Source organism: Patiria miniata, unplaced genomic scaffold (genome assembly GCF_015706575.1).
Source record: "Patiria miniata isolate m_02_andy unplaced genomic scaffold, ASM1570657v1 HiC_scaffold_3, whole genome shotgun sequence".
Classification (NCBI taxonomy): Eukaryota; Metazoa; Echinodermata; class Asteroidea; order Valvatida; family Asterinidae; genus Patiria; species Patiria miniata.
In genome coordinates this window covers 27,685,025-27,739,878 of record NW_024037069.1, presented here as the reverse complement: position 1 = coordinate 27,739,878, position 54,854 = coordinate 27,685,025, and the positions used below count along the sequence as shown (strand labels likewise).

Genomic DNA, 54,854 nt, shown 5'->3' with positions numbered 1-54,854 from the left:
ATAGGCCATTATTTCTACAAACAAAAAATTATGTTTAGATCTGCTTAGGTCTGAATCTCGCCTCGTGAATTCAAAAGTCACAACGTTTGCGCGCAACCAGACTATTGTAAAATGGCAATAGACCACGAATGGTAATTTCGGCGTTGATAAGCTTCGATTTTTTGCTGAAATCGAAAGTGTTTCTGGTAAATACCAATAAAGAGAGGGGCATATACTGTTGAGCATTTAAAACCTGCAGTTCAAATGCTTGAAAGTTGCCTTCATGGAGACGCTGGCGATTCTTCCTACTTTTTGTAAGACAAGAGGCAGATTTTGATGACCATATTTTTTTATAGTGCTTATTATCGTCCGGCTTATGCAGCGCCCCATAAGAAGGCGGTTTCAGCCCCCTCCACCCCCACCCGGCCCACCCCACTTCTTGATTTTACAGAGGCCGGATGACAGGTGGAAAAAAAATCCCACTTTCAGCACGGATGAGCTAGCGACTATCCAACAAATAAAAATGACACGCTACGCCACTGAATCTGGGAATGTTGTTCATTTAACCAATTGTTCTTCCGCGTCCGAGGCCGCTTTGTCGCAGATGGAAGGATCGGCGTTGAGAGTCATTCCGGCACGCCGAGCTAGCGGCTGCACGCGATGACGTGGACCCTTGGCCGAGAACTCTTTGATGATGTGACCGGCGAAGCACGGAGAGGTCAAGCGGCCTCGGCAGGTCTGGTGGATCAAAAATCACGGTCTGTGTGATCGTCCGAAGCAGGTAGCCGGCACAGGGGAGGGCCAAGAGATCACAGTAAAGAGAGATCCACTTATTCCCGCTCAACTGCCCCGCCATTGCTACGCAATCCTCCTCCTCCTCCTCCTCCTCCTCCTCCTCCTCCTCCTCCTCCTCCTCCTCCTCCTCCTCCTCCTCCTCCTCCTCCTCCTCCTCCTCCTCCTCCTCCTCCTCCTCCTCCTCCTCCTCCTCCTCCTCCTCCTCCTCCTCCTCCTCCTCCTCCTCCTCCTCCTCCTCCTCCTCCTCCTCCTCCTCCTCCTCCCCCTCCCCGTACGTTACGCGTCGTCATCATCAAGATCTCATGGCCGCTGTATGCCCAACTCCCAGGGAGTGCCGATGGTAGCAGACCAGTAAATAAACTTCCATAGACCCCAATGGTAAATGCTCCCACTTCAAAAATTCGGGAAAAATACTCACAACTCTCCAAGGTGTTCGAGACACACATCAATTTAAAGCTTATTTCATCATCTTTCATTTTCTGTTCAATTTACGGGGGGTCAACTGATGACTTTTAGGAGAAATTTCCATCTGAAGACGATCACCCCTGAAAATAGTCCTGAAGCCCATCGCCATTTTGAAAAACGATGCCTACACTCCATTGCAAAATAGAGCGCTTTTAGGGTGCAAATTACATCCAAATTACACAGAACTGCAAGCTCCCAGTCCTGTTTCGCTTCCCTTCCACCCATATTCGCTTCTCTTCCACCCATATTTTTTACAAACCCTCAAGTTCATGGCCCACAGCATGCTCAAATACCGAAGATTTTGAGGGCATGCAAATCGCGATTTGGCCGGCGCAGGCAATTTCGGACCGATTTACTGGTCTGCACCCCGATATATCGTACGCCCATCAAATATCTCCCTCTGACTGTACAGAGCAGTCGAGCCACACATGGGAGCCAGGGGAGTAAGTTTCGAGAACCTATGTATATAGAGTTAGGGTTAGCTATCGTGATTTAAAGGATATGGTTGGTTGAGGGCAAGGATTAGGGTAAGGTTACTAAAACAAATGCGACATTGTGAGTTAAAGTGTCGAGGTACGGAGGCATATTCTGGAAGCCAAGCTTTTATATATATAGATGCTTTAAATAATAACTACATGCAATTAAAGAAATACTTAGTGAAATGATGAGACTTACACAAATCACACCCGCAACAGATATACAGAATGACCAAATTGACAGATGAGATAAACAAACTGATTACATGGACAAACTGATTACAAGGACAATACATTATCTTACAAACGTAATCTGGTAAGAAACAATGCACATATTGCTGACCAACACCAGCATCGGTATATAGCTCTGCTACTGGGACAGGACTGTCCGCGAGGTCTACTGGTATCCTTCGTAAAAGTTTGAGGCACGTATACTGACCCACTCGGGGCCAGGGCTAGGGGGCCGCCCGGCTGGCTTGTTTCCTCCCGCGCTGTTACGTGATGGATAGGGAAGGATGTGTGATTAGGGACGCTAAGATCCCAGAAGAGTCCAACATGGAAGGAGGTAATGGGTTCAAGTTGATTTCCTGGGTTCGACTCCTGAATGCTTGGATATGACCGTCCTTTTTTTAAATTCATTTTAAACATCTTGTTTTAATATAATAAGACAGTTCTAAAATAAAGCAGCAAAAATAAAGCAGTTGATGATCCTTTTACCGGCAATTTCACCTAAAAAAAACATGCCCAAATAGTCAGACCGGTAAAGGTCTGAGAGAAAGAGAGAGAGAAAAACAAATATTTACATCGGTACACTCCTTCAGACTCTGTCCGTTGGAAAAAGGAAATTGTTTCAATTTAGAATAATTTCTGTTAAATTCAACCAAAACTTGTGGTCAAGATCAAATTAAATTTAATTTTGTATGACCACAAGTTTTGGTTGAATTTAACAGAAGTTATAAACCAAGCAATTGGGTAATAACATACCACAATTTCGGGTAGTTGCAGTTTACACCCTTGCTTGGGTGAAATTAATCCAGGCAATTTTTCAGTGATACATGTACTTTAGACAGACTCTTCTATACGGCAAATTCTCCATGATTCTTCAACGGAGAATATTTCTATTTCTATCATTATTGATCTTTTAATGTTCAACCATATTAAATTAAATTCTTCGTTATTCAATTGAATTCTCACTTAATTAATCTTTTCGTTATTTGATGTTTTCGCAAACCAGAGTTATGCTTTCTTGAAGATCCTCCCGGTCTCTTGATAGATTATCACAAATATGAAGGTGGTTAATAATTCACTTCGCTATGGCTATAGACATATCATTACAGTCTTCAAATAAAAAAAACACTCTTGCATTTCAATTAGTAAAAAGTAAAAAACCTCATAACATAAAAACCTTAAAAATATGATAAATATTTTGTTGATTTAACAATCAGTCAAGATTGTTATAAACACAAATTCTACAACTGTCACCAACATAGGGCCTATTACTCAAACATTTCAAATTATAACTTGAATACCAAAATACAAATAATATTACAATATACAAACTGAGTAATAGACTTAAGTAAAAAATATATAGGCCCCACCACCAGCTGCCAAAAATTGTAGTGAAAACGTAAAGTTAGATATTTATTGTAACTCATCATAAAGTGTCAAAAATGAATTTTAATTTAAAACAAATACGCATATTTGCGTGTATATATAGGCTGATATACATGTAACTCTTCCACAAAATATATGAGTCCGAATAATAATAATATACAAACATAGAAACACAATGATTTTCTGATACATTGTAATGAGAAAAACCCACGATATAATAAGTGGTTTTTTTTTAAGTCCTGGCTGGAGCAGACTCAACGCTATGTGTCTCTCCCTTCAGTTGTCATCCAGCTCAGGGCGAATCATCAAGTACATGTAGTTGTCAGCTTTTGGCAGAAGTCGCATGTACGTCTACATATCAAGGAGAGAATAATTCCACCATGATTCCACCATTCCACCATTTTGTGACGAAATATTACAATCAAGTACATTCTATAAACACATGATGAATCTTAAGGTGATTGAATTGACTGGTCTCAATTCAAACACTCACATGTTCATTTTGGCTGTCGCCCATACTTGTCAGACGAGCCACTAGTTTCTTGAAATGAGGTCGGTGGGCCGGGTCTTCCTGCCAGCACAGCAGCATCAGGTTGTAGCTGCAAAACAACACATTTTGGTTGTCATTTACATACAACAGTATATTACCGTATCATTGCGTTTAATATTTTAATTGTAGGATAATAATACGTGCACATGTGGGAGCAACGTGAATAATGAATCAGGACAAACCACATATCGAGAGAAAAAACTAAACAAAAGGATATGGCTCAACATCAGTTCCGAAATAGTAAAATGTAAATCATAGATAAAGAGATAAGTCAGCCTATCGACGGAAGAACATTATCAGACTTAAGCCTCTTAATGTTCATATCTTACAATTCATCATCACAGCTGCTAGGTTTGGGCATCCGGTATCCACTCTTCAACCTCGACAAAAGGTCCTTAGATTTGGTGTCTTCATAAGGAGTGGCACCTTGAAAAAAATATACAAACTCAACTCTTAGCGAAAGGATATATTGCATTGATTAGAATGGGATCAATTCGCACGTGCTTAAGATTTAAATGGGAAAATGACGACTCAAGCGAAAACAAAACGACGTATTCCAGTCAGAATGTACTTTTCGAACACATTATCCGGACAAATTATACAAACACGTGAACAAAGGAAACTAATAATTATTGAAAGATCGAAATACTTTACCCAGGGTTGCAATTTCCCACAGAAGGATTCCGAAGGACCATCTATAACAAGAAACGAAAAACAAAGACGAATGAGTCTCGTTCAATGCTGCATGTGTGATGTGTTTCAGTTGTGTAAATGGACATTCTTAATGTTATCTTTTTGATGCTTACACGTCACTCTTTGGTGTGTAAATCTTGGAAGCCAACGACTCCAGAGACAGCCAGCGAGTAGGAACCCGAGTCTGCAAAAGGAGATATCAAAAAGGACGTTAAAATACTTGTATTTCTAATAAAACACGTACTTCTACAAAAGCTCGGTATGAGGGAGGGTAGAGTAATGAGTATGGCAGGTTTATGAGTAGGCCCAAGAAAAAATTGTCTTGATAATGAAACAGGAGATAATGAGAGCTGTTAATATTTACCCGTGACATCTGAACATAGATATCTTCTCCTCGAGACAAGCCAAAATCAGAAACCTTAGCAACCAGTTGACTGTCAAGGAGGATGTTCCTTGCCGCCAAATCACGATGGATCACCTGCAAAGAATGTTCCTTTATTTATTACTTTTAAAGTATGCTAAATTTGATTTCTGCAAACTCATGAGCATGGCCGTCGCCTGGATTTTTTCTAGATGGGGGCAAAACATATTTTTACCCCCAAAATCCTGTATTTCTCTACATTTTCTCGAATTATCACTTTTAGAGGGGGCAGGAACATTTCGCCCCCACCCATTAGATTTTCACCACTATGACTTTGCACCTCATTTTCTTTGCGTTATTTTCTCTTTTTATTTCTTCTTCTTCTTTTTTTGCTTTTCGGGGGGGGGGGGGCAAGCACCCCCTTGCCCCCCCCCCTCGCGACATCCATGCTCATGAGCTTTCCCTGTGTTCCACCTTTGCAACACTGGACCATACTCCATCATGGATCCGGTCAGCTCTGTTTTTAAGCCCATTAAGTCTGTATATCATCCGTTCTTATGTTTGTAAGCTTCAATAGATCGTTTGCACTGCAATCATCTTTGAGGTGTGTGCTTTTATTCAACTATGGTACGCATGAGTAGACGTCTTGTACATATATTGTTACAGCTCAAATCATCGGCAATCGATCTATAGCCGGACACTTTTAAACAATCCTTGGTTTCGTTACCAGTACAATGTTTCCACTAAGTATAAAAAACTAAGACAATATACTTACTCCCACTGCATCAAGGTGTTGCATTCCTTTGACAACATCCAAAGCAAACTGAATCAGCTTCTCAGGAGACAGAGTTGACTGATCATCGTCTCCCAGGGATCGGGCATTTCTCAGGTAGGTGCGCAGATCACCGTTGGGCATGAACTCCAAAGCCACGTACAAAATGTCTAGGAAAAAGAAAATTGACATTAAATGGCAATTTCTGTGGTTGTTTTGGGAGACGGTTTTTGAGAAAAATGCTCAAACTTCATTTCGTTCATTCAAGGACCGTGGCTCATTTCACTTGGAGTTAAATCATTAATTATTTAATTTTTGCGAGATATATGATATCTGTTAATCCAAAGATGGAAAAAATGCCATAAAAAGGGTAACATCTGTCTATATGACTCCATCGGTTTGCTTCCGAACTGCATTCTGCTGAAACGAATATTACAAATGGTCAAACTATTCTTCTCAACTAGGCCTACATGGTCACAAATCGACACAACAATCAGTAAATGAACACCAGCTATTTCACTGCATGTACTCACCTTCGTGTTGACAAGCACCAAGAATACTGACCACGTTCGGGTGCCGTCCAACTTTGGTCAGAGTTCGAAATTCCTCCATGAAGTTCTGCCAATCATTTTCAGAGGCGTTTGCTGTGAAGAATTTTCCGGTGAAACGAAATGTAACATGTGGGGTTATTTTTATTGATAAACTCAAAATTGAATGAAAAACGGCAATGACTTAATCTATAGAGTATATCTCATTGACTTTATTGCTGTTATACATTCAAATGTTTCGAAGTGCACAGCTACAGATATCAAAGGTACCTTTCAGTGTCTTTATAGCAGCTTTGGAGATGTCTTCCCCAACCAACACTGCTCCGTCGCGGACTTCCCCAAAGTTTCCTTCGCCCAAGACCTTCTTGCCAACCATCATTTCCTCCCATGGAATACGCCATTGCTGTGTCCAAGATGGTAAGCCTACGTCCTCATAGGTTGGTGGTGACATATTAATACCCACTACTTCATACGATGTTGGGTGATCGTGACCAACCCTCTCATAATCTGATGCCCCGGTGCCATTGTCTGGGGATATCTGATTCTCATACGCGGTCTACGAAAAGCAAAAACACACATATATCGACACCCAATTATCAAAAATCAGGAAACAGGCAACGTATGAAAAAGGGTGGACCCTACTCGAAAACTAAAAAGATGTTACAGTTTGAGATTGTTGTGTTAATGGGAAGTCGCTGTTCAGTGACAAGGGGAACATAGTTTATGTCATGTCTCAGTCAAAGTTCTGACACAGTATGCAGCCTATGTAATTGATGCCACTCACCAGTTCCTGCCCTCCTGTTGATGGTGGCTTTGCTGGTTGTCTTCTACTTCTTCGACGACGCAGAAAATAAATGCACAGGACCGCAGCAACGACAATCATGACGATTACGACAATGACAATGACAGCGATCAGAACTGTGTTTGACTCATCAGCTGAGGTGGGTTGTGGAGTAGTTGTCGCTGATAGAAAAATGGACACATTATTAATATCAACGTTCCATTTGTTGACGACAGGAGTAGACAGGAGCCTAGTCATGAGTCAGCTCTTGAGATTTCAGAAATAGTTGAAAGTGTGTCTTCACTAATATATTTTGACTATACGATTTGTCACCCCACCTTCTTTGGATTACTGAAATAAGCCAACACTGCCAAAAAACTGTGTTTAGCAATTAAACACTGTTCTTAACACTTTCTCGCTATCAGTTTGTAAACATGTTTATATACTAAACATGTTTAGAGTGAGGATGGATAGTGTTTAGCCATTGAACATTGATGTTTAGGAATTGAACACATACTGTTTAGCTTCTAAACATGTACAAAGTAATAGCAAGATTGTGTTTAATTGCTAAACACAGTTTTTAGAGTGAATACACAGAAAAACAAATGTGAACAAAATCTTATACATTTTCACTTAAAAGTATCCCTCAGTTGACCGTGAGTCGTGAAAAGAATGTGACTTCTTTGCATTCGCACTGCACAATGGCGATGTAAAAAATTGCAAGGACGATCCCTAGCAGTGTACAACATAGAACAGTAACGTTGTATCAAAGCACTCACTTGAAATATTCTATTTGACCCATTTTCTTTCGGACAAAAAATATCAATTATCAAAAATTAATCAGTCGGTTCGGTAATCAAACTGCACCTGCTCAATCCAACCCTATGCGTGAGAACCATCAACCTATTATTTTAAGTTTTATACCCTTAAGTCAAAAACGTTGTGTCTTGATGTGTACATCATGTACAGTTTAAATATAAAGCTAGGTCATTATTTACAAAGAAAGCGATGACACATCATATGTACTCGCTTGAAAAAACATGTACTCTCTAATGCTCACATGAACTTCCTGTAACTACTACTGAAGCAGTGGGTGCAGGTAAGGTGGTGATGGGTGGTGCTGGAAGTGTTGAAGATTCTGCGACTGTGGGGCCTTCAGTAGTTGGAGGAGGCGTTTTTGGAGGAGGTGTTAGAGGATAAATCAACTGTGATGCAGGACTCAAAGATCCCTGGCCTCCTGGTCCATCTCTTACAGCAGCCACGCTGAACTGGTAATGAGTGCTTGGTTCCAGCGGTTGGACTACAAAGCTATATGCAGCCTGTGACTGGTCTGTGACTGATATCTCACCAGCCATTGTCCATGATGCACTAGTTGAAAGCATGTAGTAAATGATGTATTTGATGATCGGTCCATCCCCAGAGTCCAGGTTGTGTGAGTCCCATGCCTGCCAGCTGACAGTCACCGATCCTGGCCCAGCAACGACTTCGGGAGCCTGACTTAGATATGGGAGAACTGCAACACAACCACAAAGAAAAGTCAGTAACTTAAATGCCATCTTTTCTTGAACATGTACATGTACAAGTACTTCCTCAAATACACCATAGTAGTCCGATCACTGTATGCAAAATAAGTTAAGGGATTTTGAAATGAATGGGATGTGAACCTGCGACTTCCCGCACATCAATCTTAAAATAGAGCTACCCATCCCTTTGTTAACACATAGAAGGAATAAACCCGTTTAAAAACAATTACAATCATATTGCTTATGAGAGGCTATCTGTGATAAATTTAATTATACATCTTCAGATATCATATGTTCTGACCCACCAAAATGGTAAATGTTTCAGAGCCTTGTGGTGTTTTCATGCATCATTTCGCTTTCTTGGTCCCACCATAACCCTTCCCTCTATCAACTAAATACTATAGTCTGAATACATGCATCACCTCGTGTTAAGGCTTGAATCTAACAGCTTACTAAAATTTTAAAATGGTCACAAATAAAAGTATAAATTTAGTGAAATTCTTTGTTAGACAAGGCGAAGATCAAAGCATGTACAAGTGATTTCTCTGTGGCACTGGATTGAACAAATTAATGCACTAAGCATGTTTCTACTACATGTACCAAATTTAGGACGGCAAAAATTACAAACCGAAAGTGATTCTAAGCTAATTGCTTTACCAAAAAGGGACACACTCAGAGTTGTTGATACACTTTGACTGTTATGAAAAAGACTACAGACGACCAGCTGGTTGTTAGTCAGTCCAGATGCAGTGAACGTGTTGTTCAGGACCGTCCCTTCAGTCACCGTTTCTGTTCGTGTGAATCCTGCTGAGCCACTGCTTCCAAGGACAATGGAGTTTGCCAACAGAGCGTCCCCTGACGTAGCTGCACAACTGAATGTCACATCTTGGCCTTGATTTGGCATCGTCAACATTTGAAATTCAATGATACCTTTTGATAGAAAAATAAACACTTTATAATTATTCTGTATCAGCTAAATCCTAATTGTTTTAAATCTCCCTCCAAAACATATGTATTTGCAAATTGTCAGTTTGCAAAGCGCCTGCCCGAAAGCGCATATTGCCTGGTCAGAATAGTCACTAAACAAACACTTGTTATGCTCCGGTGAAGGAATGCTGTTAAACCAATTCAATAAGACAAAATAAACTATACAGTTTAGCACATTTCGCTGTGAGTTGATAGTAAATAAAATTGAAGTGAATACAAAATGAGTGCTCTAAATAATGCAGAATGCAAAATTTTGAGTACTTTTATCAGATTTCAGACAACCTTGATAACTTTTTGAGCTGAATCCTTCCCGGGGAATTAAACATACCATATGCTTGAATAAACGAATAATGTGGAAGAGTGCCATTCCTTTTATAAATCCAAGATCCAACCACATGACATGTTTGCTAGGAAGCTTCCTGAATCCGCCAAGTCCAACGTTGTGCAATAGTCCAGTGAAATACAATTGTACTCACACAAAATCGGGATATTTAAAGCCCCGTGTTAATGACACAAGTGCGAGTGCACAATAAGATCTGGCCGTGTTGCAAGAAGTCTTGCAGAAAGTCTTGCATGAAATTGATCAAAATGATCCCTGCTAGAGCTAAAAAATGCGGCGCCGAAAAATGCAACGCCGATGGCACATATGGGACACCATATTTTTAGTCAATCCCCATGCTTCCCATAAAGTGACACATGAAAGTGCCACAGGGCCTGAGGCCAGAGCCAAGGTGATTCATAGTGCACAGGTGCTTGCCAAGAAGCCCCCTAGCCCCTCACTATTACCACAGTTCTATGGGTGAGTTACGGGATGCGTTTTTGGTTAATTTTTGTTGGGGGGGGGGGGGGGACCGACCGACCGAAACCAAAATGACTTGTAGAAGTAGTCTGTTGCTAGAGCTTAAAAAAGAGAGGGCCCACTGGTTTCCTTTATGGACTCCGTGCACAGCAGATGGCATCCTGTGACCACTTTCAAAGGCTCCATTGGGAGGAGCACACCGCAGGAGCTGGTTTGGGCATATACGCCGTGAACGCACGACTGATTTTGTGGGGGTTAAATGTTTCCAAATTGGTTACGTCTTTGTGTCAGGCGCAATCGACAATGCGTTCGAATGTTCCTTCTGGTGGCTTCCCCCTTCGATTCTCTCCTGTTGTAACTGTTGAGGGCCATGCATCAAAACAGTGCAATAAGTAGGAGCATAGTTTTTTTAAAATGAGATATTTAGGGTTGGAACGATTTCTTTAACATGAATGGTATTTAAAATTCTCTTAACTCGACGTGCCTTATTGTGTATTAAAATGCCCAGTATTATCCAGAAGGGTGTCTGTGACTTATGCAACGGATTATGACACAATTTATACATACTCACTTTGGGGTGGCAAAAGGTGCGGCTCACAAATTGAAAATATACGATTTTACAGACTTGGCATGATCATTGTTGAGCCAGTCATTGTCCAACTTATAAAGGTTAATACGCTGCACATATTAAAGTAACTCACATCTTTGTTTCTGTGACAGAATTTTGAGTTAACCTGATGTACCAAAGAAATTAAGACAACAAATTTTACATAATATTTTGGTGGAGCTACACATGCATGTTGGTGACTAGTATGAAATCATGCATCAACGGCCATTGTTAAAGATATGATTATCGTCGTCTACATAATTTAAAATATTCATAACATTGCTCGGCAGTGTTTAGTTAACTGGATCATGAATATACCGCATAACTATATCAGCTGTTGGACAACCAATGAACATAACCATGGGCGTCGCCAGGAGTTTTTGTCTAGAAGGGGGCAAAGCACATTATTTCCCAAAATCCTTATACGCTCTCAAGCTTATTCTCAATTTATCATTTTTTTCGAGGGTGGGCGGGGGACATGTGCCCAGCCACCATGTTGTCAAATTCCCATTTAATTAACAGCAATATGGCTTTGCCCCTCATCTTTTTGTTTTTGTTGTTGCTTTCCAGGGGTTTGGAGGGCAAACGCCCCACTTGCGCCCACCCCTCGCGACGCCCATAAATGATTCCTTTTTTACAAGTTCTAGGATCAATTGTACCTGTCTGACAGTTGTTTGCATTCATATCTGACTTGAATCCACCAGCACAGACTCCATTCGATCCACTGCAGTAACCACTGTCTCTCTCGCAGGCAGCGTTATTGGAACACTGGCAATCACTAGAACAATCCAGTCCAAATTTGCCAGTTATACATGCACCTGATACTGCACAGGCAAAAGAACGGAAAAGAGTGGCATGGACATCACTCCCTATTTCTTCATAGCCTGTTTTCTTTGTGTATTATAGTCGACGGGCTCGATGTTGTTCAAAAAAGAACGTATGTTCACGACCATTATGCCCGTTTGGTCGATTACGTCCGACAACAGATTTTGACGAGCAATGGCCGATTATGTCCGACCATTATGTCCGCCGGCCGATTATGTCCGACCCATTGTGTCCTACGGCCGATTATGTTCGACCCATTGTGTCCGACGTCCGATTATGTCCGACCCATTGTGTCCGACGGCGATTATTTCCGACCCATTGTGTCCGACGGCCGATTATGTCCGACCCATTACGTCCGACGGCCGATTATGTCCGACCCATTGTGTCCGACGGCCGATTATGTCCGACCCATTCTGTCCGACGTCCGATTATGTCCGACCAATTATGTCTGACGGCGATTATGTCCGACCCATTGTGTCCGACGGCCGATTATGTCCGACCCATTGTGTCCGACGGCCGATTATGTCCGACCGAATATGTCCGACCCATTGTCCGACGGCCGATTATGCCCGACCCATTATGTCCGACGGCCGATTATGTCCAACCCATTGTGTCCGACAATGGGATACGTCCGACCTATTGTATTTAGATGGTCGATTACGCCGGATTCATTCGGTTGTGTACTGACATTATTAAATTATCTTTGGATTGTTACTTGAGTGCGCGCGTAAAATAGCCATGACAATTCTGAAAATGTCCCCTTGGTGCTAATTCGGGCGATTCACAATGAAGTGCGCCACCAATAGTTTGCCGCGTAGAATTCATTTTTCTCAACATTGTGGGAAATGGTCGACAAATTCGCAGCGCGGGACATTTGAAATTGTTAGGTTTATTATGTTTGCCCTTTTCTTTTAAATTTCTTTTAATCAATATGGTGTTCTTTGTACACTTGGATTTGGATGGTTCAAATTGCATAATTTTGATCCAAGTGGAGGATGGGATAACTGAATTGCTTCCCATGTTGCTTTGGAAGAACGTTGAAGTCTGGCAGATTGGTGCACAATATGATTAAATTGTTCATAAAAGCATGGAATTAGGCATTTGAAAAACTAAAGGTAGAATACTAATTTCTAAATTTACAAAATGGCTGCCATTGTTTGCTATTATACCCATATTTTTTTTCAAAGTACAAATCTGCAATGGCCATACAGCCAAATATCTTTCTCAAGACATACGCAGACTGTGTGCCAAATTCTCTGCTTTTATCATCAAATGAACAATTCCATCACTGTTAATATGTTCACAGTTTAATATTAAAGTGTTTTCACGTTTCTGAGTTTCATTTTAATACTTAAACTCTTGTTATTTTACATGATTATTATGTAGTTCTTGTTATGTAGTTAAAACTCATAATTGAGTTTAAATTATTTAATAAGCCTTTTAATACTTATTGTAGTTGGCTATCGCCCTTGTTATCACTATCAATATCAGTATCATCAACATCGACATTATCATCGCTGTATCATGTACCGGTTTGATATTTACTCAAAACATAAATCAAGCGATTAACAAAATGTATACGGTTTAACAGAAAAGCCGATGCAAAATAACCGTTAACGTTGGCAGAAAAAAATCAAAGAAAAACCAATGAAATTGACAATTAAAGCCACAGCAACGGCCTAACTTATTTCTTTAGATACTTCTTCCTGTTAAATCAAATTAAGTGCAAATCATAACTGTGGTTTTATGCATAAACCATCTCCTTTCACTAAATAATATATTTTCATTATTGAAAAGTACTGATTAAACCAGATTTGCCCTACAGTGCCCAGACAGTTTTGTATAGACGGTTACAAGAAATAGTGGAGGATTTGTATATTTACTCTTTATCTTATTGGCAGGATTAAAAAGCCGATTTAATTAAAATTGTGTCGATTGCGTTGAATTATTACTTTTATCAATATTCAAAATACAGTTTACTACTGTTATCATTATTCAGTATACCGGAAGTCGTCAGTGGCTTTAATATTTTTAGTGGGGCTGTCCACGTTATTTTTTGGTCATAAGTTTGCCCCGAAGTAGCTACCAGAAGGGCAAAAATAGCCCAACGATCATCGTGTACCTACACATTTTCGCCACTATAGTTTCCCTTCACCTCTGTATATTCCGTAACGAAAACACACTCCTGATTTAAGCCCACATCCATAAAAAAAATGTAAACGCACAACCTTACAATACGTGACCTTTTTTGTATTATATCTTTCTTATCTCCCAAGATTATCTCTAATTTTAGGCCTCTCACTTTGAAAATTGTGCCCTTCCGTTTAAACGAAAAATCGGCAGATCTTTATCATTGTTATGCACTATTGAAGCAATAAGTTTATTACATTCATCAATACTTGTTTTCCTGCGAGAAACTAAATTCCCAAAACCACATTTTCAAACTACAAAAGAAAAATGCCCTAAATGCTTTAAAAAAACCTATTTAAGGGAACGAAATTAAACAAATAATGAATGAAAAGAAAAGCAATGACAGTTCACGTAGTATCCACTAGACTACATGAGTGACTCCTTCCACTGAGTTGTTTTATACATTATATTAATGCATGTACACGTATTGCCCCATACGCGGCAATCATCCATGTAGGACCGACTTTGTGATATAGAAAAAGCTTGCCTCTGGTTAATGCAGTCCTCGGCACGCCCTGGGGATAGGGCGCCCCCATTCGAGCGGTACTTCACTGGATTTTTTTTCTTCACTTTTACACATCGCCCTTATAACATTAACAGGGTCCTGATTCCGATAAGTGTTGCAATTGCACTCAGTGTGCCAATTGCACTCTATGAAGAGATGCCATCATAGAGTGCAAAACAAAATGACACTGAAAAGTCACTGGTGAGAGATTAGAGCCCAAAATAGAGGATGAAATAAATCAGATTTCATAGGACGCCAAAATATTATGACAACAAACTTTCAGAGTTTACCGGACAAAATTGGGTCAGAGAAAATCGGATTCCTGGTATCCAATTCTGTTCAAGTCCAATCTCACTTTTATGAGTGAGTGCTTCTATTAAAATACGGCCGCATTGTCACACTTCGGGGTAAAGATGAGATTTGTCTTCCACATAATCAGCAATGCAGACCTACATGCAAATTAAACAAAATCCTCGATCGGCCATCGGACATAATGGGTCGGACATAATCGTAGATAGGACACAATGGGTCGGACTTAATCGGCCGTCGGACACAATGGGTCGGACATAATCGCCGTCGGACATTATGGGTCGGACATAATCGGCCGTCGCTCGTCAAAATCTGTTGTCGGACGTAATCGACCAAATAATAATAACTTTATTTACAGATGGTAGCCATGTCACCTGACAGATGATTTTCAATGGGCCATCTAAAACGGACATAACGGTCGTGAACAAACGTACACTACATAGGTCCACTATATGGGGAAAAAACTATGGAAGTATTTGTCACATCAATTCTTAGATAGGAAACATATATAACAGTACAAAGCACAGCTTCTCATAGCGATACGAGGAAGGCAAAGGTGTCTGGTACTTACTTTGGCAGCTTGTACCAGACCAACCAGCTTGACATCCACTTGGTGTACATACTCCAGTGAATCTATCACAAGCTGCATTGCCTGCCTGACAACGGCAGGTCTGGGTACATCCAGCACCAAATGTTCCAGAGGGGCAATCTGTAATCAAGAGTACACCGGAGTACAACATAAACATTTTAAAAGGGGCCGTATCATAAGTCCGACGCCTCATACCTCCGACAATGGGCAAACGCTGTTTTTGGACTTATGAGGTGTCGGAGCTATGAGGCGCCGGACTTATGCGGCGTCGGACCTATGAGGCGAAATTTACGCCTCATAAGTCCGACTCGTCATAAGTCCGCCGTCTAGATCAAAAAGTCCGAAATTTCGGACTTATGAGGCTTTGGCCTTATGAGGCGTCGGACCTAGGAGCGGACCCCTTTTAAAAGACAAGAACATGGGCGTCGCCAGGATTTTTTCTAGAGGGGGGCAACAAAAAAATTTGCCAAAAAATGCTTGTATTTCTCAACACATTCTCGATTTATCAGTTTTAGAGGGGGGCAGGGACATTTTGCCCCCCCCCCCAACTTATTAAATTTACACCACTTTGTCTTCGCGCCTCTTTTCCTTTTCTTTTTTTTTCTTTTCTTTTTTCTTCCCTTTTTTTTTTTTTTTTTTTTTTGCTTTTCCAGGGGGGGGCAAGTGCCCCCCCTTGCCCCCCCCTCGCGACGCCCATGGACAAGAAACACGTTGCATTATGTTTGTTATATTTATGAGGATCATTAAACTGATTCAGTAACCATTTTCTCAGGATTTCATATGCTCAAAAATTGTTTGATGTCAAAATCTAATTACATTCCTGAACCGGTTATGGGCCTACTGATGGTGAACGATATGTTTTTAAAAAGAAACGCAATGTGTGCTTGAATAAATGATATGGTTTTTGTACCCGCGAAAAAAATCTGCCGTCATTGCGTCAAGCTCAAGTAATTTATGACGCCAAATAAGTACAACTCCGAGTTAAAAGGACTTAATTGCTGATACGAAATGCAGCACTCATGCCTTTTAATTTAATTTAAATCAAAGAATCGGAAATTGTTGCTGTAGCGTCATTAATTTTGTAAGGAATATTTTGTTTAAATATACACTAATTTGTGACAAATTTGGTTTTCCCCGCATCCTAGTTTTCAATCTAATGTCATGTACAAGAACAACATGAAAACTTTATGAAAGCCTATGACTGAGATTGGTTTTCATTTAACACTTACTGACATTGCAGTAGATGCCTGTATATCCTGATATGCAGCTGTTCCCATAAGGATCTGGTAGACCAAACTGGCCATTACAAATGTTGGATGAAGCCGCTGATTCACAATTAAACTCACAATTCCAGCCAAATATGTGCCTACCACATGCTGCAAGCATACAACAATTCGACAGTTCAAATAAAATATTGCCACTCTACCCCCCTGTTTTTGGCCCGAGAACCAAGATTTTGTTCCGTAAATTGAAATCATTTATTTACCTAGTGATTATTTTGTGCGGAAGCGTAGAAGGGCCACAACCATTACACTATTTCTAAATTAGTATCTCGCCGCGGCGGCGACACGCCGTGGCAAGACGGGGAGATACTGTCTCGCCTTGGCGAGTTACTAGGCCTATCTCGCCCAGTGACTGGCGATCTTTGAGGACCAAAGTTAAGCAACCCTAAATTCATATGGGATAGTTGATTGAATGTCATATTCTACTGAGTAAACGTTTGATACAAACTTTTAGTGCAAAGAGTAATTTAGAGCCCCAAATTAAAAAAATAAATAAAAAAATGACGATAGTGTCTCTTAAGCAGCACACATACCATAAGAAATTAGTAGAAAAGTAAAATCCAGTCGAATCTCGAGTCGAATCCCAAGTCAAATCACAAACAGCTAGTCAAATCAGAAGTTAATCACAAGTTTGATCACAAATGAGGAAAGGATAATTAAAGGCAATTGTTGCCATCGTCAAGTTCATTCAAAAGCTTTTGACTAACAATGATCCAAATTATGGACCTAACAGGTCATCTCAATCCGATTTTCACACGTGACAGATTTTGATAGACAGAGGGACAGACACTGTATTATTGACATATCATTTAGATGAATTAACGTCATTACCATGTGAGGCAGATTGGTCCTCTGATTTCTGGTGGGTAGATGCCATCTCCTGTCTCATCATCACACACTCCTCCATTGTAACACAGATCACACACTCAGACCAACAGCCCGCCCGACAGACAGACAGACCAGGCAATGAGCTTACCTGTGAGGCAGTTTGGTCCACTGAATCCTGGTGGGCAGATGCAATCTCCTGTCTCATCATCACACACTCCTCCATTGTAACACAGATCACACACCCCTACACAGGCAGGAGGATCCCACTTGCCTGAAGTACAACCTTGAAAACAAGTTGTATCAAAAATGGGCAACTACACTAATTATGTTTTGTTATTCTGTAGCCATGCTCAATACTATTGCAATCATATTTCTAAAAACATTTTGTTGTTTCAAGTTGTTCAGAGTGTGACAAATATTTATTCATTGTAAAATATTTCTTGTTCCTGACATGTGATACATGTGATATCTTATTATATCATGTCATATCATGCCACGCTAAGATTCAAAGACTGGCAGATGGCACCATGAAGTTGCTGTAACATTGCACATAGGCCTATCACTTGCGAAAATGTTCCTCGTACACAATCAGTGATTGTGTAAAAAGAAAATTTTTGCAAGTGAAATTTCCAATCAGATGAAACTCTTCAGTGATCTTGCTTATCAGTGAGGTCGAATGAAGAGTTGACATCAATTTCAATGTTACAAATACCCTTTACAAGTTGTCACCCATGCAAAAAGAACTTCAACTGTGCGTTTGAGAGATACTGATGTCAGTGGTACCCATTTATTCCCTAGCATGGTACCATCACTATTGTTCACATACAATTATATAACTGACCTCAATTCTTCAGCGAGGATAAAGAGAAACATTTCAAATGCTATGTCCCGCATCCCGTACCATATCCATCAATACTCAACTTTACAACAAAATGTCCATTAAGATAAAAAGGTTATGTTTAAAAATGTTTTCTTTTTAGGGATTTTTTCTATGGATAATCTTGTTCAATCCAGATTGGGCCATATATCTTAACAAACACTGTATACTCAAGAGTTGTCCGAAAAGTATCACCCACGACTTCCTGCTTATAAGTGCAGATGTCTTTCCAGGAGGTCGTGGGATCAAGTCCCACCCGAGTAAGCTTGTGAATTGTTCCTGCAAGCCTGTTGACATTACTAAGTATATAGTGTTTACAAATAATTGTTGATGAAGTGCAAACCTACTGAAATTAACATCACCCTGATGCAAAATTCCTATAAATAATCATGTTCATGGGTAATTCATGTTTTTTTTGCTTACCTCTGACTATGACTCTGATCATACTAAAGTGATTATCACCAACTGACAGCGAACTCTGTAAAGTGGCAAACAAATCTCCATCACTGACCATGGAGGAAGGAACCGTGACATTGTACAATCGACTGTATTGATCTAAATCTGTCGAAGTTCCATCTCTGATTCTACGCCACAGAGGAGTATGACCAGAATTGACAGAGTTAATCACGAGAGTGACACCTTCTTCTGCATTGATAGTCTTTGTCACCAGTCCATTATGTGGCTCAAACCTTCCTGCAATATTGACAGCAATTTGAAAAGGGAATTAAAACAAAATATATGACAGTAATTGTTTTTAAAGGGTCTGTATGTTCTACCCGGTACTTTGTTCCCGTTTTTAAAGCTTCTTTACACATGTTGATTTCTTAGAAAAGTAAATACATGTTTTAGATTTTAAAGGAACAAAACTGTGCAAAAGGGCGGATCCAGAACACAATTTTTTGGGGGCCAAAATTTGTTTTGGTCCCCCCAAAAAGTGGGTCAAAAAAATTACGGCGTGGGGTTCGGGGCCCGCTTAAGGGCCCCGAAATTTTTTTGGATTCTAGATGCTCTGTGGTGCGATCTGAGGCAATTTCTGCCCACTTTAACCAATGTTTTTTTTTGAGGAAAAGATGGTGGTGTACTCATTGCCTGCCTTTATTGCGATGTCACATAAAAAAAAAAAAAAAATGGTTTCGTCTTTCTTTGGGGTGGGGGGGGGGGGGGCGGCATGGCCCCCTTTGGCCCCCCCCCCCTGGATCCGCCCTTGGTTGAAAGTCATTAAAGCCCTGGGCCCTTGTTGTATTGTATTTTTTTTGCAGAAAAATTGGGATTTCTGAGCAATTTCACAAAAGTGATAAAATACGCAATGTACGAACTGTCTATAAAATTGACAGACATCTACAATGCATATATTAGAGGGCCCATGTAATGTAATTTTTTAAGCAGTCCTTGTAAATGCATCTTTGTGTCCCATTTAACCATATTTTCAATTTTTATTTTGTCATTTTAAGGGCATTTTGTAAACACCGTCGATATATCGATATTACTTAATTATTCGATATTGTTTTGATATCGATATCGCCAATTTCATTTTTTTAATCATGTCGAAATATCGTACCTTCTGATTTTGAGGATTAATATCAAAACTTTCGAAAAGTTCAATATTGAGGAATGATATCGACAGTATCAGAAAAGTGAATTTCTTTCTTCAACACTGTGACTAGAGAGTGCACTGTATTTATTGAGTCAAAAAATCTACCCCAAAAGTCATACTCGATTCCTAATGCAAGTTAAGGGTCGGACAGTCACCTCTGGCAGACGCCACCCGTCATGTTTGGGGTTTACGACTTAATATGTCCCCTGCAAACAAGGAGTCGCTCTATCATTCCCCGTACGATATTAAAGTACCGAGGGGGGCCACAAAAATTAAAAACAGGTGCCACATTTCCTAATTTTGTTTATATTTTTTATATATTTTTTAAAATTGAACTCGTTCATGGTATAATCGAAATATCGAATATACTCGACATTGAATTTCTGATATATCGATTATTGAAAATTCTAATATCGACGGTGCGTGGCTTTTGGTGCCTTTTTGGTCATTTCAGGCAAAAACCTCCATGTTACAGCTGTTTCAGCACAAAACTTTGCCAACATTTTTGATATTTTGCTGTCCTAAATTTTTTTTGGGTGATTTATTGTCTCAAAGCAAAGTTTTCTGCAAAATGTTTACAATGAGCAATTTTGGGTTCCAATTTTAACAGAAAACCCCTAAACTAAACAGTATCTTCCTAAAATGACATCACAGCAACAGCGTCCTCAGTTTTTAGGAAAAGCAAGGTTTTTTTTATTTAATGTTTAAAGAAGTGTACTTACCAAAAAGGGATGACACGTAGGTTAAGAGGAGTAGAAAGATGCGCAAAATATGTTCCAAAGTACAATACAGGGCGAGTCAAAAAAGCGAAACCCAAAAGTCGGAACTATTATTTTAGTGAAGTTCTGCATGTACATTTTGTAGCACTTTCAAAATATAGGATATAAAAGCCCAATTCATAAGCTTTCTTTTAGTACAAGAATCATTCAAATCACTTACGTACATTTCAAGTTACGGACTTTTAAACACAACCACCGTTTTAAAGTTCTGTCCTAGGATCACAAGAAAATGTGTGCTTTCTTTCAGCAAAACGAAAACGATGTGATTTGTTTTCGTTTTGCTGAAAAAACACTTAGCTTTGTGTGATCTGTGGACAAACTTTAAAACGGTGGTTGTGTTTAAAATTACGTAACTTGAAAAGTACATTTCTGAGTGATCTGAATGATTTTTGTACTAAAAAAAAGCTTATGAACTGGGCTTTCATATCCTAGATTTTAGAAGTGCTACATCGCTAAAACAATGGTCCCGACATTTGGTTTTCGCCTTTTTTGGCTCACCCTGTATATGTCATGAACCCTTTAAAAATATTGACTAATTCGATATTTCACAGACATCAATTGTTTCTTGATTCATCTTAACACTGTGATGTCCATGAATTTACTTACTATTCACACTGTGGATGATGCTGTATACCCTCGTTGTTAGCCCTCTATTGGAACCTTCACAATAAAACAACCCAGTTGCATCATTACTGGTGGTCAGATCCTGTGTGACTATTTGTCCATTCACTGATTGACTACTGCCAGTAGGGAGGGTGGTAGATGTTTGTATTGTAGATCCTGGCAGAGCTATCTGGAATGGTCTCCCGAAGCCCAGTGTGACGTCATTATCAGGACTGCTACGGAAACAGCTGATGCTGGCTGAGGACCCCGCCCCGTAAGGTGTGGGCGTGACCATTGTCAGGTGCACTGTGTCACCTGTTGAAAGTACAAAGCCAAAACACAAAGACATTTAGTGTCCAGGGGGATGCAGGATTTTTCTGCAGCTAGGGGTTCATCAGCAAATAATTCTCAAATGTAAAAGCAATAAGGGGGGGGGGGGGGCTCGTACCATAATTTCAATGGGAGCGCTGTTCAAATCCGACGATTATTAACAGTATATCGGTATATTACAGAATACTGTACAAATACCCCCTAACCAAACTGGCTCTAACCATTATTATTTGTACAAGCAGACATTATTACCAGTAAAATTTGTTTGGGTGTCAGAGCAGGGGGAGGGGGAGGGTGTTTGCATTATTTTTAATGAATTTCTTTAAAGAAAAACCTTTTGACAGAGCTGGTTTTTTTCCCTTGACCCCCCCCCCAATCCATGCATGTTGGCTTGTAGTTTTCTTTTACTTTAGTTGTAACACATACAGTACACTCTGAACAGTCACCTTCTGTGTGCATTCATTTGAATATCTGCCTTTGAAACTTTAACCCTCCTGCTGTTTAAAAGTTCACAAATGGTCAAAATTGCCTTCCATTTTCACTGGTATACTTTTAACAAACCAATGGGTCACTTGACCAATATTGACCCAAGTAAGAGCATGGCTCAGAATGCATGTTTTCATAGGTCTATTGTTGTTAATGTTACTGTGTGGATAAAACAATTATTTACTTATTTGCTTATTTACTTGTTTTGCTTCGCTTTTCTTTATGTTCATGTACTTGTTTTTTGGTAATATTGTTTGTATGACATGTCCTGGTCAAATAAAAATAATATTAATATGGAAATTTATCTGATTTTGCTGGATGAATATACCCAATGTATAAAGTAAAAAGTGTTTGTTCATTGGTGCACTATTTGAATTAAATTTGCAAAGTTTAAAACAGAGATTATGCACACAAAAAAATTAAAGTTCTGCTTCCGGAAGCTGGCTCTAACCATTTTTTTTTTTGCACAAGCAGACATTATTACCAGTAGGCCCCCTATAATTTGTTTGCGTGTCAGAGCAGGGGGGTGGGATGTTTGCATTATTTTTAATGAATTTCTATTAAAAACAAGTCAGGTGTGTTTACAAACACAAATGCCCCGCAACCGTGACTGTTTCCATGACATAACACCACTCTAACATCAACTTACATGTACCTTGGTCACATGGAACGTTCATTGACAGCATTAGTGTCTTCTGTAGGTTTTATATGAATTAATCCCTAATCCCTATGATCTCAGAATACATGTAAATACAAGATTTCTATTGTTTTAGCCACTGTGACCTTGACCCTTGACCTTTCGACCCCCAATGCGATAGGCTTCTTAGGATTGCCAAGGACAATCCACAAACCAAATTTGAAGTTCATATGTAAAGTATATCTCAAGTTATCGTGCTGACAAAATTTCTTTTATTTTTGCCACTGTGACCTTGACCCTTGACCTTTCGGCCCCAAATGCAAAAGGCTTCTTAGGATTGCCAAGGACAATCCACAAACCAAATTTGAAGTTCTTATTAAGTATTTCTCAAGTTATCGCGCTGACAAAATTTCTATTGTTTCAGCTACTGTGACCTTGACCCTTGACCTTTCGACCCCAAATGCAATAGGCTTCTTAGGATTACCAAGAACAATACACAAACCAAATTTGAAGTTCATATGTAAAGTATTTCTCAAGTTATCGCGCTGACAAAATTTCTTTTATTTTAGTCACTGTGACCTTGACCCTTGACCTTTCGGCCCCAAATGCAAAAGGCTTCTTAGGATTACCAAGAACAATCCACAAACCAAATTTGAAGTTCATATGTAAAGTATTTCTCAAGTTATCGCACTGACAAGATTTGTCCGGACACACACACCCACCCACCCACCCACCCACCCACCCACGGAAGGACAAGGCAGAAACAGTATGCCCTTTCGGCTTCGCCGCGGGGCATCAAAATTACTTTTGACAGAGCTGGTTTTGGGTTTTCTCCTTGAACCACCCCCCCCCCCCCCCGATCCGCGCCTGGTGTCTTGTAATTTTCTTTTACTTTAGTTGTAACACATACAGTACACACTGAATATTAATATGAAAATCTAATTTTGCTGGATGAATATACCCAATGTATATATATATAAAGTAAAAGGTGTTTGTCAATTGGTGCACTATATCATTAAATTTGCAAAGTTTAAAACAGAGAATTGGGCCAAAACAAATTATAGACCTGCTTCCGGTTACCCTATTTAATATATTTGACAGCCTCTACCCTATTTTTTTGGAGGAAAAATGACGGGAAAACCCTGAAAATCATCAATTAATACCTTATACCTTGACTACACACAGACACCTCCATATGATCGTACACAAAAAAATTGCCCCCCCCCAAACATTTTTTTTCCACCTACCTACCCTACAATGTATCTTTAAATGCCACGCAATCAGAAGCAGCAGTATTTTGTTTTATTTGGCCTTTTGTATTAAACTGAATCGAAGTGTACACATTTCTTATGGAGTAAAAATACCACATAATGCAGTTAACACGCCATGATGCAATAACTTGCGATGTGTCCAAAATGGTTATTACTAACAGTAAAACTGCATTGTTTGTAGTCATGTCAGTCATGAAGAGAACTATTAAACTCAGTCATATGCTTCATGTTCCTTCATTATATTTTATAGTTTGAGCCACTTGCAGAAAAATGTCCTGAAATGCCAATGCAACTATGTTACACATGAACTATCCGTATCCAGCCACAATCGCATGTGCACACCGCTACACTTCCCGGCTTCCCGAGTTTGGCTGCCTATACAATTGGAAGTCCGAACATATGGCCTTACATGTACATGTATAACAACTTTTTCTCAGACGAATTTAGTTTTCCTTACTAAAGCAAGTTTAAGGGATCTGTCTTCAATGAACAAGCTGAGGTCACTGAGGTGAAATGTTTGGCAGTGAAAGTATGGTGGCCAGGTATATGGAACTTTTGCTCTATTGGGGTTATACATGTACTTGAATGGACAGCTAAAACAGCGGTCCGACAACCATGGAATGTTATTCGTTGCACATCGTCCACTGCCAAACCTGGTATTATTTTGTCACATTTTTCCCTTAAATTCTGTTAAAACTCAAAATGATGTAAAAACAGTACTTTACACAGTGCCAATCTCAACGAAAATGACAGCTTGAGATTGCAAATAAAAATTTTGAAATTAAAAAATGCCTTGCAAGAAGTAAAGCAAAACTGAGTGAAACCAGAAAAATAGAGGGATCCTAAATAAACTTTTAAACACAAAACTTGACATCGTCGTGTCAGTGTAAATAGGTTGCATCTCAGTTTTGAGTTGCTTTGAGAAAAACGCAGAAATAGGTTTGGGTGGCTCGCTAAATGTTTTCGTTTTATCAAATAAAAAGATTAAGTGATTTTAGGAAGATATATTGTAACATATTAAGAAACATGTTTAATTTGCCCGATTTAAGATAAAAGAACTTTAAACGAATGAGATCATCATGCAAAATTTTAGCTTGAGACGATATTTTGTCAACACGTCCTAACTCATCTACATGTAGGTATGACTTGTTGCATGAACAATAACGTGCCATTGGGGAATACCTTTTCACAATTTCGGACTTTATTTTTCTTTAATTAAATAAAAACTCCTCCAGAGTCACAAATCACAAAAAGAAAATGTGATACATGTACTCTGTAATTAAATGTTGGAGTCAATATAAAATAAGAAATAACAATATTCTTAATTTTTTGAAATGATTTTTTGTGTGTAAATATCACCAGTAGGGATTTGAACCAGGGATCTCTCACTCACGAACTACATGTACAGATAACCGGTATGCCCTTATCCACTAGGCCATCGGGTGCTGCACAACAGTGGAGGTAATTAAATACCTTTTATAATGCGCTGTACAATCTAACAGGCAAAATATTGTTTACTGAAAGAACCCTAAACTGGCCGGCTAAATATACAATTCCTTATAGAAAATAGAAAAATTAATGTCACATCAATACAAGAAAATTAATTTCGGTGACTTTTGAGATATGTTTTTGAACAAACACAGCATTTTGCATATAAGAGGTATTAGCTTGAACGTTCAGGCTCCTAGTCGTGATACGACCATATGACTTTAATTAATTACACCATGACGCAATATTTTCTAAGGAAATTCTCCTGTAACAATCTATGGATAAATCTTGATACAAATGTAATTTGGCAGTTACTGAATTAGGATGTTTTGGGGGAAAATGTTGCATCCCGACGCCACATTTTTTCCCCATTATCTCAGTGAAGGTCAGACATTGCAAAAATGTTAAAAAGACATGAATCTGGGATTGAAAAACATTTCCAATTTTGTACAACACGACAACAGTGTCTTGAGCACAATCCAGATCGAAAAGATTCCCATATCTGGCCATCACTAATTTTTCCCTTTAATAGTGACCTAGCTGGAGTTACTCCTCCATGCTCAGCCCTATATTTTATCGATAAAATATAGGGCTGCGGTAACTCCAGCTAGTCTCGATACGGTTTGTGCACAGGGTGGGTGACAAGTGATGGCAAGATGGGAATCTTTCCTCAATACAATACTGAGACTTTTCGTATTGTAAATGATGCCTTATTAAACTTGCCTGTTACACCGAATACCACGGACAGGATAATCAGAAGCGAGCGAGTAAAATGCTCCATGGCAAGATGTCCTCGAACCCGGAAGTTAGCGGGCATGAAATTCCCCGATGGACCCGCCGACTGCGCCATTGCGCCCACGTCCACAAGCACCGGTTGACAACTTCCGCAAGACCGCAACTTGTTTCCGAGAGGTTTGGAAGAAGATAAGGCGATTGTGTCACCCAACAGCGATACAGTTTCGTGAAACGGAACCTGGCTGTAACTCACATCCAACAATTTGAACAGAAAACCCTTACAATTTCCAAAACATTAGAAAGGAACAACTGCAAATTTTGCAGTCGAAATGTTCAACACGTCAACTTGCTAGTCGTGGTCACTGATGCGTGACCGTCATTCAGGACTGGTGCACGAAACATTGTCGTCACACACTATGCGGAAACGAGACAGGTGCAAGACTGATCATAACTTTAGCCGTATTCAATGAAACTTGTATTTTTCGTCTGCGGCTTCGGATTCTCAAAATACGGTAAACACTACAAGAAACGAAGCCGTAGCCATGAATTATGCGATTCGTACATGGCTTACTTTCCCTTGCGAAGTTGCGAGGCCATTCACTTGGAGGCCAGCCGTTTGGTGCTTATTCGGGACCGGGGTAGTCAACGCAAAACACTTTTATGTGTCCCCCATATTTTTTTTGCTGCACTATCATTGTTATAAAGAATCTGACGCAACCCCAATAAAGAAAAACAAGTCAAAATGATTTCAGCTTTGCTTCTAAAGGTATTTTCTACCCCAGTTGACACTATGAAGAGATCAAAATGGCTTTGCTTTAGCAGACCACATTTCACTTTGGCAAAAACTTAAACACAAATTAAAAACAAATTGACCTTAGTCATTCTAGGCACGCATTTAAATCTTCCACCGACGAATAGGCCCCTACCATTTAGCCAAAGTTGGTCCTTTGATTTTAAAACGATCTTGAAAAGAAAAAAAAAAACGAACGAGTAAAAACAAAATTGTTAAAGTTTGTGTATATGTGCTTTTTGGTTAGGAACCTTGAATTGATAATTTTCTAGCATTACATTAGTTATGAGCTTTCCAATGACATCGCACGAACAAAAATCAGCCTGTGACAAGCAATCAATTAATTAATTTCAACTTTAGAATTAAGAGCGGGACGCTCCTTTAATTCGTTCTGAATAGTGTGCGCAATTTCTGATTAATAAAACTGTACACAGGCCTGCAAAAACAAACAAGCAAATTTATTTGTATACAGGGCATTATATTCCTTTAATTTCTTTCGGAAAAGAAAATCGAAAGTTTGAAAGAGTACCTAGGCCTATATACCAACTTTAAATTTCTACTCTTTGTATTTTACTTCAACGTTAATTTAGATCACAAACTTGTAACTACTTGCTTTAGGGAATATAAGGCGTCCACTGGATTTGGCGTATAATATTACATGCGAATTAAAAAATTATTAATGATCTGAACGCACATTCGCTCAGTAATATCACTGCAATTGCAAGTTAATCCCCATACTGCAACAGACCCTAAGACTTCGGTGTCATTGGATTGTTTTTTTACTCTAGCTGCAAACCTATTAAAAGGCTCACGAGGAATAGGAACCATTAAAGATTAAACAGGATGTTTTTAGGCTAATCTTGTAATGGAAATAGACCACAAAATAGGAAGTATATATTTCTTTTCTTTTTCAATAATTACGGGTGTTTTTTTTTTTACTTTTTTAACTTAGAAGTTGAGATCCTAAGTGTTTTCAATAGGCCTTTGTAAATTTCACAGACTATTTGGCATCTAAAGGTAATTTTAAAAAGGAAAGTGCAGTTTAAAATTTAAACAACTAAAAGGAAGTTACTTTGTTGAAGCCTTTGTGAATAATTGTTGGCATTTTATTTTAAAATTACGACATTTTATGATTTTATTGGAAAGATATAGATTTATCCAATATTTAAATGCACACAAATTCTTGAAACTGCACAGAAGAGTTTTGACAGAACACCGCACTGACAAAAGCGTAAAGCCCGGGGCTAGGGGATGGGGAGGATTTATCCCCCCACTATTTGACCAGGGAATGGACCACCCGGGATCGGGGACGTCTCTATAGTCCGAAGTACCATTGGTCCGACGTCCCATTGCTCTCCATTGGTATAACGTCCAATTGTTCGGATGTCCCATTGGTCGGACGTTCTGACCATACCACCCTTGTGGAGTGATGTTCCTTTCAGAACACATCACCCCACTTTTTTTACAATAGAAAAACATCACCCCAGAAGAGAATCTTTAGAAAAAGGGATAATGGGAACACAATGCTATCACCCCACAATTCCGTCTGGCTGGAACGTCCGTCCCATTGGTCCGAAGTCCCTATTGGTCCGAAGTCCCATTGGTCCGAAGTCCCATTGGCCCGAAGTCCCATTGGTCCGAAGTCCCATTGGCCCGAAGTCCCATTGGTCCGAAGTCCCATTGGTCCGAAGTCCCATTGGTCCGAAGTCCCCATTGGTCCGAAGTCCCATTGGTCCGAAGTCCCCATTGGTCCGAAGTCCCCATTGGTCCGAAGTCCCATTGGTCCGAAGTCCCCATTGGTCCGAAGTCCCATTGGTCCGAAGTCCCCATTGGTCCGAAGTCCCCATTGGTCCGAAGTCCCATTGGTCCGAAGTCCCCATTGGTCCGAAGTCCCATTGGTCCGAAGTCCCCATTGGTCCGAGGTCCCATTGGATCACCCCCTCCCATCTTAGTTGTAATAAACAAAAATTTGAAGGTAATTTTACAACTGTCCAACAGCCCAAATATAGCACTAAATAAACAAAGAACGAACAGCATAAAAGCTTTAAATGCACCGTTTGATATATGTACATCAATTTGAATCATAAACAGCGCCCCCAATGGCATATGTCTCGAAGGTTCAAGATTTTACTGAACACAATTTATGACAAGATTATCAGCCGGTATTGACTTATTTACCGAACTGAAATTGCCTTTATTTCAGTAAAGATAGTTTTCGTGTATTGTTGACAATCGTGTGCTACAGAGGAATATGAGCGAAAAGGGTATCTTCCCTTGCGCAGTGCTATGACATTATTGATGTGAGCGTGCAGCTTGGCTGAAAAAAAGCATCACAATACTCAGTAGCGGAGCACTACCAAAGATGAACCAAGGTTTACCTTAAATGAAAAAAATTGAAACAAATGTAAAGGCTTGAATTTTCTAGTCACTGAAAAAAATCATTCTTTCATCTTCATCAACAAGACATCGACTTCCGACGATACTCATTAATTTTGTTGTAACTGTAAAGTGAGGTTTCCAAGACCCTCGATCGTGAGAATCGTGCAGCTAACTAATAATACGTTCACTACTTTTAAAAATCAATTTCAAAGTCTTAGATTCATTTACAAGGATAACAGTTCAATTTGTAAAGCGTTCGCAGGCTTAGTCCATCTAAACAGCGCAATTTTCAGAAAATATAACGTTAACAAACTAAGCGTATAATCATAGGCCATTATTTCTACAAACAAAAAATTATGTTTAGATCTGCTTAGGTCTGAATCTCGCCTCCTGAATTCAAAAGTCACAACGTTTGCGCGCAACCAGACTATTGTAAAATGGCAATAGACCACGAATGGTAATTTCGGCGTTGATAAGCTTCGATTTTTTGCTGAAATCGAAAGTGTTTCTGGTAAATACCAATAAAGAGAGGGGCATATACTGTTGAGCATTTAAAACCTGCAGTTCAAATGCTTGAGAGTTGCCTTCATGGAGACGCTGGCGATTCTTCCTCCTTTTTGTAAGACAAGAGGCAGCTTTTGATAACCATATTTTTAATAGTGCTTATTATCGTCCGGCTTATGCAGCGCCCCATAAGAAGACGGTTTCAGCCCCCTCCACCCCCACCCGGCCCACCCCACTTCTTGATTTTACAGAGGCCGGATGACAGGTGGGAAAAAAATCCCACTTTCAGCACGGATGAGCTAGCGACTATCCAACAAATGAAAATGACACGCTACGCCACTGAATCTGGGAATGTTGTTCATTTAACCAATTGTTCTTCCGCGTCCAAGGCCGCTTTGTCGCAGATCGAAGGATCGGCGTTGAGAGTCATTCCGGCACGCCGAGCTAGCGGCTGCACGCGATGACGTGGACCCTTGGCCGAGAACTCTTTGATGATGTGACCGGCGAAGCACGGAGAGGTCAAGCGGCCTCGGCAGGTCTGGTGACTCAAAAATCACGGTCTGTGTGATCGTCCGAAGCAGGTAGCCGGCACAGGGGAGGGCCAAGAGATCACAGTAAAGAGAGATCCACTTATTCCCGCTCAACTGCCCCGCCATTGCTACGCAGTTATCATCATCATCATCATCCCCATCATCCCCATCATCCCCATCATCATCATCATCATCATCATCATCATCATCATCATCATCATCATCATCATCATCATCATCATCATCCCCGTACGTTACGCGTCGTCATCATCAAGATCTCATGGCCGCTGTATGCCCAACTCCCAGGGAGTGCCGATATATCGTACGCCCAACACATATCTCCCTCTGACTGTAAAGAGCAGTCGAGCCACACATGGGAGCCAGGGGAGTAAGTTTCAAGAACCTATGTATATAGAGTTAGGGTTAGCTATCGTGATTTAAAGGATATGGTTGGTTGAGGGCAAGGATTAGGGTAAGGTTACAAAAACAAATGCGACATTGTGAGTTAAAGTGTCGAGGTACGGAGGCATATTCTGGAAGCCAAAGCTTTTATATATATAGATGCTTTAAATAATAACTACATGCAATTAAAGAAATACTTAGTGAAATGATGAGACTTACACAAATCACACCCGCAACAGATATACAGAATGACCAAATTGACAGATGAGATAAACAAACTGATTACATGGACAAACTGATTACAAGGACAATACATTATCTTACATACGTAATCTGGTAAGAAACAATGCACATATTGCTGACCAACACTAGCATCGGTATATAGCTCTGCTACTGGGACAGGACTGTCCGCAAGGTCTACTGGTATCCTTCGTAAAAGTTTGAGGCACGTATACTGACCAACTCGGGGCCAAGACTAGGGGGCCGCCCGGCTGGCTGTTTCCTCCCGCGCTGTTACGTGATGGATAGGGAAGGATGTGTGATTAGGGACGCTAAGATCCCAGAAGAGTCCAACATGGAAGGAGGTAATGGGTTCAAGTTCATTTCCTGGGTTCGACTCCTGAATGCTTGGATATGACCGTCCTTTTTAAAAATTCATTTTAAACATCTTGTTTTAATATAATAAGACAGTTCTAAAATAAAGCAGCAAAAATAAAGCAGTTGATGATCCTTTTACCGGCAATTTCACCTAAAAAAACATGCCCAAATAGTCAGACCGGCAAAGGCCTGAGAGAAAGAGAGAGAGAAACAAATATTTACATCGTTACACTCCTTCAGACTCTGTCCGTTGGAAAAAGGAAATTGTTTCAATTTAGTATAATTTCTGTTAAATTCAACCAAAACTTGTGGTCATACTAGATCAAATTAAATTTAATTTTGTATGACCACAAGTTTTGGTTGAATTTAACAGAAGTTATAACCCAAGCAATTGGGTAATAACATACCACAATTTCGGGTAGTTGCAGTTTACACCCTTGCTTGGGTGAAATTAACCCAGGCAATTTTTCAGTGATACATGTACTTTAGACAGATTCGTCTATACGGCAAATTCTCCATGATTCTTCAACGGAGAATATTTCTATTTCTATCATTATTGATCTTTTAATGTCTACCCATATTAAATTAAAATTCTTCGTTATTCAATTGAATTCTTACTTAATTAATCTTTTCGTTATTTGATGTTTTCGCAAACCAGAGTTATGCTTTCTTGAAGATCCTCCCGGTCTCTTGATAGATTATCACAAATATGAAGGTGGTTGATAATTCACTTCGCTATGGCTATAGACATATCATTACAGTCTTCGAATGAAAAAAACACTCTTGCATTTCAATTAGTAAAAAGTTAAAAACCTCAGAACATAAAAACCTTAAAAATATGATAAATATTTTGTTGATTTAACAATCAGTCAAGATTGTTATAAACACAAGTTCTACAACTGTCACCAACATAGGGCCTATTACTCCAAAATTTCAAATTATAACTTGAATACCAAGATACAAATAATATTACAATATACAAACTGAGTAATAGACTTAAGTAAAAAATATATAGGCCCCACCACCAGCTGCCAAAAATTGTAGTGAAAACGTAAAGTTAGATATTTATTGTAACTCATCATAAAGTGTCAAAAATGAATTTTAATTTAAAACAAATACGCATATTTGCGAGTATATATAGGCTGATATACATGTAACTCTTCCACAAAATATATGAGTCCGAATAATAATAATATACAAACATAGAAACACAATGATTTTCTGGTACATTGTAATGAGAAAAACCCACGATATAATAAGTGGGTTTTTTTTAAGTCCTGGCTGGAGCAGACTCAACGCTATGTGTCTCTCCCTTCAGTTGTCATCCAGCTCAGGGCGAATCATCAAGTACATGTAGTTGTCAGCTTTTGGCAGCAGTCGCATGTACGTCTACATAGCAAGGAGAGAATAATTCCACCATGATTCCACCATTCCACCATTTTGTGACGAAATATTACAATCAAGTACATTCTATAAACACATGATGAATCTTTAGGTGATTAAATTGACTGGTCTCAATTCAAACACTCACATGTTCATTTTGGCTGTCGCCCATACTTGTCAGACGAGTCACTAGATTCTTGAAATGAGGTCGGTGGGCCGGGTCTTCCTGCCAGCACAGCAGCATCAGGTTGTAGCTGCAAAACAACATCCTTGGTTGTCATTTACATACAACAGTATATTACCGTATCATTGCGTTTAGTATTTTAATTGTAGGATAATAATACGTGCACACGTGGGAGCAACGTGAATAATGAATCAGAACAAACCACATATCGAGAAAAAAACTAAACAAAAGGATATGGCTCAACATCAGTTCCGAAATAGTAAAATGTAAATCATAGATAAAGAGATAAGTCAGCCTATCGACGGAAGAACATTTTCAGACTTAAGCCTCTTAATGTTCACATCTTACAATTCATCATCACAGCTGCTAGGTTTGGGCATCCGGTATCCACTCTTCAACCTCGACAAAAGGTCCTTAGATTTGGTGTCTTCATAAGGAGTGGCACCTTGAAAAAATATACAAACTCAACTCTTAGCGAAAGGATATATTGCATTGATTAGAATGGGATCAATTCGCACGTGCTTAAAATTTAAATGGGAAAATGACGACTCAAGCGAAAACAAAACGACGTATTCCAGTCAGCATGTACTTTTCGAACACATTATCCGGACAAATTATACAAACACGTGATCAAAGGAAACTAATAATTATTGAAAGATCGAAATACTTTACCCAGGGTGGCAATTTCCCACAGAAGGATTCCGAAGGACCATCTATAACAAGAAACGAAAAACAAAGACGAATGAGTCTCGTTCAATGCTGCATGTGTGATGTGTTTCAGTTGTGTAAATGGACATTCTTAATGTTATCTTTTTGATACTTACACGTCACTCTTTGGTGTGTAAGTCTTGGAAGCCAACGACTCCAGAGACAGCCAGCGAGTAGGAACCCGAGTCTGCAAAAGGAGATATCAAAAAGGACGTTAAAATACTTGTATTTCTAATAAAACACGTACTTCTACAAAAGCTCGGTATGAGGGAGTGTAGAGTAATGAGTATGGCAGGTTTATGAGTAGGCCCAAGAAAAAATTGTCTTGATAATGAAACAGGAGATAATGAGAGCTGTTAATACTTACCCTTGACATCTGAACATAGATATCCTCTCCTCGAGACAAGCCAAAATCAGAAACCTTGGCAACCAATTGATTGTCAAGGAGGATGTTCCTTGCCGCCAAATCACGATGAATCACCTGCAAAGAATGTTCCTTTATTTATTACTTTTAAAGTATACTAAATTTGATTGCTGCAAACTCATGAGCATGGCCGTCGCCTGGATTTTTTCTAGATGGGGGCAAAACATATTTTTACCCCCCAAAATCCTGTATTTCTCAACATTTTCTCGAATTATCACTTTTAGAGAGGGCATGGAATTTTCGCCACCCACCCATTAGATTTTCACCACTATTACTTTGCACCTCTTTTTCTTTTCGTTTTTTCTCTTTTTTTCTTTCTTCTTCTCCTTTTTTTTTTGCTTTTCCGGGGGGGGGGGGAGCAAGCACCCCCTTGCCCCCCCCCCTTCGCGACGTCCATGCTCATGAGCTTTCCCTGTGTTCCATCTTTGCAACACTGGCCCATACCCCATCATGGATCCGATTAGCTCTGTTTTTAAGCCCATGAAGTCTGTATATCATCCGTTCTTATGTTTGTAAGCTTCAATAGATCGTTTGCACTGCAACCAGGGCAGCATGAGTAGACGTCTTGTGCATACATTGTTACAGCTCAAATCATCGGCAATCGATCTACAGCCGGACACTTTTAAACAATCCTTGGTTTCGTTACCAATACAATGTTTCCATTAAGTATCAAAAACTAAGACAATATACTTACTTCCACTGCATCAAGGTGTTGCATTCCTTTGGCAACATCCAAAGCAAACTGAATCAGCTTCTCAGAAGACAGAGTTGACTGATCATTGTCCCCCAGAGATCGGGCATTTCTCAGGTAGGTGCGCAGATCACCGTTGGGCATGAACTCCAAAGCCACGTACAAAATGTCTGGTAAAACAAAATTTACATGAAATAGTCTGCATAATATGTGGCGGTTTCAGGAAACTGTTTTTCAGAAAATGCTCCAACTCACTTAGTTCATTTACTTGGATTTAATTTATTGATTTTTTTTTAATATTGCGAGATGTATGATCTCTGTTAACACAAAGATGAAGTATGAACAAATTGCTATTAAAAAGGTAAACATCTGTCAATGACTCAACCGGTTTGCCTTCGAAATGCATTTTGCTAAAACGATTATTACAAGTGGTCAAACTATTCTTCTCAACTACATGATCACAAATCTACACAACAAGCAGTAAATGAAAACCAGATATTTCACTGCACGTTTTTCACTCACCTTCGTGTTGACAAGCACCAAGAATACTGACCACGTTCGGGTGCCGTCCAACTTTGGTCAGCGTTCGAAATTCCTCCATGAAGTTCTGCCGGTCATTTTCCGACGCGTTTGCTGTGATGAATTATTGAATGAAGTGAAACAAAACACTGTTGGTCTTTATTGCTATTCGTGAACTCGGAATTTGAATGAAAACGGATGTTATATAATTTATTGAGTATATCTCATTGTCTCTATTACTGTTCATATCAGATTAGGTTCGAAGTTCAAACGTTTACAGTAATTGCATGCAGATGGTGCATATTCGACGTACCCTTTAGTGTCTTTATAGCCGCCTTGGAAATTTTTCCTCCAACCTTCACTGCTCCGTCGCGAACTTCTCCAAAGTTTCCTTCGCCTAAGATGTCATCCCCGATCATCATATTCTTAAATGGAACACTCCATCCCTGTCCCCAAGATGGTAGGCCTACATCCTCATAGGTTGGTGGTGACATGTTTATACCCACTACTTCATACGATGTTGGGTGATCCTGACCAACCCTCTCATAGTCTGATGCCCCGGTGTCATTGTCTGGGGATATCTGATTCTCATACGTGGTCTAAGAGGACAAATCAAAGACGTCAACACCCATTATCACAATTTAGGAAATAAAACAGAGGAGACTCATTTTCATCACTGAAAAGATCAGTATTGGAAAGATGTAAAATGACTCAATGTTATTGGGAAGACACTGCTTTAAGAAAAAGGGAATGCAAATATTAGTTAAACAAAAAGGGCATGCCATACCTTAGTCAGAGTTCAAACTCTTCATATATTTTACGCAGTGGCCTATACGGGCGATTCCAAATAGTGCGCCTCCAAGAGTTTGCAGCGCGTTGGCCAATCACAATGCGCGAAATCAGTCGACCTTTTCCAAACGGGCGTTGGGTCGACAGATTTTGCGCATTGTGATTGGCCAAGGCGTTGCAAACTCTTGGAGGCGCACTATTGGGAATCGCCCGTATTGAATTGCAATGTTTATAACACCCACCATTTCCTGTCCTCCTGCTGATGGCGTCTTTGCAGGTTGTCTTCTACTTCTTCGACGACGCAGAAAATAAACGCATAGGACCGCAGCAACGACAATCACGACGATTACGACGACGACAATGACAGCGATCAGAGCTGAACTCGACAAGCTTTGGTTTGGAGGATTCGTCACTGAGAAAAAAACCAAGAATATAACTATTCATGGTGTTGAGTTTTTGAATAAAAGTTCTTGTGAACATTAAACAATGGAGCTGCTGAGCAGAACTTGATGTGCTTAGCGAACGGCTGCAGGGAACCAGTCACACGCAATATTCATTGCATGACATGTGGCTGGTAACTGGTTTTGGCTCAGCAGGTATTTTCTATAGCAAATGTTCCTATCAGCTTAATAAAACCTGCCACAGGATAATAATCATTACATTGTTTATGTACATGTAGTATTATGGTACCAGTACTTTACGTACGTAAACATGCAAATTTCGAGCATATATAGGCCTACAACTTAGTGATACCTGTTCATGTTGATTGCTACGATCGTACACGAGCCAATATTCGTTCCTGTCGCGCGACTAACATCAAAAACCAGAACATATAGGTATAGTTTTTTTTGCGATGATAACCTACCTACAGCCGATGGCTTCTATACAACTGAGTTGGTCCAATTAATTGTTGGTACTTGGTAGAAATTCCTCCTGAATTATATATCTTGAAACCTTTATGAATCACGAATAATTGCAACTGTGCGTACTGTTTTACGTAAATTGTTCCAATCGAGGGTCCCTGAAGTGTGACATCAGTAATTAACTTTCATCCCGGTGACTAGCTGTGTAAAACGTGTCCAATTAATTCAATACTAAAGCAAGCGCGGCCGTACCGGAAAAGAAGGTGTCCAGCCTGTTAACATGAAATTCACATAAGCGTAAAGTAAATACAGTTTGGCTCAACCATTGTGTATACAATGTAAAGTATCGAAAGCTCCAAAATTTGGAATCAGACTGTGATGAATTCCTTTTTGAACTGCTAAGACTGGCCACCAAAGAATTTTAAGCTGTGAGAATTCCTGCCTCGATGGATTGTATAGCTATTTACTGGTCTCAGGACAAAGACCAACTATGTTCCGGCAGGGTTCCTTTTATGGACACTATATAAACGCCTGAAAATATGTCAGGTCAATTGGGTATCATTTATGACAGTTTAAAAAATGTTCCAGATTCGGAGAAAAGTGGTGTTTTGATAAGAAATATCATCTAACATCTACAGACAGTAATGATCAAGGGTCAGGATTTTCATTGATGTGAGGTTTAAGGTGTTGCTGATGCTCTGTCTACTTTACCTGTGGTTTTTCTGGGTGGTTGTGTGGTAGGCGGTATCATGTTAAATTGTGTAGTTGGTTCTACTGGTGAACCTGATTCAGCGATCGTTGATGCTGTGGTTGTAGGACTCAGGGTAGCTGGTTCAGGTTCATTTGAAGTCACTTTAATTGTTACTGGACTCATTGGCCCTTCTCCTCCTTGCTCCTGTAACACGGCCGCCACACTGAACATGTATTCAGTATTTGGGTTTAATGATGGAATGGTTGAGCTATACAGAGCCTGTGATGAGTTTGTCACAGACACGGTCTCAGCAACAGTCCATGATATGGAGGATTTAAGGGAGTAGTAAACTTTGTAAGCAAAGACTGGTCCATCTCCTGCATCCACATTGGGATCCCATGCCTGCCAGCTGACGGTAGCTGATGTAAGTGTAACTGTAACACTGGGTGGCTGGCTTAAATATGGCAAACCTACAATAAATGAAAAGAGGAAAGATAGTAAATTAACATTGGCGTTTAACCACCAATAATATACGTTGGAGACAACTGTGAAAAATGGATGCATTGGCTAGCCGGTGTTTTATAAATTAAGCGCTAACGTGATCTGCACATGTCGCCTTAACTTAACAGTCATGTCATAATTCTCAAATGTCGAAGATCAAGTAGGTTTGGTCACACCAAAAGACTTTGCAACCAAAGTTTAGAAGGGTAATACGTTGGTATTTCCTTGGAATTCCAGAAGACACCAATCTCACCAACACCTTGGTATACAACTTGAGGGTCACATGCGAACTGAATGCAGACAAGACAACATGGAGATCCTTCATTGACTCATGCGTCAAAAGACAATGGAGTCCCTTTGACTTAAGGTTTGTTCATTCTATCTAATATATAGCAAATTTAATTTAAAAAAAAATTCACTGCAAACATGAATTTCACCGTAGTGTGAAAATTCACGGCCTGAAAATTCACGGCCTGTTACCTTGCCGTGATGTCATAAATTGCCGTGATATCATAAATTGCATTTACATGAACTGGCCTTAGGTTTTAAGAGAACTGCCTAATTACACCTCATTTGATTGGCCTAACCGTAACAAGGCTTTTCCATCTTATCGACAAAAAGGCATCTCACAAGTGCGTTAATGACTAAACGAAGTGCAGTCTGAAAATACTCAGAATTTAGGTTTTTTTTCAATAAGAAAAGCTTTTTAGCATACTTACATTACTCAGTTATAATTTTGCTAATTTTGTCACTGAATAAACTTGCTTTAAGCAGTGTCAGGAATTGACTGAAAACTCAAACTACGGTACATGTACTTCAAATCAAATTCTACTTCCTTATCAAAACACTTACACTATCACCCATCACAAGATCTGATAGACATGTAATACTATACCTCTGAGTGTGATAGGAATGGCGCAAGCTAGTTGTTGGCTTGAAGGTCTAAAGGCAAACACTTGAAAATCTACAGTAGTTGATCCAGACATAGGAATGTTTGCTTGGTACTGGGTTCTTGATGTAAGTGGCTTCGAACTGTTATTCTCAGGATCCTTGAAGTTGAATGTCACATCAATGACTCCATTAGAAACGGTTGGTAGTGGTATGGGCACAGAGACATCAGAACCCGGCGTATCAATCACAGGAATATTAGTGGCACATGTGATCTCAAAAGCTGATGGGAGAAAATAAACCACAACAACATTAAGGAGACTTGAGAAAAACTTCACTGTACAACAAAGACCTTCTTGAAAAGTCAAAATTTTGATCTTTTTATCACAAAGTTTAATTAATTAGGAATAATAATAATAATAATAATAATAATTTATTAATTTATAGTGCGCAAATTCCATTTAAAATATGTTCAAATGCGCATTACAGTCATAAAAAAATAAAAAAATAAACAGACGTATACGCAAATTCAACAATACAATGAACACTGATACAGGGTACAAAAAATCAATAAAAAGCTCTCATAAAAAGATGAGTTTTAAGTAATTGTTTAAAAACATTCAGGCTACTTGCTTCTCGGATATTTAATGGCAGTGCATTCCATAACTTAGGTGCAGCACACTCAAATGCACGATCACCAAGGGTGACCTTGGTTCGACTTGCTGAGTAACTGAGGAGTGTTTTGTCATTGGAAGATCTGAGATTGTAATTGGATGAAGATCGTTTTTGGATTAGATGGCATAAATATAAGGGAGCTAGACCATAAAGAATTTTATAAGTTATTAACAGAATTTTAAACTCAATCCTGAATCTCACCGGAAGCCAATGTAAATCAAAAAACAGTGGGGTGATATGACAGTATTTGTAAGCGTTACAGACTAGTCTGGCGCAGGAATTTTGCACACGTTGAAGCTGTGATATTTGAACGTCAGGCAATCCATAGAGGAGGCTATTACAATAATCCAACCGACTAGAAATAAAAGAGTGAATTAACGTTTCAGTACATTCCCTGGTCAGATACTTTCTGATACGTCTAATATTATGTAAATAATAAAAAGCCGTACCACACGTTTTTGTGATATGAGTAGACATTGTCAAGTTTGCATCGAACCAGGCACCCAGACTCTTCACAACGGAGACAGGGGAAAGTCTGGACTCCCCAACATTGATGCTGTCAATATTAACCTTAGCCAATTGTTGGCGAGTACCCATGATAATAAATTCAGTTTTATCATCGTTTAACATCAACCCATTACTGAGCATCCATTTACGCACAACATGTATACAACCCTCCATTGCAGAAAGAGCAGACGCCTGGCTCGATGCATCATCTGGGCAAAAGGAAAGATAAAGTTGCGTATCGTCAGCATAACAATGCACATCTGGAAGTTGAGTCTCAATAATTTCGAACAAACTACTGGTATATAAAATAAACAACAAAGGACCTAAACAGGATCCTTGGGGTACACCCCACTCAAGGTCAAATTTCTGAGACAGTTTACCATGAACAGAGACCCGTTGAGATCGGTCAGACAAATAAGATTTAAACCAGAGGACAACAGTCCCATCAATACCAAACTTGGACTGGAGCCTGTTCAACAAAACCGTATGATCTAAAGTATCGAAAGCAGAACTTAAATCAAGTAAGACTAATAAAGAAACATGTTGTTTGTCCATAGCCATTAGTAAATCGTTTTTAACTTTCAATAAGGCCGTCTCAGTACTATGGTGACTACGGTAGGCCGACTGAGTAATTGGATATAAACCGTTCAATGTTAAATGAGATTGTAGTTGGAATACTTACGAAGCACAAACACTTTAAACAGTTATGTCTGCAAATTGGCATGATTGTTATGATAAATCAACAAGGATGACATAATAAATAGCTGGCAGACATTTACCTCAAAATGTAATCAGGTACTCGGTGCAGCACTTCTAATGTTTTGTAAATTAAAAAGGTTTCAAAATGAAAACTTTTATGATTCAGGTTTCGTTTACACATTTTTAAAAAGTTGTAAACGAATTATGATTCTTGTTTGTTTAAAGGGAATATACAACATCAAAACACAGAACTTCCAAACTACATGTATTATGAAATACCTTACTGGACTGTAAGGCCAAAAAGAAAAGGTCTTCGGTTTCTGGTATGGAGCTTGCCCAGCCTCGACTCCATGGCACGTGTGCGTTCCTTCACTAACCCCTGGCCGTGATGAACACGTAAACGATGCTGACTGGATATTAAGAGCGCACTGCGCGCGCATTTCGAAGATTGAACACCGAGCACGCCCATAATGTGCTCGCGTGTTTTGCAAGTCACGTCACGTACGAAAATGATTTGTTATTCAAAACTCGCGATGCCTGTACGATATGGATTATGGCAGCCTCGTTTTTCGCTAAAAAACCCCGGTATCTTCGGTTGTAAAGGGATGAAAGGGGTACGTACATTTAATACAAATCTTTGCTAAATAACGCAGCGTCCAAACCTTTTGTTTGAAATGATTGATTCTTCAAAATCACATCTTTAAACATTTTAAAGATGGCGTCGGGACGTAAAACGGATAAACTGCAGCCTTATTACAATGTGCCATATTTTGACACATTTAAATTACACAATTCCAGGGGTTGAGATCGCGCAAGGCATGATCAGGGAAACAACATGGTGCAGCAAGATCTTGTACCCATGGGAACTAGGTTGGGAGCTTGCCATACAATCTTACATTGAAAAAAACTTTTTAATTTTGCCGACGCGCATGGCTACGGCGTCGCGCGCACATACCAGAAATCGGAGCCTCTTTTTTTGGCCTTAGTGAAAGATAGTCTAAAGCATCCTGCAAAATCATGGCACCTGGTGTGCTGTCATTTTCAAGAAAAGTGAGAATTCCGTATCAATTTTCAATGCTGGTCGGCCGACCAGCGTTGGAAAAAAACTGGCTTTTTCAAATACTTCCCCAATTTGCCATATTTAGTTAGTCCACATTTTTTTGCCAGTGTACAAGCCAGGTAGACTGGTTACCCGACCTGTCTATAAATTGCTCCATTTCGTCTTACATGTAAGTGGGGTCAGGGAACCAGACAAAAGGGAAATGATTGTTTTTCTTGGTTTTTCTAGCATCTACTAACACAAAACCTTAAACAAGTTAGTCTAGCAATATTTGCTATAAAATACTAACCCCCGAATCAATCCATTTCTGAAACTTACAGCTCAATTAAATGTTGTATACTCCGTTTAAACATTTAAATCGTATAAATGTCAAATCCTTACATTTTTTTGATGACAGCATGCTTGATAAATCAGTCACATGTACGTAGGATGGGGAAGAAAATATTAGTTGTTTACTAACATTGAATTAGAATTTAAAGGTTAATCTTAAGGTCACAAATAAGTCCTACATATTCACGGAATCTTACACAATGGACACCAATATGAATAATCAACTTTTTTTTACCACATTGTATCATTGCAATTATACAGAGCAGAGAAATGTGGGTTTGTTTGTTGTGTAAATCGAGGACACACACATGCAACATCATCGGTGAATCAAGGACAGAAACCAAATCAAGGACGACCTTGATTAGAAATGTGTACAAAACCAATGAGAGATGTTGCAAAAAAGGGTACAAACAAACGAAAAGGGAAGCGGAACGATAGAAAATCCTCGATTTACACCATAAACAAACGTGTACGTGTTCATCTTTTCAAACCATGGACGAAACATACCAGAGAACAATATCGTCCATGATTCCCAGCATACGTCCGCGATTGGGGTCGTGTACAAACCCTACGGGAGTCTTCATAAAAAAAAGTTAGTACAAAAATAAAATAAAAATATGACGTCCACGATTGACGGTGAACACACGTTTGTGTGTGCGTGTGTGTTTACGATTTCATCATGTTCTTAAGTTCATCACCAGGTGGCAAAGCAGGCAGGCAGGCGAACCCTCAGCTTTACATGTTTACTTGTCAAACTGACAATGACAAGTTATGTGCTCCTTATGCATGTGAAATTTAAGAAGTGGCGATGTGTTCTTAAGATCCATTTTGGGAGATATTGCCCCACTTGACATTCGTCACCTGGAAAATACCCTTGAAATTCAAAATCACTGGTGACGTCCACATACATACATGTATACTTCATTTGTTACCCTATAAATGATGGATTTAACTTGGATGACTTATTACCAAAAGAGGACCTCAAAAAAATTTCTAGAGCATTTGGCTCGTCAACTCTTATGCAGTTGAAAATCAGACAAAAAGCTACTGAGAACAATTACCAGTGATTGTGATAGGAATAGTGCAACTGCGTTGTGGGTTCATAGGTACATTTGTGATCACGTTGACATCCACAGTCTGGGATCCAGACACAGGCGCTGTTACTTGGTAATGGTTGTTACAGATTGATATTTGCTGATTGTCTTGATCCAGAAAATAGAATGCCACATCAGTGATCCCCTCAGAAATGGTTGGTTGTGGTAAAGTCACAGAGACAATAGAGCCAGGCGTACCATACACAGGGACATCGCTGGCACATGCTATCTGGAAAGCTGAAAAGGCAGACACAAGACAATGATCACAATACAATTACAAAAACAACAGGTCATATGTGTATTTCCTGTGTCCCTCATCCGTTCCATTCCAACCATGAACAAAAAATAGATGATTTACTTGCCCCCATATCGAAATATTGTCACACAGAATGAATGAACTCACACATCATTTGTATTTGTTATACCTCTGTCTTGAATACTGCATTTTCATTGGCCTAGAGGGATCACGTGTTAAGTTTATAAAAAGTTATGCCACACTCCCTGTGGGATATCACGTACCTGAAGTCCCACAGGGAGTGTGCTATGACTTTGTACGGTACACATACGGTGTGAAAGGCTTATAAGATATCGTTGGTACCCACGCTATTTTCCCCATGTTTTTTTACACGAGTGGGAGCAGCAAATTAGTAGATGATCAGCTGTTTCAAGCACGCAACATGCACGTGAGTTGTCGTTTGATTGTCATGATTGCTGTGTTTACTGATGTTTGTTTTCGTGATTTTTACATCAAAATCCAAAGAATCCAAGACATAGGTATAACAAAGCAATTATTGATATGCTGTGATGTGGGGTTTGACGTTTTGAACACCCAGGAGGCACATAGCACCTGAGGCGATAATGTTTGCATACCTGAGGGGCGCATAGCATCCGAGGCGAAGTATGCGCCCCTCAAGTGTTCAATCAATAGAAATAAAAATAGAAATATTTAAGTAAAAATGTTATCACAAATATTTTCAGTTAAAATGACATCACAAGTTGACTTCTGACTTCATTGTTTTTTTTTTTAAATGATTTTACGTTAGAATCCATGGAGCACAGGAACAAAGGTCATTAATTATAACCATAGGCAAATAGTTTATATTTATGCAAGGTTATCTTGTGAAATCAGGAAATTTATAATACATGAGATGCTACTGAATATAAAAACAAGTCAGGTATTAAAGCGTGGTGTTTAAACATGCCCCTTCAAAAGTAAATCCATTAACAACTTTACCAAAAAAAAGGGAAAAAAAAACATTATATAGTAGGTTGCATACACTTCAAAATATTCTTACCTGTGACTGTGATACGAATAGCACAATATGAGTATTGGTTTGGGGATTGGGTGTATGCAGCCACTTCAATATCGACAGTAGCTGATCCAGATGATGGAACAACTATTTGCTGTTGGCTTTGAAAAGCTGTGTAAGTATTCGATGGTAGAATCCTCATGCTGAATGTGACACCAGTGGTCCCATCAGAAACAGTTGGCTCTGCTATTATCACATCTACAGTGGAACCAGGAGTGTCAATCACATGAACACCACTGGTACAAATGATGGGAAAGTCTGCCAACAAAGACAAATACACAAGACCATTAGAATGAAGATTTAAAGTGCAACTCAGCTAATCTTGACACTAATGAAATTGCGTCAAGATTTGATTAGTTTGTACAGTGCAATATTGAACTGTCAACATGAAATACACATACGTAATGTGACCCTTAGTTATGCCAGCCATTAATTGAACCAAGTAACTGAAGTTTGCCAATTGGCTATCATCAATGCATTTCATCCAGGAACATTGGTCAACTCGTGGTTGCTACATGACCTGCACATTAATAGCATAATGCAAATACAGACCACTCACCAGCAAGTTGTGAAGCAAGATGCAAATTGTTAATTCACGGGGATATTAACATTTTGGTTAAATATCACTCCTATGAATGTTTAATTTTGCCTTTTTAAGGGTAAAAGACTCCAGAATCAACAAAAGTAACCATATACATGTACATGTATTCAACAAGGATGACGACAGAAACACATTATACAGTATGTCCCAAAAAAGTGTCCATCTGACTGTTTTAAAAATGAGTACAAAACTATTAAGTCAATTTTGATACTCCTAAACCTTGGCCTCAACCCCTATGAGTTTCATTTAATTTCAGTCACGCGTCACTGCATAATTGTCAATTGAGCGCAACAACATTTTTGGACACTGTGACCAAGTTCCATGCCGTAATCAATTTCGGTGCTGTGTTATGTAATCTGTGAATTTCAGTAGAGATAATAAAGATAATGTTCAACTTTAAAGAAATTCCTAAATGTAATCTTTGGATATTCTAAGTCTAATTGTTATAGTGCACCACATTAGGGAATAACTCAAGACAATTTTTGGCCCAATTTCCGAGAAAAAAACTACCATTTTTGAATTTCCGACTCAGTTTCACAACACTAAAATTGTTCACAAAGGTTCAACAAGACCACTTATGAAGGTAAAAGTACCAGTATTTAACTGAAAGAATCTGAAGTTTGACAACAAAGAGCTCTGGCAACACTGCATGCGGAAAGTCGGAGAAATGTTGACGTGAGAAATGTTGACGTGCACCACACTTTGGAACACCACTACATACACGAGAAGTGCACCTGTATATCATGAACTGTTTCCCCATGTGTTATGCTTTTCAAATTTCCATGGCCGAGCAATTTTTAGATTTTGGTCATCCCCCACCCACCCAATTGCAGTCAGGCAAGATGGCGTCAGTCGGTCACCCCCAACTGTACTCTCTTTGCCGGTGAGGGAATACTTGTGAACAGAGCGGATACAAAGCCCTAACTGATTAACTACCATTTTTGATATTGACAAATAATTCCAGAAAACCCATCCACGCACTGACCGTGAATGAAGAACCATGAACCTGACAAATGCTTGCCTTGTGAATAAGCTGATTTATTACATACATACCACTTGTATATTGACAAGTAATTCCAGATCTTTCATCTGGGCACAGACAAGTAAATGATGAACCAGTATCCAGACAAGTTGCTCCAAAGGAACATGGTGATGAAGAACACGGACCTGACAAGGACAAATTGATAAAGGGAATATGTATGTCATGAAAAGATACAAAATCTAAATAAACAATATGCTTAGATTGTAAATAAAACTATTTCAGTATTTGTTTACTTATTGGGCTGAATAGAAGTCTACGTTAGTTAAAAAAAAGTGAAACCAACATCCACCCACACCTATGTTGAATCTGAAAAGGTGAAGGATTACCGTAATTTTCGGAATATAAGCTGCCCGGAGTAAAAGCCGCAGCACGCAAAAATCTGCAAATTAAGATTTGAAGTCGGCGTAGAAGCCGCATCGGCGTATAAGCCGCATCGACCGCAGCGGTTTCAATTTTGTAAGACCGCCAAATTCTAGTCAAAATGCTCTGAACCAGTTCCATTTACACTACGAAAGCTATAAAAAGGGCCACAAAAGTTATATCAAATCATTGACAGTCGATACTCTTACAACACATAGGGAAATTGATCATGAGAAATAAAAAAACGGGAATTGCTGCAGGCTGGCCCGTCAGTGCATGGCCCAGTAGCCTGCGCCGGCGAATGAAAACATTTTCCCCCAGCACCAGAGAGAGTATGCAACCCACCGTGTGTCGTCTGACTGGAGCGCTACAAATCCTGCTTTTCGGCAACAGACGCTGATTTGTTTTGTCCTAAGAATAAACAGGTCCGTTTTTACAACAAAACGATTCAAATTGTTGTGATTACTAGCGAGTAGTAACATCAAAAATTCAAGTTGCGATCGTAACTTTCTTCAAAAACAGTGAACACGATCCTGAAATTTTTATGGACGAATCCATTAATTTCCTAAGGGGTGATTTAACCCCTGTTTTGAGTTTTACATCGTTTCTTGAATACATTTCAAGAAAAAAATTATATTGTGACGTTGAACAACTGATTATCAAATAAAGATATGTTTTGAACTCCATAAAAGGTATTAGTTGTCTTTTTTTCTCTTTTTAAACAGCGGAAATATTGGCAATTATTGTTCCAAGAAAGAACAAGGGCGAATCCAGGGGGGGGGGGGGGGGCAAAGGGGGCCATGACCCCCCCCCCCAAATGAAACCAATTTTTTTTTTTTATGTGACATCGCAATAAAGGCAGGCAATGAGTACACCACCATCTTTTCCTCAAAAAAACATTGGTTAAAGTGGTCAGAAATTGCCTCAGATCGCACCACAGAGCATCTAGAATCCCAAAAATTTTTGGGGCCCTTAAGTGGGCCCCGAACCCCACGCCGTAATTTTTTTGACCCACTTTTTTGAGGGACCAAAATTTTGCCGGTTGTCGATGTCGAAGAGACAGCGAAGAGACAACTTTCATGATCACTAGCTGTACTTTTTATCAAAGATTTTTACCCCTCAGTACCTTTTCGATGGACGTGCTTTCAGTCTGTTAATGACTTTCTTAATTGATGATTTATTTCAGCAACAGATCTTTTCTTATACCAGTACATTAAATATACATTTGAATACCATTTTTATTCTTCAAGGCTCGGCGTATAAGCCGCCCTGTGTATAAGCCGCAGTAAACATTTCCATGGGCAAAATCAACGTATAGACCACTTGCAGACGCGATAGATAATTGACGCGCGAAGGTGCACGACGCCATGTTATGGGACAAAATGTGCATGGATAGATACACGCCTGTCCCACAACATGGCGTCGCGCGCCTTCGCGCGTCGATTATCGAACGCATCTGCAAGCGGTCTATAAGCCGCGACTTATATTCCGAAAATTACGGTATTACAAATTTAGGTTCCAAATATGACATTTTCCTGTCCCTGTTATCTCTGAACTTTGTAATTTGCCATTCAAGTGTCTTTCAAATAACATCAAACTAATTTTACTTTATTGGGTAGGTATTTGCTTCACATAAGCACCATTGAAGGAAAAATACATCAGGAGTGCATCAAGAATTGTAAAATCGTAGATGTCAGATGTTACAGAGCAGGAAAAAAAGGTGTATCCCGCATCGATAGAATGAACTGTGTATACTAACGCTACTGCTTACTTGTAATACAGACACCAGAGTTCTTGTCACAGGCTGCATTATTTAAGCATGTACATTTGCTGAGACAATTCACTCCGTAGTAACCAACAGGGCATATGTCTGGAACTAAAAATTGGAAATTGGAAATATATAGAGTAAGTACAATCACTTTATTACTCTCTAGATTTTGGTAAGAGTAAGTCAAATGAAAAAGAACAATTTATGTTGAAATCCGTTAGTGTGAAACATACTTTGGAATATTACAAGTACCGGTAGCTATTATTTGGTGAAAATTTACCAAAACGACTACACACCTATTCCCAATTAACCAACACAAAGTTGCATGTAAACAAAAAGTTGCTTTTGAAACTTTGACTCTGAAGGACAGTTACTAAAAACCTCTCGGATGAAAAAGTAATTTAGGCCTATGCACCTGTAGAAGTTCTATAAATTTGGCTGTAATGGCCAGTCCTATGTTTAGACTGAGGGGCAGAACATGTTGATACCAAGGCTTCCTTATGGAGACAAAAGTGTAACTGAAAAACATATACATCCGATACAAGGTGAAAATACATAAAAGTCAAACAGGACATTATATGATTAGATTTGTATACAGAATGAAACTGCTACACTACTTACTTTGACAGTATGTTCCAGACCAGCCTGCTGCACAACCAGAAATGCCTGTACATGCACCGGTGTATACATTGCAGAATCCTGATTGACAATGACATGACTGGCTACAACCAGCACCGAACGTTCCTAAAGTACAGGCTTTAAAAACAGAAAAAAAAAGAGAAAGAGTTTTAAGTCAATCAAAAAGCAAAGGTGCGAGAGATTACCAAAATAATCTGAATGTGAGGAATGCAAGCAAAGCTTCTTCTTTACTTACGAATGTTGCAGTAGGTGCCTTTATATCCCGAGATGCAGCTGTTCCCGTAAGGGTCTGGCAGGCCAAACTGGCTCCCTGTACAACTCTGAATGACATTACTACCGGTAGGTCCACACTGAAACTCACAACTCCAGCCAAATATGTGCATACCACACACTGTAGAAAGTGATCATCAAAAGAATGGTTTGGTTAAAAAAAAAGACATTATTCAAGCATTATACAGAAAATAAATATGAATAATGCCAAAAAAAGTACTTACATGAATAAAAGATAAAGTGTAGGAAATCGTCTGTGATTGTGATTGTTTTCACAGGTAAACAAAAATCAGACAGACAGACAGAAACCAGGCAATGAGCTTACCTGTGAGGCAGTTTGGTCCACTGAATCCTGGTGGGCAGATGCAATCTCCTGTCTCATCATCACACACTCCTCCATTGTAGCACAGATCACACACTCCGCCACAGTCAGGAGGACCCCACTTGCCGGCAACACAGCCTACATGGATTAAAATTCAAGAGACATATTCATGCTTACTTTTTTTACACTTTAATTATGTGAAATGAATTTAATGCACCTGTAAATGTTAATGATAACATAACATAAAACTGACCCTTGACCTGGCTTAAATGTATATTTAATACCAAATGCAGCAGAATTATGGCCTGTGATACTGTGTCATTTGGTACATTGATGTCTCTAACAATACACTCTTTACAACGGTAGCCACAGTTGAGGAAGATACTAGTTACGCATCCCTGTTACCAAGGTGTCAGGTGAAAGGGGTTTATACAAATAAGGCATCTATTTTTACTCAGACAACAACTATAAGTGCGCTTCTCTTCATTAACATAGTCCTGCATCTGCCAAACAATTGTGTCACTACAATCAACAAATTTGTGCAGAAACCACAAAAATGCAGCATGACAAAATTTACCTCTGACTATGAGTCTGATCATACTGAAATGATTGTCATTGAGAGTAACATCAGATCCGATGACAGTATACAGATCCCCATCAACAGCATCAGCAGAAGGCAGTGTGAAACTAGGCTGATTGTAAGAAGGGAAATCTGAAACAACAGTTCCATTTCTTATTTGACGCCATATAGGAGAGCCACCGGAATTAACTGTGATGACTGAGAGAGTCACATCCTCTCCTTTGTTGATCGTCTTTGTCACCAGGCCATCAACAGGCTCAAACCTCCCTACAAAAGAAAGGAATACAATGATGGTTACGAATTTCACCTAGGTCTTAATTGGAAGATTTCAATCAAAAAAGTCGAATTACCGAACTGCTTCATTTTAACCATACAAACATGTTCATGTAGTTACTAATACAATAGAAATTCAAACATATGGTGCTACCGCAAACCTCACAAATTGTAACTTTCCAAGAGGCAAGCCTTCAAGTTTAACTTGATCTTAACATACATGTAGGTACTTTAAAACACCTTTCACAGTTGATTCATTGAGTTCTATATTCATAACAGAAGTTCATAGTTCAAGTGCATTTTAAGACCACTGTTTGCAAGTTTTTAACTCATTTAAAGGGAATATACATCATTTGCTTTTGCTGTAATTTTCAGAAATGGATGGAATTGGGGGGTTGGAAATATATAGCAAATATAGTTACACTGACTTTTTTGAGGTTTTGGGTTCGAAAATGCTATAAAAACCAAGAAAAACGATCATTTTCCTGTAGTCTGGTTCCCTGACTCCATATAAGAAGAAACAGAGCAGTTTACGTACATTGGGGAATTGTAAGGTCAGGGAACCAGTCTAGCTGTCTCGTACCCGTTCATAGGTTTGTAATCGATTGCAAACAAGTGCGATGGTCAATTGGGGCCAGTATTTGAAAAAAAAAAGCCAGTTGTTTCCAACGCTGATCGGCCAATCAGCGTTGGAAATTGATACAAAAATACCACTTTTCTTGTAAATGACAGTATACCAGGTGCCATGATTTTACAGGATGCTTTGCACTGTCATTCACTAACAGTCCAGCAAGGTATTTCAAAATGATTTGGTAGTTTTATTTTTTGATGTTTGCAAATGTTGTATTTTCCCTTTAAATGTTTTCTTATATTTCAAGAATTCACTAATAAGTCAGGTTAGGGAAATCCTTGAGACTTGTTCTTGCCCTGTAAAAAATACGCACTTACTATTCACACTGTGGATGATGCTGTATACCCGCGTTGTTAACCCTCGATTGGAACCTTCACAATAAAACAACCCAGTGGCATCATTACTGGTGGTCAGATACTGTGTGACTATTTGTCCATTCACTGATTGACTACTGCCAGTAGGGAGGGTGGTAGATGTTTGTATGGAAGATCCTCCCAGTCCTATCTGGAATGGTCTGCCAAAGCTCACTGTGGTGCTAGAATCAGGACTGCTACGGAAACAGCTGATGCTAGCTGAGGACTGTGAAGACCCCGCCCCATAAGGTGTGGGCGTGACCATGGTGAGATGAACTGTATCGCCTGTTGAATTAAAAACCAAGACACTTCACTGATATTGTGTGTCTAGTAGTTGTCTTTTACTTTAGCTGTGACACATGTACATTGTACAGTACATATGTAATTAAAGTCACATTCTGTGCGTATTCATTTGAACATCTAGCCTTGAAACTTCCACGGTTAATCTTATTGTGTGTATGAAACAAAATGGAAATGTGATCCACATTTTGCTGGATGAATACACCCAATGCAACTTAAGAGTGTTTTCTTCATTGGTGCACTCTATCATTTGAAATTTGTAAAGTTTAGAACAGGGAATTATACATTTTAACTGAATCGAAGTGAGTAACTATTTCTTACTGGTATAGAGTAAAAAATACCACACTATGTATCAACCATAAACAACTCGTGCAATAACTTGTGATTTGTACCAAATGGTAATACTAGCCAAAAAAGTTTCAGTTTTAAGGACATATACATTGTAAATCCTTCCTGTAGTCAGGTCAGTCAGGAGGAGAACAATTAAAGTCACATCCATCATTTATCTATAGGCTAGAACTTTGTTACTTCATTACTTCAACTATGCTGCACACAACTATAACTTGTCATTATCCATGGACAGAGTTCCATATCCCACCACCATTGCATGTCCACACCGCTACACTTCCTGACTCCTGAATTTGACTGCCTGATACAATTGGAAGTCCAAATGTTTGGCCTTAAAAAAAAAAACCTTTCCTCCGATGAATTTAGTTTTCCTTAATTTAGTTAAGCAAGTTTAAAGGATTTGTTTTTAATGAACAAGGTGAGGTTAAAAGTTTTGCAGTGACTGAATCCAGACATGGAACTCTTGCTCTATTAAGGTTATTGGGGTAGAATGAATAGCCAAAACCTCATACCGACAAGTAGGGAATGTAACAGTTTGCATGTCTTCCACTGCCAAAACTGGCATTATTTTGTCACTTTTTCTTTCCGATTTCTGTTCAAATTCAAAATGATATAAGAAAAAATACAGTGTCAATCTAAATGAAAAAGACTGCTTGAGGTTGCAAATGTTATTTTGAAATTAAAAAGCCCCTTGAAAAGAAGCAAAACAAAACTCAGTGAAACCAGAAAAATAGAGGGATCCTAAAAAAAACCTTTAACCCCAAAACTTGACAACGTCGTCAGTGGAAAAATGTTGTATCTCAGTTTTGAGTCGTTTATAGAAAAACACATAGGCTAATAGGTTTGGGTGGCTCACTAATTGTTTTTGTTTCATTAAATACACAGATAAAGAGAACTTAGGAAGATAATTTATTCAGAAACATGTTTAATTTATTGAACAATTTGTTATCCTGCCTAATTTTAGATAAAATAGCTTTTAAACGAATGAGATCATCATACAGCGTTTTAGCTGAGATGATGCGCCATGGATTTTTTTTTGTCAGATCGTCTTAACTTGTCACGATGAATTGTTGAATGAACACACAATATCGCTTTATCACTTTAGCATGTAGGGCTTAAATCGGGTTAAGTCAAGAAATACTTTTACCCTATCGCTAAAACATCTCAGAATTGAGCAGCATGCTTGTATTTAGCATAGCCTTTCCTAAAACTCAAGCATTTGGTTAATTAAAATTCCCAGTAGCATCTTATTCAGTGTATGAAGAATCTCTACTTCAATAATTTTTGTGTTTTCCAATACATGTACTTCATTTTTATTCTCATTTTCTTCTACTTACTTTTACAGGATAACAATTAGGCCTATTTCATCATATTTTTTCAATTTTGATCATTTGGTTTATAGGCCATGTATGTTTAGCTGGCGCTGTTTACATTTAAGAAGGCTAAAAAAATACTTCTGCTTCCGGTTACCTAATACCCCATTCAATCAGCATAAAAAAATTGGGAAAAACAATTCTGACCGACCAACCCTATTTTTGAAAGGCATACATGTACATCGGAAGCAGAGCTTTCTTCCTTTTTTGGCCTGAACAAATTTTGTCGGCTGAGCACTGACCATGCGCAGTGACTTTTTAGGGACTTTTCTAGGAAATACCATTTCACGATTTCGGACTTTATTTCCCTTTAAAAAAAATCCTACAGTATCACAAATCACAAAGAGAAAATGTAATACTCTGTAATTAATTGCTGGAGTCAATTTAAAATAAGAAAATAACGATTTTCTCAATTTTTTTGAATGATTTTTTTTATAAATGAACCAGGGATCTCTCACTCGTGAACTACATGTACAAATATACCGGTATGCCCTTATCCACTAAGCCATCAGGTGCTGAAGAACAGTGGAGGTAATTTAATACCTTATATAATACACTGTACAATCTAACAGGGTAAATATCGTTTACTGAAAGAACCCTAAACAAGCCGGCTAAATATAGGCCTACACTTCCTTATAGACAACAGAAAAAATAAACATAATTAATGTCACATCACTACAAGAATATTAATTTCGGTGACTTTTGAGATACGTTTTTGAACAAACACGGCATTTTGCATATAAAACATATTAGCTTAAACGGTCAGGCTCCTAGTCGTGATATGACCATATGACTTGAGTTTAATTAATTACGCCATGACTCAATATTTCCAAAGGAAAATTCTCCTATAACAATCTATGGATAAATCTTGATACAAATGTAATTTGGCAGTTACTGAATTAGGATGTTTTTAACCCGACTACATCTGGCCGTACAGTACTATCGCATAATGATATGCATTATTTAGTTCATGACCTCGTGTTTGTATGGCCAGCCGCGCCGCGCGCCCGACAAACGTCATAAACTATGATGCATATTCATTATCTTACCCAAGCACGCTCGCATAATGCATACATTACAACGCGGCCGCCATTTTGAAATCGCATGGAGGACATTTTCAGGACGATATTTGTGGAAGATGATGACTAAAAATCGTCTTTTGGCCAGATGGATGAAAATATTGAGACCAAAGAACGT

At 39.1% G+C, this 54,854-nt stretch overlaps 2 protein-coding genes and 1 pseudogene across 2 annotated transcripts; all 3 read right to left on the bottom strand.

The window, feature by feature from the left end:
* Positions 1–3,570: 3,570 nt before the first annotated feature.
* On the bottom strand, positions 3,571–17,389 carry LOC119736619 (tyrosine-protein kinase receptor Tie-1-like). The gene is made up of 16 exons (XM_038210632.1): positions 17,383–17,389; positions 16,598–16,744; positions 15,351–15,488; positions 11,610–11,774; positions 9,215–9,487; positions 8,095–8,547; positions 7,038–7,216; positions 6,524–6,809; positions 6,239–6,349; positions 5,709–5,875; positions 4,937–5,050; positions 4,686–4,756; positions 4,534–4,574; positions 4,209–4,305; positions 3,823–3,928; positions 3,571–3,680 (listed from the first exon to the last, which is right to left on the bottom strand). Exons 1-16 carry the CDS (start codon positions 17,387–17,389, stop codon positions 3,606–3,608), a joined length of 2,430 nt encoding a protein of 809 aa, XP_038066560.1. The 3' UTR covers positions 3,571–3,605.
* An 89-nt stretch (positions 17,390–17,478) lies between these two features.
* LOC119736617 lies at positions 17,479–26,612 on the bottom strand (annotated as a pseudogene).
* Positions 26,613–32,661: 6,049 nt separating this feature from the next.
* On the bottom strand, positions 32,662–51,915 carry LOC119736616 (tyrosine-protein kinase receptor Tie-1-like). The gene is made up of 21 exons (XM_038210631.1): positions 51,601–51,915; positions 50,377–50,646; positions 49,803–49,937; positions 49,443–49,598; positions 49,190–49,324; positions 48,572–48,676; positions 46,452–46,565; positions 44,783–45,055; positions 43,455–43,724; positions 39,130–39,405; positions 37,754–38,203; positions 36,422–36,591; positions 35,704–35,989; positions 35,394–35,504; positions 34,875–35,041; positions 34,124–34,237; positions 33,873–33,943; positions 33,721–33,761; positions 33,397–33,493; positions 33,013–33,118; positions 32,662–32,870 (listed from the first exon to the last, which is right to left on the bottom strand). The coding sequence occupies exons 1-21, from the start codon at positions 51,899–51,901 to the stop codon at positions 32,796–32,798; spliced, it is 3,723 nt and encodes a 1,240-aa protein (XP_038066559.1). The 5' UTR covers positions 51,902–51,915; the 3' UTR covers positions 32,662–32,795.
* Positions 51,916–54,854: the final 2,939 nt, after the last annotated feature.

Bases quoted from the DNA above. Each gene is read 5' to 3' on its own strand.
- LOC119736619 (XM_038210632.1), bottom strand. The intron at 8,548-9,214 runs GTAAAGCAATTA...GTTGTGTTGCAG, and splicing joins TCTGAGTGTGTCCCTTTTTG to TTCTCCCATATCTAAGTCAG. The intron at 6,350-6,523 runs GTACCTTTGATA...AATTCTTCACAG, and splicing joins TGCTATAAAGACACTGAAAG to CAAACGCCTCTGAAAATGAT.
- LOC119736616 (XM_038210631.1), bottom strand. From the start codon at position 51,901: ATGGTCACGCCCACACCTTATGGGGCGGGGTCTTCACAGTCCTCAGCT. The intron at 49,325-49,442 runs GTAAGTAAAGAA...CTGTTTTTAAAG, and splicing joins AGGCACCTACTGCAACATTC to CCTGTACTTTAGGAACGTTC. The intron at 33,119-33,396 runs GTAAGATGTGAA...GTTGTTTTGCAG, and splicing joins AGCAGCTGTGATGATGAATT to CTACAACCTGATGCTGCTGT.